At 39.1% G+C, this 72,089-nt stretch overlaps 2 protein-coding genes across 2 annotated transcripts; one reads left to right on the forward strand and one right to left on the reverse strand.

Moving 5' to 3' along the window:
• The first annotated feature begins 930 nt into the window (after positions 1–930).
• On the forward strand, positions 931–6,291 carry pck1 (phosphoenolpyruvate carboxykinase 1 (soluble)). The gene is made up of 10 exons (XM_085457243.1): positions 931–1,056; positions 1,527–1,809; positions 2,333–2,517; positions 2,888–3,091; positions 3,328–3,515; positions 3,670–3,832; positions 3,948–4,172; positions 4,494–4,625; positions 4,751–4,846; positions 5,095–6,291. The coding sequence occupies exons 2-10, from the start codon at positions 1,586–1,588 to the stop codon at positions 5,550–5,552; spliced, it is 1,875 nt and encodes a 624-aa protein (XP_085313369.1). The 5' UTR covers positions 931–1,056; positions 1,527–1,585; the 3' UTR covers positions 5,553–6,291.
• Positions 6,292–16,911: 10,620 nt separating this feature from the next.
• Positions 16,912–58,715, reverse strand: pmepa1 (prostate transmembrane protein, androgen induced 1). The gene is made up of 5 exons (XM_085457244.1): positions 58,309–58,715; positions 29,416–29,570; positions 25,266–25,319; positions 24,799–25,154; positions 16,912–24,411 (listed from the first exon to the last, which is right to left on the reverse strand). Exons 1-5 carry the CDS (start codon positions 58,403–58,405, stop codon positions 24,099–24,101), a joined length of 975 nt encoding a protein of 324 aa, XP_085313370.1. The 5' UTR covers positions 58,406–58,715; the 3' UTR covers positions 16,912–24,098.
• Positions 58,716–72,089: the final 13,374 nt, after the last annotated feature.

Consider the following 72,089-nt stretch of genomic DNA (forward strand, 5'->3'; position numbering starts at 1 on the left):
ACTTCTTTAACTGTTGCTACAACTTTTACAAATGCCTTGAGCTTATCTCCAACATGTGCTTTTACCTCTTATCATTAAGTGTTGATGACTTTATTCAGCAGTTCCTCTGAACTGCGCACACGGGCGCATGTTCCAGTGACCCACCATTGATCCCACAAAGGCAAGCCTTCGCCTGACAGCCAATAAAAGGAGGCCAGCCAAGGAGCCCCCGTCACACATAGTTCTGGCAACACTGAACCCTGAACTTACATCATCGAGTAAAGTAGGCCAAAGTTCAACTGCTGCAATCGTCACAGGAGGTTACCACACTGGCAGCGGCAGCCTGAATCAGAGACTATATCAATTGGATTTGCTTTGCTGCTTCAGGGCAAAAGTTTATTTTACACTACAAAATGCTGAAAACTATGTGAGCATATATTACTGTTTATTTCAGAATTTTAAGATTGAAATCTTGTGCTATTGTCTCAGCCTTCTTTTTGATTGGATGGTAAGAGACGAACTGTTATCATTCTAAAAAAAAAAAAAAGCATTTGTCCAGGCAGTCTCCCCTTGAGTTTTCCCTCCAAAAACATGTGTTACTCAGAAAGAGAGACAGAGGGAGAGACAGCCACAGCAGTGAAAGCATAGCTACCTGCCTCTCTTTCATATCTGAGCCAGCTATCAGCGATCAGCGGCGGAGGGAACCGGTTATTCAAAGACGACATTACGTGCTGCTGCTGAGTAATGATTCACCAGCAGCCTGTTACACACTGTGTTTTTCACATCTGCAGGGAACAACAGGTTCACCCAGCTAACGCAAGGGCCACCCCCCCACCACCACCACCCTTCCTGACACACCTCCTCACCCTCTCCCTCCCCCATTCTAAACCACCCCTCCCCACTCCCTCCCTTGTCTTGCGAGACGTCCCAGGGTATAAAAAGGACAAAGCTCTCCATAGGAGATACAACTGACCAAGAAGGAGAAACAGTCCTCAACTCTCCTGCAAACAGGCAACAGGGACACCTCAGCAGATGAGACCAAGCTAAAGGCTCTGCACTCCAGGCAAACTACTGAAGGTAACCTACTGCTCTTTCTTTTCAGTGGGGCTCATGTTTAAAGTGAGGAGGGTAAAATAATATGAGGCAAAGTAATGTGAGGATCACTGCAGAATGAGAGGTATCTGCACAAGGATGCTGTTGCATCACCCAGAGTTTGATTTCTTGATGTTGCAGCAGCAGAGCACTTTTTTTTGAGAATATGTATGCACAAAACTGACTTTTTTAAAATTCTTTTCCCCCCCCATGTCTCTCTTTTATCCCAAATTTTACTCCACCTTGACCATTTTTCTGCTTCATTCTTTTTTTTTTTCATTCTTCTTGGTCTGTCCTCATTTATGTCTTTATTTCTGAAACTTTATCCTCCTTTTATATTTTTCCTCTTCCTTGTCACCATATTATTCACCCATATTATTCAATTCCAACATTCTTCTACCATCTTCCTTTTTCCCCTTTCCTTTTCACACCCCCACTTAAATCTTTCTTTCCAGACTTCCTGTCACCTTTTCCCCTCAGTCTATCAGCTCACGCTCTCTCCAGAACCTTCACCATGCCTCCTCAGATCCGGTCCCAGAACCAGAGTGGTCCCAGGATCCTGCAGGGTGATCTCAGTGCCCTCAGTCCAGCTGTAAGGGAGTTTTTGGAGACCAATATGACCCTGTGCCAGCCAGAGTCCATTCACATCTGTGATGGCTCAGACGAGGAGAACCTTGCCATCCTGACCCAGCTGGAGGAACAGGGGATGATCAAGAAGCTCACCAAATATGAGAACTGGTATGTTTGTTACACTCAGTGGTTTATGGAAGGCTTTCTTTTTTTAAGAGACTTATTTAGTTATTTAGTTAGTTATTTTTTTATGTGAGTGAGGGTTTCAAATTGAAAAACAGAAGAAATTATTGCTAACGATAGCTTTAAATTTCTTGAATATAGCTTGGATTGTTTTTGTAGCTGGGACAGTGGTGCTTTGGTGCAGCTGGGAGATGCCCAGGGTTGTTGCTGTTGATAATTACAACACACATCATTCTGTCATCAGCAGCTGTTTAAATATAAAACATGCCTGGAAAATTTCTACTTCTTGACAAACCAGTAGGTCTAGGTAGCTCAATCACACCATTCAATTTTACCAGCTGATATCAAGAAGACATATTGATTATTATTATATTGATTTGTGGCTGCTTTAGGAGATTTTAAAATCGTTGCCTACTTTAAAATAAAGTACAACAAATTAAAATTTAAAACAAAAGTCCTAAAGTTTTCAATATTTGTGCACTTCCTTTTCTTCTCCCTCTTCCTGCAGCTGGTTGGCCAGAACGGACCCGAGGGATGTGGCTCGTGTGGAGAGTAAGACAGTTATTGTTACCCAGGAACAGAAGGACACAGTGCCCACTCCACTAGGAGGTGGAATCAGCCAGCTGGGCCGCTGGATGCCCCCAGAAGAGTTCGACAAAGCCATGGCTCAGCGGTTCCCCGGCTGCATGAGAGGTACCAGAGACGAACGTGTTTCATAAATGCTATCAGTTCTTAACTCAAATATAGGACTAGAAAAACTTGAGAAATCAAAAGTTTTCACTCATCAATAGTACACTGACTAAATGAATACATTTTTTCCCCTTTCTGGGACCCCATTGAGAATCTAGACAAGTATATCCACAGTGCAGCAGGTACTTTTTAGAAAGAAGAAACACTATCGGAGATTATTTTTACAAGTTACACTGTCTTTAAAGTGTTTAAATGAGCTGGAGGCAAATTTTCTTCTTTTCCTGACTGTCTGAATGTCTCAAATACCAAAAACCTTAAAATAATATTGAAATAACATAATAATAAGAACATCCCTGTCTGTATCTATCCTCAGGTAGGACCATGTACGTGATTCCCTTCAGCATGGGTCCAGTAGGTTCCCCTCTCTCTAAGATTGGAGTACAGCTGACAGACTCTCCCTACGTGGTGGCCAGTATGAGGGTGATGACTCGTATGGGGAAAGCTGTTCTGACCGCCCTGGGGACTGGAGAATTTGTCCGCTGTCTGCACTCTGTCGGCTGTCCTCTGCCACTCAAAAGTATGTCAAAAACTGATCGAATCATTCTCTTGCAGCTATACGGGGGGGGGGCACAGTAGCAATATGGAGGACTACTGCATATTGCTACTGTTTTACTATGAGTATGAATCAGTTACTCCTCTGATTACTGTTGCTCAATAATATTTTCACTTATATTTTAGTTACACAATAGCGCTTTTGCCACAAAACTGCTAATAGACCACTGAAATGAACAAATGTACTAATTTGTCTTTCAGAGCCTCTGGTGAATAACTGGCCCTGCGACCCTGAGCTGACACTAGTCGCTCACATCCCAGACCGCCGACAAATTATCTCATTTGGAAGTGGTTACGGAGGAAACTCTTTGCTGGGAAAGAAGTGTTTTGCCCTTCGCATTGCCTCACGCATTGCTAAAGAGGAAGGCTGGCTGGCCGAACATATGCTGGTAAGAAATGAAAATGAGACTGTCACTTAAATTTTGGATTCATCCACATTCTGTTCATTTTCATCAAACTAAATTTCCGAATTTCCCAGAGGAACCCACCTGAGGGATTAATAAAGTTTTATCTTATCTTATCTCAAATATTTCCTGTGTTCAGATCCTGGGCGTCACCAACCCTGCTGGAGAGAAGAAGTACATGGCAGCAGCCTTCCCCAGCGCCTGTGGAAAAACAAACCTGGCCATGCTCTGCCCCACGCTGCCTGGTTGGAAGGTTGAATGTGTGGGAGATGACATTGCATGGATGAAGTTTGATGACCAAGGTAAAGGAAGGATGTCTTTTTAAAGGTCTTCAAGGATGTACAAATGTCAAAAATGTCATAAATCCAGTACAGCGGACTTTAACATTTCTAATTTGTGTGTTCACCCTGGTTGTAGGAAACCTCAGAGCCATTAACCCAGAGAATGGCTTTTTTGGCGTTGCACCCGGCACCTCAGCCAAGACCAACCCCAATGCAATGGCAACAATCATCAAGAACACCATATTCACAAATGTTGCAGAGACAAGTGACGGTGGTGTGTACTGGGAGGGAATGGACCAGTCACTGCCCGAGGGAGTTACCATCACATCCTGGAAGAACAAACCTTGGCGCTCAGAAGATGGTAAGCAGCTCTTTGATTTTAAGCAACAGCTCACAAAAGAAGAAAAAGAAGCAAGACTACAAGATGTCTAAGATTTAAAACCAGTATTTAAGGTGGAAACAGAAGTGTAACGAAAGCAATTTTCAAATGTCTCATAACAAGAAAAAAAGCTTTTAATCTTTAATTGTTAGACCCAAATAATTTCAGAGTACAAGATTATATTATAAAAAATAGGGATAAATAACAGAAAGATCATATACTTTAAAACTGAGAAGAAGTGTGTGAGTGTCATAAAAGTAAAAAGTTCTTAGTTTCTTTCTTTTTTCTTCTTCTTCTTCGTAGGCGAGCCCTGTGCTCATCCCAACTCTCGTTTTTGCACTCCGGCAAGACAGTGTCCCATTATTGACCCACAGTGGGAGTCTCCAGAGGGAGTGCCAATAGAGGCCATCATTTTTGGTGGGCGTAGACCAGAAGGTGAGAAGAGACTACAAAAGATGGAAATGAATACACCAGTTGCCCTTTGATTAAATACATGAAATAAAAATAATACATAAATACTTCTCAGAAAATAACTGGATAATGAATCTGCTTATTTTCAGGTGTTCCCCTTGTGTATGAAGCTTTTGACTGGCAGCATGGTGTGTTTGTTGGCGCTGCCATGAGGTCAGAGGCCACTGCTGCAGCCGAACACAAAGGTCAGCATACGATAGTGTCCTTTTTTGGTATGAAAGACAATCAGTGGATGTTTAAGGAGTTTCTTAGATGATCATTTTGACTTTTGCCTAATATTCTACAAATTGTTTTAGACTAGCGACAATTTAATCTGAAATTCTGCAAAGAAAAAACCACTTTCAGAATTCTTGAATGACAACAAATAACACATGAATGTCATTCACGTTAACATACAGTGTACTGACAAATCTCTAATTACTTTTTCTTCCAGGCAAAGTAATAATGCATGACCCCTTCGCTATGCGCCCCTTCTTTGGCTACAACTTTGGCCAGTATCTCTCTCACTGGCTGAGCATGGCTGATCGCCCCGGTGCCAAGCTTCCTAAGATCTTCCATGTCAACTGGTTCCGCAAGAGCCCCACTGCCGGCTTTCTTTGGCCCGGGTTTGGTGAAAATATCCGCGTTCTGGACTGGATGTTCAGACGGGTGAATGGCGAGGAGGGCGCCATGCCATCAGCAGTGGGCTACCTGCCTTGTAGAGACTCCCTAAATCTCCAGGGCCTTCAGGGACATGTGGACCTGGATGAGCTGTTCTCCCTGGATCAGGAATTCTGGCAGAGGGAGGTGGATGAGATCAGGAAATACTTCACCACACAGGTGAACGCTGACCTGCCCAATGAGGTAGCCCAGCAACTGGCTCTCCTGCAGCAGAGGGTGAAGCAAATGTGAAGAGGAAAAAGCCACATGTTAGCAGCTGTAAACAATTGTAGGGTTAATTCTCCAGACTATTTGTCTGTAATTCTAGACTACAGTGTTGGCAATAATAGAATAACATGTAAGACATTCTGGAAATTAAATTAAGTAACTGGGAAACAACATCTTAAAATCATAGAACATAGTATGAATAGCTAGATTATCTCTTTGACGTAGTCTTAATTTATAGTAAGGCCTTTATATCCTTAAGAAAATGAGCAGTTTTCCTTACAGCATTTGGTTATTACCACTGTGACATTCTATAATCTGCTTGGGCTGTTCATTACAAAAAATCCATGCAAATCATGGAGAATGTAAATCATGAAACTGTAGGAATAGTAAAGATAAACCTTCCTGACCATGCTCATTAGAACTATCTCAGCGAGATAATATCAGTAACGACTGCTACATTTCCATGCATCTTCATCTTCATTTGTAGTAGCAATATTTTTTCTTCTGTTGTTCCAATGTATTGTCCTATTGTCAGAAGTCTTCTATTTAATAATAACTTATTGTGAATGCACATCTTACTGTCATTGTCGTATCGAATTATATGACAGAGACAGAGTCTACGTTAGCTCAGGTCTCACAAAAGGGAATTTTGTATTATTTTTGCCTTAATTTATTTTTATACTGACTTAGTATCACCTGGTTCTCTTGTGTTGTAATCTAAGCCCCCAATGAGGTGAAACAACAATAAAAGTATTTAAACTTACTCGTCGTTCTGTTTCATTTTTCACGGATCTGGTTTTGTTATTATTGTTTTATTTTGTAAGTGTTGAAAAGAATAAAATCAAGCATTATTATATCAAGCTGATACAACACCTCCATCACGTCATATACACCTGCTAGGAATAAATAATGAGCATTTAATTGAGTTAAAAGTCAAAACTAAACTTCAACTAAACTACATGTATCTATATATCTGTAAACAGCAATAATCTAAAAATAGTCTTAGTTTGTGCTAAAATATCTGAAATCAGTCTTTCAAATACTAAGAATGCCAAAACAAAGAAAACATAATTATATAATGCATCTTTGACACTGCTATTTAAAATAAGACTTTACACTTGGTGGAATACTCTTTCTTGGCAAGCAAAGCTGTCAAATATTTCATGCAGTTTGTCCTGCGGTTTGCATACATCTACCTCTCCTCTTTTCAGATCTTCTCATAATCTTTTAGTTCAAAGGTTGTTGCTTGGAAACCACAGAGCTTCATTTCTCTCTATAGGTTTTCTGTTGGACTAAGACCCAGACAGTGGTTAAGGTGCTCCATGACTTTACTGTACTTCTTCCTGTATGATTTGGGTTATTGTCTTGCTGGAAGACCTATTCATGAGTCACTTTCAGTCCTTGGCTGAGTGATTAATGTCATGCAGTCACCCTGTACTTCTGGCACAAACACATTCCCAAAGCCTAAAGTTTCCATCTCCTTGTTTTGGGATAGTATTCTCTGTGTCATCTTCAGCAAATGCAACCAGTAAATTGATGCAAAAATTGCTCAATTTTGGCCTCGTCTACCACATCACACTCTCTCAAGGCCTGAACATGGGTCCTCCGGGATTTCAAACCATCACAGCACAATGTATTACAAATATTTTTCTTGGTAACTGTCCTCAGAGCTGCTCTGATATCTATAACAACAGAGGAAATCTTGCAAGTTGCCCCACACTAATTATTATTGATAGTAATTTCATCTTTGTTCCATTTGTGATTAATCAGACCAACAGATATGATTGTTTTTTTTGGGTTTTTTTTACTATGCTTCTTGTGGATATGTCTATTAGACTATAAGAGTGTGTGAAGTTTAGCAGTCTTCTTGCCGATATTCTTAGGTGGCTTTTTGTTTTTGCAGCATTCAAGATGTAAACAGGTCAGAGGTTCTGGGTGCTATTCATAGAACTGGTGCAATTAACTGTCAGTGTTGGCTGTTAATGCTGAAGTTGCTGCCAATTAAACTTTTATTGAACAGTTTACTTTTGTTTCAGTTCATGCTGGTCAGTACAAGATCAAAGAATTATTTATCTTACATAAATTAGCATTCATTTGTAACTCTTACATCTCTAATCCTGAATATTTTGTTGACATTCTATCATTTACTATTAAAATAAACCTACCACAGAATTCTAAGTGGCTAAAACAATGAGTTCAATTTGGAATCAATATGTATTTCCCTCCACTGTAGATCAGCTGGTCGAGGATACTTACAAGAAGGTCCTTGTTTTATTGTTCAACTAAATCCAATGATATTTAATCCTGATTTTTTTTTTTTTTGTCTCTTTTCAGTTAAGGTTAGGATTAAAATATGTAAACATGACAGGTGACCCTGTAGTAGCATTTAGTTTTAGCTGCCAAAGCTCAGGCTGTTGGTGACTTCCAATGATGTGTTGAGCAAATTTTTTCCCCCCCACTCTTTTCAATGTATATGCCACTGTGTCATGTCATTAATTTTTGTCTGTTCTGTATGCAGTTGTGTATTGTTTGTGGTCTCTCTGTGCTGCTCTTTTCTTGAGCCTGATGAATGAGTGTCAGCAGGACTGACAAACTGGTGTGGAGGTCTAGCTCCGTGCTGGGATGTCCTCTGGAGTCTGTGAAGGCTGTGGGTGAGAGGAGGATGACACCCATCATGAACAACCCACATCAGCCTCTGCATGAGCCTGTTAGTATGCTGAGCAGCTCCTTTAGTCACAAACAGAAACACCCTCGCTGCAGGAAGGAGTGCTTTCACAGATCATTCATCCCAACAGCAGTTAGACTCTATAACTCCTCAGTCATGACATCATGAGTCACTGGACATTGTGGACATCACACACTTCATGCATAATGCACCTTTTTATATGTATGGACGTGTGCAGGTACATACATATGTATATTTAGTTAGTACGTGTGTGCGTGCGTGTACATTTCTATACTCATAGATATCTATTACTTACATAGTAATAGTAGTGGTTGAATTGTTACATTTATGTCTTGCATGTCTTGTCTTGGTGTCTTATCTTATCTTAAACATAAATCATGATACAAAATGACAAAAACACAAGAAAACCCAAAATGCGGGGTCAAATGACTCAGAACCATGACAATGGGATTCTTCTTCCCCACCATCACCAAGTGCTACTCACAGGGGGGTATCTGAACATCTGCTTTTTTTTCTTTCTTTTTTTCTTTTTAGAATTTCTGTAGTCAAATAAAAAAAAGCTTAAATTCAGTTGCTGATTTTATATTGGTATCGTGTGTTTTACACAGTGCTTTATCACAGTTACAGACACAGTTACATAATATAGCCCACTGTATACACTATAGTCAGGGGTGCACATAAGTGGTCCGCAGGTGCGCATTCGCTGTCAAAATAAAAGACGCGCACCAGATAAGAAGTTGCAACGCGCGTTTGCTACATATAAAAGGCACTGTTTTTGTCCGCTAGAGTGGGATTTTCACGGCATATTCTGCACCACATCTCTCTGCGTTCATCATTTGTTTGAAGCCAGCTCACCTCCTGCAACCACTTTTCCGAGAATATGCGCTTCTTTTGCGGTTCGGACTCCTTCTGACATTTATTTGGAGGCTGTGTAAAGGAGCTTGCTTCTTCGACATCTTTAAGAGTTCTAAACAAATGTCTGTCCTCCTCCAGAAAATCTTATGTACGCAAACGCGCGTTGCAACTTGCGCACCTGCGGACCACTTATGTGCACCCCCGACTATAGTCAGTCTCTTGCTATGACCTCACAAAAAGCAAGCTAATCCTGTTTTTAACACGAATGTTGCTACATGCAAAACATCATGTAGACAACAAGACAATCTGTACCGCAATCAGGTCGCCTGGACTGTGGCTGTGTGGGCAAAAGACCTGCAACTGACAAATAAAGGCTATCTCATCATCATCATCATCATCTCACATGTTTTTGTCCCATGGTACACTGGACCTGTTGTGTAAGATATGAAGATAATGACATGAACTGTAGTTAATCATCACTAACTTGTTTTTGACACTATCTTTGACTGAAATAATGTTTCTAAGAACATAAAGAGACAAGTAACAGAAATACGTTTTCCACCAGAGGCTGGTTAACCAGTAAAGACTCATAATCAGTGACAGATCATCCAGAAGAGTCATTGCAAAATGTCCCACTTATCTCCACGTATGAGCACTTAGACATTAAATAAACACAAAATAGGTTACTGGGGAAAGTTTTTGTTGTAGCATTTCCAGCAACCAAAGTGGATTTGCAGGTAAACAGGTAAACATTTTTATTCAGGCTGCAGTTCAATTAAATCATACAGATTGTTAAAGTTTACTGCTAAAAAGATCAGCACCACTTCAATTCACTTTTTAAGTTAAATCAAGGTGTTATTATCTAAAGAAGAAACAACAAGTTTCCATAAAGAATTCCCATCAGAATCCAGCTAACTAACTGCAGGATGATTGGATGTGAAGTCCATACAACTCCTGTAAATGTACAACAAATGTACACAGGACACACAGGTTAACAGACACATGACTATTTACTCTTTTGGCCTACAATGTTCCTGCACCAGGACCTGGTAATAACACAACCAGCAACCTCAACGGGCAGAAATCACGACAATGCAGAAATGCTAATTACTGCAGTTTTTATAATGATCACTCGAGGCTGGAACCAAAAGGGATAGTTGGTAGCTGATGTATCTAATAGGCTTAGCCACCACAAAATCAAATCACTGATTGATCGCCTGAATGTGTCGGTTATCTGACAGTTCATATAGTGAACTGCCACAGGTCAAAGGCTCAGTTTTGGTGAACTAAATTCTAGTGTCTGTGTGTTGAACCCCTTCAGTTTATGACTCCACATTGTCAACCAGGCATGCAAGTGTTAGATGATAATTTAGCATTTTACTCTTTCAGTGTCCAAAGAAGAATCCAAAATGTTTATGCGAGCTGTGAGGGATTCACAAAAGATACCAAATGGATGTTGCATTGCAGTTATTTTTTTATTAATATTGAAGTGCAGCTTTTTTTCCCCATTAAAATCACTTTCACACTCATTCTTATAAACCTGCCTTTTTTTCTGTAAATTGTTTTATATTTTGTATTATATGAGGTTTAAGGAAAGTGTCAGTTTCGTTACCTTACAGTGAACTCAGCCATGTTTTTCAATTGGAAAAAAAGTTCTGCACCATGCACAAAAACATCTTATGTAACATAATTTTGGCATAAACAGGATTGTTTGTCTGATTGTGTTGTTAGCGATTCATCTTCTTTGAGACAATGATTTATTCCTTAAGTTCTGCCAGGACCGGACAAGTTGTATATTCTGTTTTTTCAGCAGTCTAATCTGAGGAAATAATTACCTCGAAACCACACAGAGGCATACTTCGACTGTATGTCTGAATCTGTTTTTGAGCAAAGCTCTTATCTAATGTTCTAGACTATGGAAGCTATTTTTACATCTATAAAGTGCATTATTGTGGCCTATCCATGTCCATGCTTTTAATATTATTTTAATATTATTTTATACATGTAAGGCAATGATTGATTTTGGGTCAACCATACAATAAGGCTGCACAAAAATAATGAATGACATTTAAATGTGCTTTTTTAGTACACAGCAGAAACAGACACATATAATAATAATAATGGATTGGATTTATATAGCACTTTTCAAGGCACCCGAAGCGCTTTACAATGCCACTATTCATTCACTCTCACACACTGGTGGAGGCATGCTACAGCTGTAGCCACAGATGCCCTGGGGCAGACTGACAGAAGCGAGGCTGCCATATCGCACCATCGACCCCTCTGGCCAACACCAGTAGGCGGTAGGGTAAAGTGTCTTGCCCACACAACGACCAGGACAGAGAGCCCAGGGATCGAACCGGCGACCTTCCGGTTACAGATGCGCTTCCCAACCCCCTGAGCCACGGTTGCCCCAAGCCTCAAGCTATTTTGTGCAAATATCAACTCTGATGTACATTGAAACTTTGGTTTTCTCTTTGGTCTCCCTTGTTAATTAAATGTGTAAATATGACAGATTTAAAATGCATTTCATGATGAAAAATGTTCCACATAGTTTGCTGATATGTTAAAAAACTTTACAGTGCATATTAAATTTGTAGTCAGAGTTGTTTGTTGTTTGGTTTGTTAACTTTAAACCTGCAGCTTGCAGAGTTTTTGCATGGCATGAATAAATAAAGTTCTGCAAAGACGCAGACTGACACAAAATTTTGCCAGGTGACACAAACAGAGGAGAATAGACGATGCTGTAAATGTGAAGTAAAAGCCAGCTGAGATTCTCCAGGAGACTGTGGATGAGCCACTAACAGTCTGCTATGGAGGGCTAGCTTATTGTCAGTGTTTCAACTTCACTGCAGACACAAAAAGAAAAACAAAGAAAAGAGTTTGAAACTTTGCTTCACATCTGAACTAAGACCCACAGTTAGACTCACTGGGTTTCATGATGGAATGATGCCTAACCCTGTCACCTCCCATCAAGAAGGTTCATGAAGGTTCTGGGTTTCACTTTTAATTTTCTCTCCACAAGCCAACAACATATTTTAGGCTCACTGATGGATGTGGGCAGATGAAGTTCACAGAATAAGGTAAATGTATATGGTAGTGAAAAGCAGTATTAAATTCATTTCAATTCAATTTTATTTATATAAAGCGCCAAATCACAACAACAGTCACCTCAAGGCACTTTACATTGTAAGGTAGACCCTATAATTATACATACAGAGAAAAACCCAACAAACCAATCATATGACCCCCATGAACAAGCACTTTGGTGACAGTGGGAAGGAAAAACTCCCTTTTAACAGGAAGAAACCTCTGGCAGAACCAGGCTCAGGAAAAAATTGCCAGGTCCGAAAATTCACTAAGGAGTACTTACGTATTTATTTATTTATTTATTTATAGTGTGTCAGGGCACACTGTCCTGCTGGGAGAGGCCGATGTCAGTAGACTTCGTGTGCAATCAAATGTAGGGTGGTGGTTAGTGTCATAGTGATATTCACATTAATTGTCTTTCTAGCTAATATGTCATAATGAGGATCAGTTCTGTTCAGTTCACCTGCTGGAAGTTTTTACCTTATTCCTCTGTACTGACAAGCTCCATACATGTCCAAAAACAAGACATAAATAGCTCCGTTGAACTGATTGCTGCAAGCACACAAACACACAGTCGGGTGTGTGCCCATGCTATGTTTTTATATCTTTGTGGGGATGAAACAATTGAAAGTTTACTATACTTGTGGGGAATAACAATCCTTATGGGGACAAAATCCACATCCCCGCTAGTTTGAAGACATTTTTGAGACTCAAAATGTGGCTTTAGTGTCAGGGTTGCAGTAGTCATAGAGTTATAGATAGGGTTAGGGTGAACAGCTAGTGAAAGCATTATATCAATTAGATGTCCCCTCAAGGATATGAAAACACACACGCGTGCAAACACACACACACACACACACACACACACACACAGGATTTTCCCTCCAGTAAGTGTCTGCTAAAAAGATTTAGTGATCTAGATCAGTATGTATCTTTATACTCCCGTGTCTTCAGTCTGCTTTGGGCTGTTACAGCATATTGAAAATATTAGGTTTTGAAAAACAGAATTAAACTTCCCTTTTTAACCACAGGATCTGTATATAAAATATAAATAACAATAAAAATATTTATCAATTGTCCAATGTTAATGGATATACCAAATAGAAAACATTAAAAATGTGATAGAAACTGAGCCAGAGTGACAAAAAATACAGTTACACAATGACAAGTAGCAGCATCAGAGCGGAGGTGAGGCCTTATCAGTTTTGTGTGTGTTCTTGTTTGGTGGCTGCACAGATGACACAGTGACATCACTGCTGGGCCACTCACCCTCTCTGTTAGACGTCAGCAGGAATGCCTCTGCGCAGTGATTGGTCCGTGCTCACAGGGAATTCCGATGACTCTACGTTTTGCTGAAATGTCCAGTTCGCATGCAACATCTGCCCACAATACCTCCCCAGTTTCATTTGTAGACTCCATCATGAAAATTTGATTTGCTTAGATGGATGACGATAAGGTATTCAAATGCTGTTTTCTTGGTTCAAGATATCATGTTTTACAGTACAGTACTTTAAATTTCAGTTCATGCCTTCCAGGCATTGTGTGTGAGTCATTTCTTTAACCCTCAGACCCAAGGATGTCTTTTAAGCCTCATAATTTGTGACAGCTTTAATTCTTTTCAGTGGTCCTTTATAGTGAATTCAGTAGTTAATTTCTGCATTGACAGCATCTGTAGATGCTATCTAACCACTTGTAAAAACCAGGATACACAGAAGAGCATCTCCACACCTCGACATCGACATCAGACCTTGTAGCAAATAAGCTACAGCTACAAATAGTAAATTGTGTCAGAGTGAGCAAAGCTGGACAACAGTTGAATGGAAATAGGCTGAAAATATCAACTTAATTTTATGAACAGCATCCAGATCATTTAATAAGCTACATTAGTCTTTTGAACATAAACGAGAGGATGCCAAGGCAAAGTTGACAACTTGAACTCCCTTCTGCTAAATTCTGCACACAGATTTCAAAGTTTCTTTGTTGAGGTGTTAAAGTGCCTAAATAAGTTCAAATAAGTTGGAATATAGTGCAGCTTTTCCCTTTTTCACATCACTGCAACTCTGCTGCTTTTTCCACCCTCGTTCGACAAGTTGTACCATAGGGAAAAAAAAGAAAAAACAGGAGAAAGATCAAAAATAAATTTATGCCTCCTGTCAGAAATTGATCTTTGATGTTTTTTTAAATGACTTGCTATAAACGACGAAAGAAGAAAGGAGAAAATAGTTTTGTGAATTCACTCAAATGATCCTTACATGATCCCTGGAATGACTTTCAGTAATCAACCCTCATTTCTTCATCACCTCATTCATTGTTCCATCTTCATTTTACGATGCACCCGTAACTCATTCAACCTTTTTCTGCTCTCGTAGGCCATAAAACAAACTGAATAGTGTTTGTTCAGTAGGCTGACTGCCAAGTGTGTAGCAAGACAGATAGTAGAAAGAGAAAGAGAGATAGGAGAATGGATGACCCTGCAGTATGAGGTGAGAGCTGATGTAGAAACTTGGCAGGAACAGAAAAGAGTGTAATCTAATGTAAGTTGTTGAGTCATTGGAATCTGTTCAGTAACTGGTTCAGGTTCATCAGGCTGGAAGTCACTCAATGATCAAGAGGCTGACAGCTGACAGCCACAGATCAAAGGGCAGAGCTGAGCCTTTAATGTCGACTGTGACAAGTTTAGTGCATTTTCAAGTTTACCCTCATTTTAGCCTCACCCAATCAAGTCTCAAGTCCTCCTGTGCATCTAAGTTAGGCTTTCAAACAACAAGACCAAGTGGGTCTTAATTAAATTCAGATAAATTCAAGCATCAAATCAGTCTAGGTTATTGTATTTGGCCATGAAATCTTAGAAACATGGTGTCCAACCAAATGCTCACCCTAGATGACATTACCTTATTCGTCAGTAAAACTGTGAGGAGTATTTTCTCATCAGTTTTGACCAGGATATGTCCTTCAAGGAAATATGTAAGATTGCTTTCTATCATTAGAGCAATGTTCAAAAACTTAGAAACATCCTGTCCAAGAGTGACATTGGAAAATTGATCCATGCATTTGTCACTTCAAGGCTGGACAATTGTAACCCCTTCCTATCTTGCTGTTCTAAAAGCCTTCAGTTAATACACAATGCCACAAGAGTACTAACAGGGCCTAACAGAAATGAATGCAGATTTAAGGTACCTCTGCAGTGGTTTCACATTACACAATTGAAATAAAATTTTTTTGAAATGTTTTATCCAAACATTTTTTTAAATTAATTTCAAACATGCACAGGTGAAGCATGTAAATACAGATATGTTCATGTCAAGTCTCACAGTTTTTGAGATCAAGTCTCAAAGCGTGTCTTACTTGTAGACAGGCGTTTCTGAATGTGTGTTATTGCTACTTGTATTACATAAATGTCTGAATAATTGATGACATTGTAAATAATTACAAATGTTTATAGTCTAACCATGCATGGTGGATGCCTTAAAACTGCATTCTTTCTATTGGTCAGCAAGGATCACTTTTCAGGTTGCAAAAAGATATTCAGTTGTGCATTTGGTTTTAAAACATCAAGATGGCAATGACAAAAATGTTCATTTTGAGCCTTCAAGTTAATTTAGGGGCTCAAGTTAATTTGAGGAATGAATGCATATTTTGTTTGTTTACTTGTTTTGTCATGTTTTTGTTTTCTTTATAATGGAGAGTGCAAAAGGCCCGTCGGAGCCACCTCAACAGGCAAGGTGGTCTTCCGCAGGGAATTCTCATCCGCCATCAGGCCTTCCTGGCTTTGGTGATCCTGACACTGGTACTTTTTAAAAACTGAAAACAGACAAACACATTTCCAGCCAAAACACTCAGGGCGCTTTCTGCAGCTTAATTTAAAAGACCCAAATGAAAACCTTAATAGCAAGGATAGTGAATGTAAAACAGCAGAGCACCAAAGTGAGGAAACCCAACCGTTAAACTGTCTTAAAACCTGCACAGGCATTTTATTTACAACATATTTTCACAGTGCCATCATGCAGCAGACACAGCATGTTCAGAGTATCTCACGTTTTTACTAATATGCAAAGTCCAAAAAATAACATTTTTACAAAAAGTCTGACACACTTCCTCCTTTCTGTGCTTTCATGTATTTTCAACAAATACAAACAACACAATCAAAAGGCCTGAGTCTCCCTGGTGGACCAGATCAGTGAACACTGACCCGTTAAACACTAATAACTAGAAATGAAGTAAATCTAACAATCATAACCATGATGTGGCCATTGAGCCTTGAACTCTAATTCAAGTGCGCCATCTGCTGGATAAATATTTACAGCAACTTAACTCTGCAGATGAAAATAAAATGTGTTTCAAGAGTCACACAACATTTAAAAGTTATGATAATTTTTTTGCTAATTTGGATGCCACATGATGACAGTAGGGTCATATTTGAGTTTAAATATCACAAAACCAATCATCCATGTTGCAGAGTACCTTCTGTTAGATCAATGCTTCAGCCTGAATCAAAGTACAGTCAACAGATCTGCTGCATGATGCTATCACATCAGCATGGAACAGGAGCTAATCTAAGGGATGTACCAGCAGCTTTTTGAAATGTGCATACAAACCAAATCTTGTATGTGTACAAAGTGTCTGCGCATGTGTGTGTGTGTCTGTGTGGTGGATGAATGAATGTGTGTCAAAGGCTCCTTTCTTGCAAAAACAAAAAAAGGAAAGCCTCCAACAATTACTAAATACAAAATAAATAAGCAGACGAGACTCGGGTGAATTTATAAAACTTTTTATTTGTTTTTTTAAATCGAAGGCTAACTGAAATGTGTCTGATTCATGTTCTGTGACAACAACAATAAACCATTGTCTTGTGTTTGTAACAGAAAAGAAAATAACAACATAGCAAACCCAGCAACACATAGACCATCCAATATAAATTAAAATAAACTGTCTTAATACACAAATAAGCAGTTATTATCACTGAGAATAAGCAGGCCTCTATATAAGTGCATGAGCCATGCTGTGACAGATAACAGATTGAAGTTAAACCCTCAGCTCCATGTTCATTCTTTTTATGAACCCGGTGCTACGTTTGAGTGATGGGAAACCCAGCATTGCAGAGAACAGATCGGAGTTCCCACATTTTTATCTGACATCTGGTCCTGAGTGAAGATTTCACTCCAAAGCTGCTGATTACTTGTGTGCAGTTTTACTTCCCTGGACACAATCGCAGCATTTTATCATGCTTTTCTAAAACATCTGCACCAGCTGCACGTAGGAATCCTTACCAGAACAAACTGGTCTATTGTACAAGCCCCACAGTTTACATGCTTGCAGGATAAAACTCAAGGACAGGTGGAAGACTTCTACAATAGTCACTGCGGTGTAAGATACAGAGGCTTATTTAAATATGAACACATAACATAACTGCGAACAAGAGTGCTTTTGTATACTTTTTCTTCGACATTGTCAGAGGAAAGGCGCCACACAGCGCTGATTAAAAGAGCAGAGCAAGCAGAGAAAAATGCGATGATACAGAAATATGAAGGGAGAAAATGGTTTGCTTGTATGCCGTCCGCCAGTCTACTTGTGTTACTTAAATCATCCTTTCTTTTAAAACTGATCAAACATGTAGCAAAAACTGGAGGGAAAAAAAAAGATTTTTCCCCAAAATCGAAAACAAAAAGTTCAAGCTTGACTGAACGTTTTTTTCTTTACAGTGGTTTCGTCTTTGGAGATGTCTTAAATAATGTCACATATGAATCTGGACTGTGTGGTGTGTGATTCTTTGCAAGCAGTCAGAAATGTTAAAAGCAAATACTGCGTCTCATTAAATTTCTGAAGAAAAGCATTAATTTCAGCTGTTTTTAGTTATAGTTCCAAACATATAGAGCAGCAATAGCAACAGTAATTTGTTTTCACAAATTTAGCTTCTAATGTCGTGATTATAGAAGTCCAGCTTTACCAGGAAAAAGAAAAGGGAAGAGAAGTTGGAATGATAACATAAAAACAATAGAAGCAACCACACAGGATTTGCAGATATCTGCTTTTCCACATGTTATTTGTTTGTAGTATTTTAAGGACTTTTGGTCCATTTTAGCTTAGAAACACTGACTGTTTTTTTTCCCCTCCATTTTTTTTTCTTGGCCTGACTGGGCTTCCATACATCACGGCTGTAACGTGTTAAGATTTTGTGCTGTCCGAGGTTTTACGTTGAAAGGCAACAGTAAAGGATTTTTTTAAGTGTAAGTCTCCGATCATGCTGGACACCAGAAGGCACACATCTAGACACTGGGTCGAGTAAGGAGACGCAATGATTAGTGGGTTACGAGGACTAGGTGCTTACATGAAGATTTATACTTGGAACTTATAAGTGCGTGATACAAATGTGCTCAAAAAGGTTCCAATAAAAGGGAACTTTAGCTAGCTTTAACATAAGCTCATCTCAAGGGATGTTGATGGGGATCTGTGGCGTCGATCCCCGCACCAATCGCACCGATTTGCTCTTCAGACAGCTGCACACTGACAACTTTAAACTTTAAAAAAGGGCACTTAAAAGCAGAAGTACATTTTCTTGTATTTACACATCCTCCCCAGAAATCTGCAGTTTTTGTGTGTTAGGTAGTTTTACACTCTCGATGTTTACAAATGAAAAAAACAAACAAACACATTTTTTAATGATATGAACTTTTGAATTGAAGTTAAATCTTTTTGTTCTCAAGTGAATAAACATCATCAACAACAACAACAACAACAACAACAACAACAACAACAATAAAAAAAACTGACATTTAGCACACTACGTTAAAATATGACTAATATAATCAAAAAGGCAAATAGTAGGTGTATTGCAACGATCTTTGCGGTGTCACTACCAAAAACATCTATCTTCATCACCATCATCATCATCACCAACAGCAACAATCTCATCACCATCATCTATTCATCGTCATCATCTGAGACAGTGTGGCCTGGGATGATTGACAGCCCAAACTAGCCACTCACATTTTGCCCGTCTCAGCGCAGGCAGGCACACTTGTACGACATAGCAACAATAACAAACAACGAACGTTTCCAAGGAGACTCAAAGACCGCTGACCCAGCGGCAGCGAGGGCCGGTTCTGAAAGGAGCTCTGTCATTGGACAGCGGCCATCTCTAGGGAACAGGAAGAGCTCGTTCAGACAGGAAGAGGGAGAGGGAGGGGAGAGGCAATCAAGGTGTGTGAAATAAATGTTTTTGCTACCTTGTGTGGTCCGCAATAACAAAAACCTCAGTGTGTGTGCGTGTGTGTTTATTGTGTGTGTGTGTCTGTGTGTGTGTGAGGCGTTTGGTTCTTCGGTGAGTTTGTTTAGTCTGCTCTGTGTGTGCCTTTATGTGTTTAGTTTTTGTCTAGACAGCTGGAGGTCTTTCCCAGGGCAGGTGGGTGTACATTAATTGCACACACGCACGCACACACATACAGTGATCTCCTAACACTTTCAGTATCTCCACGATGGATTAAAGCAACAAAAACTATGTGATCTGAGCATTGATTGGTTTAATATCTCTCTTTTATGTGACTCAAATCGAACTGAATTTTAAAAAGAAACATAAATAAATAGAATTGAGAGTTAAAGAAAAGCTCACAAACACTGGTGAACAAGTACAACTGCATGTAAACACACCAGTCTTTAGATGTAGGCAGCGCTAGGGTATTAGCAGCTGTGTAGAAATGTGTGATCTGTTCTTCCTGTCAGCCTCCAAATGACTTTTCCCTCTTTCTCCTCCTGTCTTATTTTGTATTGTCAGCCAGCCCGGGTTTTCCCCTGAAATAAGAGATTGATTCTACACATTTTTCCAACTTCCTTATACATTTTTTAAGTTCCTATCACTAATATTTGTGGTCAGAGCCTGGCCAGCCTTCTCATACCCACTGCAAGCCCTCTGGTGCAGGAAAGGAAACCATTTAAGGAAACAACTCTGTTCAAAAACAAGTATGAAACAGAAAAATAGTTCAAAGTACCTTAGGACTGAGAACCAGGCTGCTAACCTCATTACAAGATCAAAGATTATTATTATTATTATTACAATAATTTTTTTTTAAATGAGCCAATCATCTTTCTTTTGGGGCTACAGAGAGCTACAGACTTAAAAGATGATGGGAGGGCGAATCTTTTTTCTCACTTTTTGTCTTTACTTTTTGAGAGGAATTCAGTGTTTTCAGATTTAGTAGTTTGCCGAGTAATGCTACAAGATATTTTGAAGATCTTTCTAACATCATCAAAGACTTTTCTAATCAGTTAGAAGAGTCTTTTCAATCTGTTTTATGATTTGAAATGTTATAGTTTGCTATAGAACACAAGACTGCATCATTGCGATGATAAAATGACAAGAAACAAGACTAGCATAAACACATCCAATCCATCTATCAAGCTGTAAATGTTTAGTTTGTATCCAGCAACTTAAATAAGAATTTACATTAATATCAAATTTACACAGTTTTCTATGGGGTTTTTTTGTGAGACACTCATTTTTGAAGTTTTTGGATGTGGAAATGTCACCGTTCTATTTAATGGAATAGAACTGAATGGCATTTACTATGAAGAGCTCAAAGCAGCAAAAATTACATCTGAAATATTCTGCAGCAATGCCTCTTTCAAAAATTGTGAAGCTGTTAATCAAAAAACATCCACCAACATTTTTGTGAGCAGTTTCATGCAGGAAATATCTTCTTCAAACCAAAAGACACCCTCGCACCTGTGCAGCTACCTGATGTTACAGGTCAAATGAGGGACATCCATTCAATCTCCCACCAGCAAGAGCCTTTCATCACACGCACATGGTTGCTTTCTTCTGCACATGGACATTTTTCAAAATTGCGGATCGGTACGAACTAAAGAGTTCCTGCATGAAATGGCTCACTGTAAGGTTTGTGGATTTTTAAATTTTTTATTTTTTGAATAAACAGGTCACAATTTCTGGAAAGAGAAACTGCTGCCATCTTTTTCACATTTTGGCACTTTAAACACCCCAAGCAGAAATTGCCATTTACTTACATTATATTAAAGAGAACACAGGCATCGCTGTAGCTGATTTCTCCAGAACTGGGCAATTCACACACCAGTTCAACACAATCCAGTTGGATAGGAATGAATACAAAAAAATTGGGAAAATACATAAATTTACCTTTGGGCCAAACTGTCCCTGTAAACAAGGTTTATACTGGGGAACAAGTTCAGCAGATTGAATTCTTTTTATCACGATAGTTGATAGATGCTGCTGTGACTCACCATGGAAGGAAAGTACAGACAAAAAATGAAAGATTCACCATATGAGATTATAAAATGTATTGTTTTAGCCTTCAGACTGTCTCTCAGGAGATTTGGCTACAGTTTGGTTCAGTCCCTGAAGAGGGCGCTGTTGCATAAAGGCTGGACACTAGAGGGCGCTGATTTTGTCTGGATCAAGCAGCAGCTTTAAATACAAAAACTACAAATACTGATCAAGTAGCTCAATCAGCTACCTAATGCAACTCTATTAATTCTGCACTCTTAATGAGATGACACAAGACGGGCTGCTATTAACACTCGTGCCACTTTTCAACACTTCAGTGTGTCTAGTTTCAACAACCAGCCTTGTGCTGCATTCAACACTCAAAGAGTTTGAGTCCAAAGCTTAAAAGAATGAGTTTATAAACAAGAAAATTAAAAAATTTCTCCTAATTATAGAATATATTTGTTAAAGCACAGGTTCAGCTGGTTTTATGGAGACCTGTGGAAGGATAGTTGAGGATTTAAAGTCTGTATGTCTTAAAGTTCTTCAATCTCAAAATGATAAATAAAGTTGTTTTTTATTCCAGTAAATGTTAAAAGCTTTGGTCCACAACTCTTTGCATCTCTTTAAAAGCGCATCACTAGTAGTTGGAGAATCTAAATCTGAATCTAAAAACCTAAAAGGTTCTACCGTTGTGTTTAAGCTTTATTGGTTGGTTGGTCGGCGCTGGCTGACAGACGATTGTTGTCTCTTTCCTGGTGCAATAAAGTGCTCAGAGTGGCCTGCAAGAGAGAAAAACTTAGAGAGCAGAGTGTATACATGGGTTGAAAACGTGGGAGAGAATCTATAATTCAAAGGAACCAGAGGTACGTGACCAGAAAATTTGGTCTTTTGGGTGTATGGGTGACCAAAGTGGTGCACAGTCAGTGCATCAGATATTCAGGACCTGCTGGGCAACTGGCTTCCTTCCTGAGTAATACACTACAAGGGGGGTGTCATTGGTTTGTTTTCTCTCTTCTCATCCAATGAATAAAAATATCTGACATTCAAATAAAATAACAGGATTAAAAACTAAGTCTACGACATCCTACTCTAGTTAACATCTATTGTTACATTAGACTGTCTCGATTAGTCCAGACATTTGTTGTGTCTGGTTAACATGAATAAACTCTAATGTGCTTCGCTTGTTTAGTCGAGGTAGTAATAGCCAGCTTTGGGATTGGCTAATGATTCGGCCAATAGGATGAGAGAGAGTTAAGACTTTCTGATTGGACCCACAGGTTGGATGCTGACTTGTGGCTGGCTCGTGGGACTCAGACATTTGCATAAACCAACGATTATTTATTCATTTTTATCAATGGTACAGTAACGGTTAATCCGAGTCCGTTGGGCCAAAGTCAGAACCTCCCCTTACATTTATCATGATAGCAGCTGCTGTGCACCGCTCGGTCTGAGCCTCACTCACCATGTTCTTGCTTCTCTCTTGTTTTTATGCCGCAATAGACAGAGCTCCTTCAAAATAAAAGTCCCAAAAACGGTCCATTGGCGCATACTAAAAAATAGTGCAATTCTTTTCAGCAATTATATAAATAACTTTAAATTCGTGCTTTTCACTCTAGGTTTGCATACATGTGTCTGTATATATGCTCCATGTGTGACGTATATACACGTCAACATGTACGTTGCAAAAGGTGAAAAGTTGGCACCCCAACCGATTACTGATGTTTGTATCTTTTTTTTCTAAAACTAGACAACAAATAAAAAAAAAAAAAACACTAAACAAAAGCAACACAAAAAATGTACTCATAGGAATCCATCAAGTATAGAAAAATACCCAAACTTTCCCTACTTTCTGTCTCTTTTCGATCATATTGCGGATTATTCTTTTTTCCGGTGAACAGTCTTGAACTTTGTGCAAGCGTTCTTTAAAAAAAAGAACATACATTTTTTTTAAAAAGGAAAAAAAAGAAACAACCATTTCAGTGGCAACTCCTGCATCGCTTAGGAAATGTAAGGCAGAACTTTTAGCCTTGTGCTACAACTCGCGGAATAAGCGAGTGTGCTAAAATGTCCCAGCGATGTGGCTAAAGCCTGGTGCAGAAGTGGAGTTTTGAATATGGACTAAATGGACAGAAGCAGCGTGGTGGTGGGGGATTATCACATTTAAAAAAAAGAAATCCTACAAATGGAAGAACCAAAAAGATTGTAACATTTCGCCATTTGCTTGGATAGGAATTTTCATGGATGTGTGAATAAGATAAAGAAAAAGTTCAACGGAAAAAACAGACCAAGTAAATATTCATTGTGAAAGGTGATTACGCACATCAGTCTGACAGAAGAGAGATGAGGAGGACTTGTTAAGGGAAAGAATCATCTGCTTCCATCTCATTCCCTTCTAAATCTTCCTCTCTTTTCTGACATCAATGGTTCATCAGAAGACATGAAGTAGGAAGCTGCAGAACAGGATGTGCCAGATGTTCATGCGACTGTGCTCTGCAGGAGCAATGTGGTTCTGGGTTATCTTACCCAGAGAAGCCAGTGGGGAAACTGCAAAACTGACCTGCAACAACTAAAACTAACCAGCTCTTAAACCCTTCAGAGTGGATTTTAACAACTTCGTGACTTTTCATCATTCTCCACTGGTCATTACTCCAGTGGTGAGCAGATGTAATCCCGGTTTTCTCACTGGAAGCAGAGAGCAGCACTGTCACACCTGCTGGGGTTTCTGGGATTTCTCCTTTGTATTCCTTGTGTTCCTGTTGTCCACACTTCCTTGCTGTTGATGCGGAGGTCGGAGCAGGCCTTGTATGAGCGAGGCAGGTGGTGCTTGTGAGGATATCACAGTCCGATTGTTATGGCTGGAGGTTACAGATGTTGGGTGGTAGTAGTGCCCAATCACCTCGCTGTAGGCTGGAGGAGCTCCTTCCACTCGAGAGCCCTGCTTCTGATGCCTGGACAAAGCCTCCTGGGCTTCCAACACACTGATGCCTGAATGGACACTTGGAGGGGGGGCCTGCAGTCTGAGAGCAAAATAAATGAATGAATAAATAACACTGATGAAGACAAGATGATGGCAGATAAAAAATGATTTGTTGTAGGTTTTCAGCTAATCAAATTTCTGCATTTAAAACCTTATAATGCATCATAATTACAGAAAATGAAACATAATTAAACATTAGGCTGTGAAGAGAGGATGTCTAAAGCTCTTAGTCTCTTTCTCCTTTACTGTGCAGTACATCTAGTCACAGTTAGTACAAAGTTGGTACAAAGAACATAAACATTTCTATGACGCCTTTTATAAGCTGGATAAGTCTCTGATAAAAATCCTTAACACAGGAATTAGTCAACACAACGACAAGTGAGTGATCCAAAACACAATAACGGACCACAGACTTGCTCATTGTTACCTGGCCTGCAGACAGGAGTTGGATGGATCGAGAGGGTGGGAGTCGAATACTGTTCGGTTGGGTGGCGCTCTGACCGACTCGCGGTTCAGCTCCATCTGCTGCTCGGGGTCTCTGAGCTGCAGGGTGCAGGGCCCCTGGTACGGCGGGGGCTCCTCTCCATCTGAGAGGGAGATGGTGGGGGGAAGATCGATGAGGCTCTGAGGCAGGTAGGGATAAGTTGGCTGAAAGCGACTCGGGGCGTATGTGTGCTGGAAGCGCTGGGGCTGCAGCGGAGGCTGGGAGTGGCTGTGCTGTACTTCCCGCTGTATATAGGAAGAGCCCCCTCTCTCCGGGGGGTGGGTGTTATACACCTGGTGCTGTGTGAGGAGAGATATTTAATTACTGCTGTGCCTCTAACTAATGTTGGTTTAAATGAATTTTGTACTAAATCAAACTCGAAGACCACCACTGGTTGAAGCAGCACTCACCTCATTTAGACCACTGTTTGTGCCTGTTCCCTCAGAGGACCACAGACTTCCCTCCTGTGTGCAAAAAAGTCAATTTATATAATTAAATAATAAAAATAATTCTTTAATTTTTTCGCAGTTTGCATCTCTATTAGCAAAGAACAGCAGTAAGCAAAAGAAAATGTGGAGAAGAAGAGCATGAGAATGTCTGCATGGTGTAAACACTCAGTAGGCAGGGAAGCAGGTCTTGTGGTTGGCGCATTAGCCACTCATCTGCTGGCTGACCTCAAACCACATTTAGCACTATTTAAAAGTATAATTTATTCCTCTGATTTGTAATAGTTCAAATTTCAATAAAATTGAGCTGGTTAAGACATAGATACTAGAACGGGAATATACACTGCTGCTAATAATGATTTCAACACCGCTGTGTAATTTTTAGAGATGAGTGGTTGTAACTTCCTGTCATATATTAGTTCTTGTTTTAAACACTGTCACAAAGACTTTCCACTGCGATCGCCTTTCCCCAAACATAGAACATGAGACTTGGTACTGATACACTTCTTATTGTTTGCTCAAACTTTACTGGATGGACGGATGGATGAGTGCGTGTTATTTATTAGAGGACTCTGTTTATATAAACCTGTCTGTGCAAAAGTGTGAAGCTATTAAAGTATTTTTAAATCTAGGTTATACTGCCTAATACTGTCTTCTCCAGTAAAACGTTGTACCTTTTACCTGTGTTTGACCTTTTCCTACAGTTAATATACAGTGGGGCAAAAAAGTATTTAGTCAGCCACCGATTGTGCAAGTTCCCCCACCTAAAATGATGACAGAGGTCAGTAATTTGCACCAGAGGTACACTTCAACTGTGAGAGACAGAATGTGAAAAAAAAATCCATGAATCCACATGGTAGGATTTGTAAAGAATTTATTGGTAAATCAGGGTGGAAAATAAGTATTTGGTCAATAACAAAAATACAACTCAATACTTTGTAACATAACCTTTGTTGGCAATAACAGAGGTCAAACGTTTACTATAGGTCTTTACCAGGTTTGCACACACAGTAGCTGGTATTTTGGCCCATTCCTCCATGCAGATCTTCTCGAGAGCAGTGATGTTTTGGGGCTGTCGCCGAGCAACACGGACTTTCAACTCCCGCCACAGATTTTCTATGGGGTTGAGGTCTGGAGACTGGCTAGGCCACTCCAGGACTTTCAAATGCTTCTTACGGAGCCACTCCTTTGTTGCCCGGGCGGTGTGTTTTGGATCATTGTCATGTTGGAAGACCCAGCCTCGTTTCATCTTCAAAGTTCTCACTGATGGAAGGAGGTTTTGGCTCAAAATCTCACGATACATGGCCCCATTCATTCTGTCCTTAACACGGATCAGTCGTCCTGTCCCCTTGGCAGAAAAACAGCCCCATAGCATGATGTTTCCACCCCCATGCTTCACAGTAGGTATGGTGTTCTTGGGATGCAACTCAGTATTCTTCGTCCTCCAAACACGACGAGTTGAGTTTATACCAAAAAGTTCTACTTTGGTTTCATCTGACCACATGACATTCTCCCAATCCTCTGCTGTATCATCCATGTGCTCTCTGGCAAACTTCAGACGGGCCTGGACATGCACTGGCTTCAGCAGCGGGAACACGTCTGGCACTGCGGGATTTGATTCCCTGCCGTTGTAGTGTGTTACTGATGGTGACCTTTGTTACTTTGGTCCCAGCTCTCTGCAGGTCATTCACCAGGTCCCCCCGTGTGGTTCTGGGATCTTTGCTCACCGTTCTCATGATCATTTTGACCCCACGGGATGAGATCTTGCGTGGAGCCCCAGATCGAGGGAGATTATCAGTGGTCTTGTATGTCTTCCATTTTCTGATGATTGCTCCCACAGTTGATTTTTTCACACCAAGCTGCTTGCCTATTGTAGATTCACTCTTCCCAGTCTGGTGCAGGTCTACAATACTTTTCCTGGTGTCCTTCGAAAGCTCTTTGGTCTTGGCCATGGCGGAGTTTGGAGTCTGACTGTTTGAGGCTGTGGACAGGTGTCTTTTATACAGATGATGAGTTCAAACAAGTGCCATTCATACAGGTAACGAGTGGGGGACAGAAAAGCTTCTTACAGAAGACGTTACAGGTCTGTGAGAGCCAGAGATTTTCCTTGTTTGAGGTGACCAAATACTTATTTTCCACCCTGATTTACGAATAAATTCTTTACAAATCCTACCATGTGAATTCATGGATTTTTTTTTCACATTCTGTCTCTCACAGTTGAAGTGTACCTCTGGTGCAAATTACTGACCTCTGTCATCATTTTAAGTGGGGGAACTTGCACAATCGGTGGCTGACTAAATACTTTTTTGCCCCACTGTATGAGCTGTATTGTGTAATGTATGTGCATAATTTGACACTGTAAGCTTCACATTCAGTTAACAAAGTAAAAAAAATTTCTGTGCTCATTTAAAATCAGCAGCACATATAGTTTGGTACAACATTGCCCAACACAAGTATGACTTAAAACGTTGAAATTAAGAGTGTACATGAATCTATAATGGACTGAACAATACTTTGAGCTCAAGCTGATGTTTAGAGGGTGTCTCGATGCCTTCGGTGTCACCGCTTGTAGTGAGGAGAAGACAAAAGTAGTTCTTTGCTTCTTTAAAAAAAAGTCTGAGAGGAACTTTTCCAACTTTTGTAAAAAAAAAAATATACTCTCTCTGGTGACAGTTTTCTTGCCTGCTTGTCTGGCTGCATGTGTGTCACCATGTCTGTTTGCTAATCCAAATTAACTAGGACACTATGACTCCCCTGAGCTTATAAGGAGCTCTATGTGTGTGTATGTGCATGTTTGTGCTTCATTCTTTACTCATATTTTAAACTGAAACTGAAGCCACACAGATACACACACAGACAGTGATTCAGTGGAAGGTGATTCAGGCAGCACTAGTGAAGTCATATGTTTGAGGAAGCCTCAGGTGTAAGTCGGTGCGTGTTCTTCAAATAGACATCGGCAAGTCGCCATGGCCCTTAATGAAGAAATGAGTCAGTGCGTTAGCGTTAGCCTGCAGCACAGTTTAAGCACTGTGATCACATGCGGCCAGTTGGCACGCCTCTGAAACTGCTTTTATTGTGAAACTGTCTGAAACAGATGCTAACTTCCTCCAGGAAGTCTGTTTATAAAGATGAATGACTGTAACTATAAAAGGTCAGCGTGGTTGAGGGGTTTGTTATATGTTTTATCTATTTGTCTTTATAAATCATTTCGTTCATTTTTCATATATTTCTTTAACTCTCTCTCTCTCTCTTTCTTCCTACATATATCTTGTTCATAACCTTGCAAAGTTGGATAGCTTTACTGGAAAATAAAATTTCACCTGTCGAGACACTAACTTTATTCCATGTCTTAAACAGACTGTGCTATTTTATTTCTTCAATTAATGAATTCATGTATCTTACATAATATCTGCCACCATTTACAACTTTTCATTTTCTGTTTGCTCCACATATTCAAACCGACTTTATCTGTCTCTGACACAGAAACACGTGTATGTTTAAGCTATGTAAAGGCACTATGGAAAAATGAGCGGTGTAGTGATGCAGTAGGTAAGCAAAGTTGTCACTCATCTCACCAATCTGAGCCATGGTCTGAGTAACTCTCATCACTCAGGCGACTCACACATGGACTCTATACTCTGACCGAGCCCTTTGCACTACTTTCAAGCACTTTGTTCTCCAATGTCTGCCTTTCTACTGTTTTGTAAATGTTTCTCCTGCTTGTTATTTATTCCTCCTGTCTTATCATTTATATTTAATTCCTGCACAAAGCACCCATAATTTCATTGTACATGTACAATGACAATAAAGGGCTATTCTATTCTATTCTATTCTATTCTATTCTATTCTATAGTCTGGATACAAGTGCACATTTTGGTGTATTGAGGTTGAATAAAATGAATTTCTTTGAAATGAAAGAAAACAGTGAACTACAGGCCTTAAAATACATTTTCTCTTCTTTGCTCGGTGTGTCAGAACTGTGTTACCTTTTTAGCAGCAACATGTATGTAAACCCAACTGAATAAAAAGTCTTGCACACATAATGAATGAGCTACTGTAAGTGCATAGCTTGGGCAACACATCATCATGCAGTCCTGGCATAAGTCTGACTTACGTTGGCCAGTGGCAGGTGTCTCCTGCGTGTAGGGGTGTGCCTGGAGAGAAGGGAGCGTGCTGATAGGCGGTAGTGGTTGAGAAGACAGGTGATGACCACCACCATCACCATCATGACTATTACGATCACCAGAATCTGGACGAACTCCAGCTGGGCTGCAGTGACAGAGAAACAAAGACTGACATAAGTACGAGTCTCAAGAAAGCAGAAAACAGTCCTCTGTGGCTCTTTGTACAATAACCCTGATGATGGTACAGTCACATTAACACCGTTAGGTCAGGCCTTGCAAGGACATGAAAAGTGTATGATGACATCTGCCTATTTTGCATTATATTTGAAGATCTAATATTTCTATTTATTTATTTATTGGAAAATTCAATCATTGTCAGAGACTTTTTAGATGGCCAAAGGCCTCGTCCCCTGTATAGTTGCCTCAGATAACATAATCACCATCCTCTTATTACGTTTTAGGGCAATAACAGATCACGGCTCTCTAGTTTCATTCCAAGCAACAAAAAATACACATTTCAAAAGTTCAGGGCTTTCACAGAAACAAAACACTGTTGTACATCCTGATTTAGTTATTCAACTGAAATACTAATGATAATAATAACAAAATAACTCATGGCTGGATTTGAAAAATAGTATTGTCCATTTAATCATTGGGGATGTTGGTAGTTGAGGTCAAACAACATGGAGAGAGCTAAAGTACATAAAACAGTATTGCAACATATACCCAATAATTACTGTGTAAAATATATGAGTTCATCATCTTTTTTGGTTTTTTAGTACTACTTGGAGTGCTTCATCAAATTCGTGGTTAAAAATGACTTCAACAAATACAAAAACACACATTTAAAGCAGGCTGGTATAATTGATGTTATTAGAAGAAAAAACAGAGAAAGATATAGTCCTCATGTCAGGTCAGGGTGTTTCACACACACACACACACACACACACACACACACACACACACACACACACACACACACACACACACACAGCCAGCCGAGGCCAGGCTGACAGACAGGGCCACCTTTGTTGAGAGACAGCCTGCTTTAAATACCCCTTAACCCTGCTCCACCTCCCCCATCATCAGCACTGCCATTATCCACACACACAGAAACGGAGGCTTTTTTCTCACACTTTGTTTTTGTTTTGTTTTTTTCACAGGGAGCAGGCAGAGGTCAGGGCCAAGTCAGACACAAGAGCATAAAGTAACTAGCAGACAACAAACCAACCCTCCCCCGCACACCCCCTGCCCACACACACTGCATTCTGTTTTTCTCACAGTCCACACCGGTTCTCACAGTCTTGAGTTCCTCTTACCAGTAAACCATCACAGAAGATGAAGAAGTATAGAGTCAGATGACTCCTGTATCGCTGGATTCATTCACGTATTACTTTTTATCACATTTATTTATATTAGCTCACAGGCTACACTGACATATTAAAGCAAAAAAAGAAAGTTTCAGAGATGCGCAGAACTGTTTGATAGAGAAGCAGAGTTTTAAAGAATCAATAGAAGTGAACAGCCAAAGTTAAAACATATACTAGTTTCTGGGAACTAAGCACCAGTTTTTTAACAAAACAAATCGAACATTTTATTTTAACCATGATTAAAAGCATCATTCTTCCCCTTCTGTTAGGCACTTATGCTTAGCACGTATGGTCTATATCAGCGGTCCCCAACCTTTTTTGCGCCACGGACCGGTTTATGCCCGACATTATTTTCACGGACCGGGCTTAAGGTGTGGCGGATAAATACAACAAAATGAAACTAGTACCGGTACCGAAAAAAAAGAAGATTTATTTATAACACACCTGAAAAGACCCAGGAAAACTGAGTTAACGATAAAAACGATAACAAAATAATGCTGAAAACCGATAAAAACCCTGAAAACCATACATTTCACACCTGAGCCTCAACTATCGCGGCCCGGCACCAAACGACTCACGGACCGGTACTGGTCCGAGGCCCATGGGTTGGGGACCGCTGGTCTATATACACAAGAGGACCCCAAAGAACTTCAGGGAACGTGGTCAGAAGACCACTTAGGACAAACTTCTGTAAGACTTGCAGCTGCAGACTTCCTGGGATTAAAAGGATTTCCACAACAAGATAACCCAAAGTTGGCTGAGATGATGCATTTAAATGCCATTTCACTTGACCAACTGTCCAAATTTCCAAGATTTTTAATATGCAGTGACGCACATAGTAAACCTGCAAACTCCCACATGTAAGAAAAACTTTAATTGACAATTTAGATATATACATATGTAACTATCTACAACTATCTGAAAATATGCTGATTCGCATGCATTTAAAAGGAAAAATGAACTTAAAGACTAAAGCGTGCTTGCTTAAAAATAAATCAGACTCTAGTGCATACAAAGGAATCTGATAACATCCATCTTTTCATCTCAGATAAGAAACTCACCGCACAACTGTGTCTGAACACAGTTGTCATGGTTGTGACTCTGTGATGAAGGTTGCATAGTCTCGTCACTCAACAAGCCTCACAAAAAAAAAGGTTGATTTCCAGAGGACAGATCCCGAAGATCTGCTACTGAGGGAAAAGGAAGAAACCAACGCTAAACCAAAACAACAAAAATAAAAGAAAGTAAAACAAAACTTTCCAAGCTTCATATCCCGTGGATGCTCCAACACCATGTGTGTCCTCACCGGCCGTCACACACACTCTGAGCCTGGAGTAAGCTTTGTCTGCAACTTTTTCTCACACACATTCCCACACTGTCCAGACACACACAGGCGCACATATCGAGGAAACAGCTGACCAGACCCTTTCTTCTGCCCTCCCTCGCCACCAAAACCCAATAGCTGTGAACAAAAGGGGTCACTGTGAGGGAGGAGGGGAGGCAGAGAAAGAGACAGAGGGAGAGGGGAGAGAAAAAGAGGGGGAGTGGTGGGAGCGTCTGGGAGAGGAGACAGATGGGTCAGTGGGATGGAGAGAATAATGATGAGATAGAGAGAGAGACATGGAGAAGGGAGGGGGAGCTGAGTTTGAAGTTTGAACTTCTCTGCTCATTAGGACATTCAAACACTGAGGCAATTAAACTCTTACAAGCAGAATACAATAGTTAGTACTGACTGCTTCATCATTGAAAGGATCGTTGTGGTCTGGTATGGTCTGTCATGGCACGGTATGGTGCGGCAGGGGTCAAGAACAAGAGCGCAGCTTTTTAAATATTATATGAAGAGATCGTGTATGAAATGATTCCCTGCAAATGTTGTAATTCATCCCTCTTTGACTCTCAAATCTATTTTTGCTGGTGTACAGATGCAAAATATGGAAAATTGTGTCACCTAAATATCCAGACCTAAATTTAGCTGTAAGGCAACACCATCCCTCCAGGACAAAGCCCAATATGTTGTCTCCCACAAAATAACACTTTTATCCAAAATGCTAAGAAAACTAAGCAAAAGGCAAACCATGAGAATATTTAACCTCACACTAATGAAGCCCCTTTTCCCTCATATTACTTGGAAAATGTTATAATAATTTTTTTTTTTAAATTACCAGCCAATGTCAGGGGTTGTGGGGCCTAATTACATAAGTGGATTCAAGTGGATTGGACCCACATGTACAGTCGTGGTTTTTCGGTCCATCACAGAAGATCAGCTACTGTCACGTCTGCATCTTCTCTCTGTCTCTAAGTTCTTTGGGCAGAAACCAGAGCACCTGGATGTAACCCACACATCCACAGGGTGAACTCGGAAAGCCAGGATCGTTCTTGGTATGAGGTGACATTGCTAACCACTGCACTACCATGCAGCCCTGTTACATAACGTCAGAGTTCCTGTTGACGTTGTGAATGCAGAAAAGACGGCTTGGAAGGTTTATAGTTACCAAAGAGGCCACTGTGCTGTGTACGGTATGTTGCGAAGGGAAAGGAAAGGGAGGGAAAGAAAAGTTGTGGGAGTTTAGCACCAGCTGAAAGAACAAGCTGTCAGCAGGCAGTGAGCCCACAGACACGCGCACACACACACACACACACACACACAGTCTGGGTGGCTTCACACAGATGGCGAGACTGGCATCGCTGTATGTTTAAGTGCCTCTCTGTTCCTTTTTTGCCTTTGACAATAACAACAGTTCGCTTTAACAGGCAATGTGACTGTTTACAGATAATAATTTTAGTCTGTTTATGTTTGCTCATGTGGGTGTCTGTGTTCCTTTCCTCCCATGTCTGCTACAGTACGTCCCTTAATTTCTCCCTTTGATATCTTTCCGTCCTTCCTTTCAGTCCTTTTTTTTCTCCTTTCTGTCCGAGGTTTGAACATTTCATGGCAACATTGTTCAAAAATTAAAAGTGGATTTAGCACATAAAGCCATACTGTTGCATTCTGGCACTTACACACCTTTTTTTATGTGCTAATTTAGTTGTTTGCTTCCTACTGGATATCTCAAAACTGGTCATCTTAATATTATATTTATAGCACTTCTATTGACATATTTATAGCTTTGTAGTGACACTAGGCTTGTTTGACTCATTTTGGTAAAAGTACATATATAGCCAAATCTGATGTAAAGTGGGCCCCAACAGCAAAACCCATGCATATTAAATTAACAATATTAATAATAAGAAGTAAACATGTCCACCTTCTCCGTTGCGTTTAGTCTAAATAAGTAAAACCACATTTATTAAACCATTCTTTACAAAACACATGAAGAGCAGACTATAAGTGATAGATTAAAGTAGATCTACAAGTATTTTGGAACTACAGATTTGTTTTTGTTTTTTTTTTTACTTTTTTACAGTTTAGACAACTTGTAGAGATAAAAAAAAAAATACTTTTAAGCTTCCAGATATTTCCACACCCTTGTAATATTTTGGCATCGACACACCAGGGGTTCTGGCCCGTGGACCGAATGTTTGAAAGCTGCATTTACAGGCACAAGTTTGAGCCACTCTGTTTTAATGTTTGTTATCCTGTTTCCTTTCGGCTTTTGCAAATTGATGCATCATCATTCAATAAAAAATTCCTACTATTGCTATAAACACATACTCTGTCAATTCCCTTGAACACAGAGCTCCCAAAACTGCGAGGCCAGCAGGTCGGCCAGCAGCTCTCCTCCCTTCCCTTTCTTTTCTGCTCTTATTTTGATTCTCTCTTTTCTCTCCAGTGTCAATAATGCTGCGTTTAGCTCACTCCTTCCATTCTGCATGCTAACTGTGTTTTAATCCACTTATGCCGCTCATTTTAAGGTGCATAATTTTGCAGAGAGATTTTATTTTATTTTTTGCAGAATTTAGGGCATGTTTTTCCCCCACCCTGTGGAGATTTAAAATGCGCAGCCATTCCACCTCATTTTCCCCATTCCCTCTTCTTCTCTTTTCTCTCTGTCATCTTATTCTTCATCCTTATTTCTCTTCTCTTTCAATCGCAGAAGCCTTTTTGGTATGCCAAAATTATTTTTAAAGCAAATGTGTTGTGCAGATGCACCACTGAAAAACATCCTTGAGGCTAAAACATGCTCCAGCGAAGATACATAATAACACTGTGTCTGTGGTATGCTACAAAAAGCAGGTTTGTGCAAACCGCAGAGGCTCCAAAATCTCAGCTATATGCTCATATGTGTGCATTCAAAGAGACAAGAAAAGAAATATAAAACAAATAGGCAAACAATGATCAAGCTTTAGTGTATTTGATTTCTTCCTGGCAGACAAAAATGTGCACCGCCGAGTATTTGTGCCAAATGCAAACAGAAAACCGCATTCATGGGTTTATTAAGCCTCAGCCCACGCTGCTTTGACAATTGCTAAGGTTATAAGTCAAAGAAATCCCTCTGCCCCAGATAAATTTCAAAAGACACTGCTACCCTTGTTGACTTCATCAAACTCTTTTATTTTTTGTCTTTAAATAATGGACAGTGGACTGTGATCCAAAAGACGACTTCTCTACCCCTAACCTTCATTGTATTTCACACAAATGGAGTCTAAAAAAATCTCTTACTAATTCATTAGCCATCTGGGGTGCAACTGTATTGTGCAAAATAATTTTTATTTAATCCTTGAATAGTTAAGGCGATATTTTCAGCTCACCTGTTTGTTCTAATCTGCAGTTTACTAAAAAAATTGTCCCATGTGTGATGGTGATTAAAAATGACTTAAATGGCTCATCCAGTTTCAAATTATCTTCAGTTGACTGACTAATTGAATCAGTGCAGGTGCTTAACCTTCAGTCAGATTAGACAAGCAACCAAAATAACTGAGAGGATTCATTTATGACCCCTTATCTTTTATGCAGGAATATTTTTTCTAATGACGCCATTTGAGTTTATCATAGCTGCCGTCTTTCCTTAATCTATGACAGATGCCTTCTAATATATAATTGTATTGTGTAATTGTTTTAATCATTTTAATGCAATAAAAGCATCTCCAACTCGTCTCCATTAGTTGTTTTGCTGTTATTTGCCTCAAGGCTTCTGCAGCAGCACGTCTTGCTATTCTAGGCCTATTAGCTATGCTTCATTGCAACATTGTAGCGATCAGACACTGAAAATTAGTGCACGATGCCAAAAAGAATTTGCAGCATATTAAAGATAATCTCAGAAAAAGATGGTTTGTGTAAAAACTGATCATCAAAATAAAAGCCTGACATCTCTCATTTCATCCTGAGTCTGATTGCACAGCTTACATCAGCTTAGAGACTAAACAGAAAGTCTGTGGTGCTTTCTGGTTTATCAGGACTGAAACAAAAATAATGGTGTCAGGTTGAATTATGCAGGATTTACAGTGTTGCACTAAAATTCAGCATATTTTCTTTTTGAAAGATCAAGGTTCAGACCTGTGTCTTCCCAGTGCCTTATCTTCAAGGAAGAACAATTCTAAATAGCCGTTTGAAGTTCCTTTAATTTTCCTTGTGCAATGCTAAAGAAACATTTTCACTTCTCAGAATTGTTGCATGAGAGAGATTGCTGATCGCTTCCCTCCCTCTGTGGTGTTGTCTAGACAGGAGGAGGCCGTAAGCCTGGCAGGCAGGCAGACACTCCATGGTTAATCTAAAGCAATTAGCTCATTTGTCATCCGCTGCCTGCTCTCAGTCTATCTGCCTCCTTCTCCTCCTCCTCCTGCATTCAACTAAAGGTCACAAGCGGTCATTGCCGAGTCAGATGGCTCTGAGAGTGCAGACAGAGAGAGAGAGTGGGGAGGGCAGGAGAATTGAGGGAGGGGTGGTAGGAGAAAGGAAGACAGGGAGGAAGAAAATATGGTGGGAAGGAAGGAGGGAGTGGAAGGGAAGAAGTTGAAGAGTGCAAAGCAGGGAATGTGAAGGGAGGCAGAAAAGAAGGCAGGACATGAAATATATTAGCAAAGGAGATGGAAAATATGAGGTTGAAAAGCTTAAAAAGGGAGGAAGGAAGGCAACCAGAAAAGAAAATGTAAAAAAAAAATCAATGATGAAAAGAGTAGAAAGGGAGAAAGGGAAGAAGAGAGAGAGAAGAGCTCGCTAATTCCTCCCCCCTTTCTCAGTCCTCAGATGACTCGACAGTCTGGGTAGTCAGAAATAGCACAGACAGCTGTGTGTGTGTGTGTGTGTATGTGTGTGTGTGTGTGAGAGAGAGAGTGTTTGTGCAAGCTCCTATATGTGTGTGAGTGTGAGAGGCAGAGTTATAGGTCATAGGTTCACACAATTTTGCCTGCCAATTTCCATGAGAAAGGCTATAGGGGGCAATGGGTGGTGGTATATGTGTGTGTGTGTGTGTGTGTGTGTGTGTGTGTGTGTGTGTGTGTGTGTGTGTGTGTGTGTGTGTGTGTAAGGGAGGTTTGCACAAACACCCACACATACATACAAGAAAGACACACAAAATGATACACACTGTCTCTTCCCATTGACTTTGGAAGTCATAGTCATGGTGCAGCCAACAAGTGTGGGAACTTTGGTCCATAAAACTCCCACTGCTTGATTCAACAGTGGGAAAATAGAGACAGAAATGTGTGTGTGTGTGTGTGTGTGTGTGTGTGTGTGTGTGTGTGTGTGTGTGTGTGTGTGTGCATGTTTGAAGGGGTAAGTTATCATCCTTCCTCATCTTTCTCTAACCGTCATCCCATTTCTGATTCTCATCTTTCATTAGTCTTTGCTCTGACAAAATGTAAAACCAGAACTGTAACTTTACATGATCCACTTGCACAGTGTGTAATTTTACATTACCCAAAGCCTACTTTGCAAATGAGGACCAGATCCTGCTGGCTAGGGCATTGTTTTAGATGGTGGAAGAAACCGGAGCTCCCAGAGAAATACGTGCAAGTACGGAGAGAAGGTGCAAATGAGTGAAAGGCCCTGCCCGGGTTTGAACCCAGGAAGAAGTTAGAGGTAACAGCAAGCAAAATGTGCTGACATATGTACCTGAATCCATCTCAAATGGAGATTCTTTCCCTGTAAAAACAAAAAAAATGAATGCATGCAAATCAGTACAGAGGTTAACTATGTCAAACCACTGTACTGTAATAATAATAATAAAACAAATACCGATATCACAGTCTATATATCAAATTTTAAAACTAAATGGATAAGGGAAAAAAACAAAACAGCCATCACTGCCATTGTGATAAAGAGCATTATTTCACCACGTAAGTAACCACCTTATCTAAATGTTCAGTGCAGACATTTTACAACAAGACAAAATAAAGTAGAACTGGAGGATATGTAATAGGTGTAAGAACTGGGCGTATGGAATAGATGAGTGCTGGAGTGGAAGAAGGACAGAGAAGCATTAGTCTAAATTTAGAGTGTTAATCCAGGGAACTCCCATGTTAAATTGCAAGTCCCATCTGGAACGCTAGCTATGCTAACTCTAGCAGAGAGTAGGTCACTGACTCTGAGTAAACTAAATATCCTGACCATGAAACACATAAAGCATGCTGCCAGCTCTCACCAATACAATACAGGTGCTGTGACCTTTGACACTTTGACCTTCAGACTTTAATGACCTTTCAGAGTCCACCCTAATAACACATTTGACTCAGTTTTTTTTAAATACGAATGATAAAATACAAAAGTCTTTGTTTTTTAACAAGAACCAATGACAACTTTAATAAAACTGAATAATAATAATAAGGATTATTATTAGAAAAAAGTAAATGTGTTTGGATAGCATTAAAAGCTATAGTACTGAAACGTCTCATTGAGCAGGTCGCACTAATCAGTAAGTTTGGTGCTTTCATGTTTTATGCTGTTTTCACCTAAAACAATTGCAACACAGCTGATTAAAGTTCTACGAGTTCACAGCTTTTTGAGGTTTCTTGTAAAAATACTGGAAGAAGAATTACTTTCGTGACAGGTGGTGAATATACTGAGCTACAGTACTGTACATTAGCTTACTTACATTTTATTTTAAAAAAATGCAATTTCAATACCACTAATGCATTTTTGTAATTGTAAATAATTTGCTTTTTGGCTTGACTTTGTTTTACTCTCTGTGATATGTATGCGTATGTCTGTTTTCTGAAGTTGGCCATGTTTTGAAGTTGCTATTAAAAAGATATAACCATGCTGTTTGTTTGACTAGCTCTCATCAGCATGTGGGCGGTATTTATTATAGTTGTCTTGTGTTTGGCATCTGTTGTCCAAAGGTTTTACAGAAATAACTCATTTTTTATCTTTAATTCTGTTATAGCAATTGCACTGTTTTCACCAAAATTATTACAGTAAAAAATGTAAAACTGTATAAAAGACATTATCCTGACCACACAGTTACAGTTATGTTTCTGCATGTCTTAAGAATATTTGTTTTTTCTGGTTTGCAGGAGTCTGGCTGAGCTGTGGGATGATAAAGGAAATGAATAAAAATTTAATAGAATCCCTGCTGTGCTGACATCAGAAACATCAGCGAAATGGAAACAAGGCACAGACAAACGCAAACAACACACCTCATACTGTACTGGACACGCAAAGCCATCAATGTTAACAATGGAAAAAGTGACAGTATGTAAAGTCCAACAAGGAGACCGGAAATCATTCACTCAGTGTTCTCTCACACACACACACACACACACACACACACACACACACACACACTGCTCCTCTGTGTACTAGCTGACCTGCAGAGCATTCTGTCTGAAACATATGAAAATCAAACCTCATTATCAGCTGCTTGTCTGGCTCTGTGTTTGTGTGTGCGCGCGCGAGTGTATGTGTGTGTTGCTCATTATAATTCTAGCCAGAAGGAGCTAGACTACCCCTGTCGTCTCGCACCCCCGCACACGCAGACGCGCACGCACACAGATAGACCTTCGTTCACAAACACACACGGTGTTCATTTGAATGAGAAAGAGACAAGAAAGTCACGGGGCAGGTCACATTCGCGTGTGTGTGTTTATAATGGACCTGATCCAAAGTGACACTAGACATAATAATAATCATTAGCAGCGTGCAATCAGTGGCTGCGCGCACACAGACACACATTTACAGGTCATCAGGTTAGCTAACAAAGTTACTGGTTCAATTCCTTCTGTCAGCAGTGGCAAATTTTTGCCAAAGTGCCCTTTAGCAGTACTATTACAGCAAAATTACACCAACCTTTACTGTTATATTGTTACATTTACTTTTGTGCATGACTAGTCTTTTCTGTATTCTACATCTACAAGCTTACATGGATAAAATAATTATTGTCCCTCATTCATTTTTTAAAAATTCAGCGCTCCTCTTTTCTTTGTAGCTGTGCACTTTTTGACCTTCTTTAAAAAAATCAGTTACTGGTTCAACTCTATTTCAAATAACTGAAAATCAGCCTTTGATCAACAAAATCTTTCTAGTGGGAATTAAAAAGTTGAAACACACTTTGCATGGATAAACCTGCAGAGGGCTCATTAATGGTTGGATCATTAATGATTGCCTACAGTTGCCTTTTTCTCCACATTGCTAATGGTCTCTTGCCAGGCCCACTTCACGTCAGGACAGCTCTCCCTCACTCTCCACATCTGTGCCGAGCCACAGGCCTCACTTGGACCCACAGTCTGGGCCCAGCTTTCAACATGATAACCCAGTGTTCCCACCACGTCCCCTGTTAATGAATGTGTGTGTTTGTAAAGCCAATAGTTAAATAATCACGATTTCATTTTAGTATACACAATTATTATTTCTGTCATAAAAGAACAGTACGGATATCATGCATATTATAACTGGCATACACTAGGGGCTGAGAGCCAAGGATCAGTTTTCAATATGATATTATTACATTAGGTTGTTTACAGTAACACATCACAGTACAGTGACACCCCTCTCTTCACTTTACCCTCATTCATTTTATACGCTCCACCATAAGGAGTCTTTAAGTGACCTAAGACTGGCAGGGTAGCCCGTTTACATCTCCTGAATGCTTTAATAAAAACGTTAAGTATTTGGCACCAGTGTGTTGATAACTTATCACAAGAGGACGTGATTCAATATGATAAATGTGCCAGTGCACGATATTTCTTTCATAGCTCCAGCTAATGACTCTTCTGAGATTATTTCTGCTTATTAACCAAATATTTGTTCTATAAAACATTAGAAAAAGAATCGCTGTCACATTTTCCTAGACTCCAGACAGCATTGTCAAATGTCTAGCGGTGTCTGATTAACAGTTTGAAGAATAAAGAAATTCCGTTAATGTAAAAACTGGCACAGATCTGTCAAATGTTTCATGTTATTGGCCAGAAATGACTTCAATTATCCAAACAGTCGTTGATTAATTTCCTGTTGTTTGATTTAAATTAATGTTAATAATGAATTTCAATGTCACGATTTAATGCATTAAGTAATAATAATAGATTGCATTTATATAGCGTTTTTCGGGACCCCTCAAAGCACTTTACAATTCCACAGTTGTAGCCACAGTTGTAGCCACAGCTGTCCTGGGGCAGACTGACAGAAGCAAGGCTGCCATATCGCGCCATCGGCCCTTCTGGCCAACACCAGTAGGCGGCAGGTGAAGTGTCTTGCCCAAGGACACAACGACCGAGACTGTCCGAGCCGGGTCTGGAACCGGCAACCTTCCAATTACAAGACGAACACCCAACTCTCTACTCTAAGTAGTATTAAGATGCATCCTGTATACATGGATTGGGGAAATTGGGCTGATTTTTTTTTTAAATTTTGATGAGATGTTACTGATTTTTTCCAGCTACTATTAGTTTAATCTTAGTCGGTCACTTTAGTGAGCAAGAATTTGTAAGTGTGCTAAGTCACTAAATGGGTTTCTAACATCTAAGACATTTTGAGCTACGTCCAAAAGCTGAAAGAAACCAAAAGTTTGCTTTTATCTGACAAAACAGTTATAAATTATTTTACTTGCGTATCCTCAATAGAGAACTGTTTTAAGCCATGCTCCAAAAACTTGTTAAAAATGACTCATAGCATTAAATGTATCACAATAGCCCACTAATAGTGAATTTTTATGCATTTAGAAGAATATAAAAGAAATAATACTGAGAAAAATTAGTGGTGTTTCAGTGATAAAGGGTCACTAAGGAGGTATGAATTTAGTGTAATAAATATTCAAGGACAAACCTGTTGTGTTCTGCAGGTGTGTGTGCCTAAGATAAGCTAAAAGCAGTTATAGAGGTAATGAGTTTGCGATCAAGCCTGCAAAACGAGGCAAATATATGTATGTGTGTGTGTGTGTGTGAGCCAGGCATTCGTCTCCAGCTGCCAAATCAAAACTCGCTCAGCCAGTCCTTTCATGCACACACACACACACGCGCACACACACACCTGGCTAGACAAAACAATGTCTGTCTGACCCTGTGTGCGTTTTTGTGTGTCTGCATGGGAAAATCAATTCCACATTAATAAACAATGGTTAATGAATTAAAAGCACTTCTGTCTGCGGCTACAGTGAGTGTGTGCGGAACACAAGCAAACACTGAGAACGATGTTAATGATTTACTGTGCACGAAAAGCTGTTGTGCTCAGACTGGATGCCATGTGATTCAAGTACCAATCCCCACTAAAAGCTCTACTATTAAATATTTTGATATCAGTGATGAATTGGATGACTAAACATAATCTAAAATAGATCACTTGTATTGATGAATTCACAAATTTTACAGCTCTTTCTTTTAAAGACTTGCTAGGAAGCTGTGTTCATAATTAATCTCTTTTAAAAACGACACACCTGTTACGCAGTTACAAGTTACACACTAACAGCTGAAGAGGTGGAGGCCAAACAAAGACTCGAAATAAGGAGTAGGTTTGCTCAGAAGGCTCTTAATTCTAACTTTCATTATATATTTTTTTCTCAATAATGAACAATTTTACTATTGTAGGGTCTACCTTACAATAAAAAGCGCCTTGAGGCGACTGTTGTTGTGATTTGGCGCTTTACTCATTTATCTGCTCAGGATCATAGCGACGAAGTCCAAATTCCAAACATATTTGGTTTGCTTTTAGAATTTAAAAAACATAATAAGCAAACGCTGTCATTTCACAAGCAGCAACCTGTTGAAGTTTAAGGTTTCACGATCTATGCTTCAAGAATAAGTCATTTGGAAAAGTTGTACTATTTTCCTTAGTATCTTCTAAGACTTTTTTGTGGTTTTGAAGTGCAACCAGACTATTTGTGGTTGTATTAAAAACCAGAAAGCCTATCCTAACACACATTTTGCTAATTTTCTTAAGTTAGTAGCAATTCCCCTCCCAGGCAGTCGCTCCTTTTATTTCATTGAAGAATTGTAACAGATGCCAATACCTATGATGATGGTGGAATAATAATGTAAATGCTACATTTGATGATCTCTGTTTACATTAACATGCTCCATTAAGGAAATACTGAACCATTTGATGACTAAACACATTCTTACCCTCCCTTGACCAACACCGCCACCCTCACTCTCTTTATAAACTGCAATCCAACAATAGCAACAAGTGAACACCTGAATGCTTCCTTTATTATTCAGGTGCCGTTGAGCAAGAAACCGAAGCCTCACCTGCCTCACGAGAGCTGATTAGAGGTGAGTCTTTAAGAAAGAAAGTGCACTCTCAGAGCCCGGTGGCTAAAACGTTCAAAAACACCTGGCTCTGAGAGGGCACTTTCTTTCTTAAAGACTCACCTCTAATCAGCTCATGTCCTTTCTTTATCCTCCACATGAATCAACACGCCTTTGCTTTTGTGCCTTTGCGTGTGTGTATGTGTCTGTGTGCTAGAGATGAGATAACCTCTAGTTTAGACAAAACAATTTTCTGCAGACACCCAAACAGCATGACTGCAACAAAGCTGAAACAAAGAACTGCATGGAAAGTATAAAAAGGAAAGAATGAGCAGGAGCGGGGGGTGGGGGGGAATAAAGGGTGAAAATATTTTACCGTCTGAATATTTTGTGGTAGACATGTAGAACTCTAACGTTTATTGCAAAAGACATCTGGCAAAAACCCAACATACACGTGGAAGAGAGCAATGATATTTTCCCTGTACTTACAGCCGACAGTGTTTTAATGCTGTTGATGTTTCTCCGTATCATCAGGGTCAGAAATGTTTACCATAAGAGGGTGTGTGTTGTGAAAGCTTAATGGATGGATGGCAAACAAGCTGTGAAACTGGCTCCATGCCTCCAGAGCACAAAATGATATGGGCCTCACATTAAGCTGTGCATGCCAGCTGGCAAAGTCTACCGTCTCCTCACTGAGGAAGGTGTGGGAAGCTAGTGGACACAATGTGAGCAGCGATCGTGTTTCTGATGTAGCCAAGAATCTGTCAGTGCAGGTGTGATGGGAATTGTTTGTCTTTTTTAAAGAAACTAGCTATTTCAAAGTTTGTCTCCTGTAAGAAGACTCCTTCCATACTGTGGTGCATTTAGGAGACAAACAAAAAAACAACTTCTAAGAAGTTCCTTAAACCTTTCAAGTTGAATTTTCACTGCAACTGACTCCAAAAGGTCTTGTGGACTTTGTGTGGGGTAGCCAAATACAAATTTAAGTCTGATGCCATGGAGCGGCTGGACACTGAGTCATGGCTAAAAATAGTAAAAAGAACAAACCTTCATCAGACATGTACATCCGATGAAGGCAACATGTTGTTTTCTTTTAAATTTCCTGTTTTCTCATTCCTACCCATCATCATCAAGTCTTGTGGTCCCCATGCTTACATGAAGAGCACAATCAAGGCCGTCACAAAGACTTTAATGGACTAAAATTTGGTATGTTTACGTAAAACAAAAACAGCTGTCAGGCTGAGACACCACAGATGCTGGAAGCTCCGTTCACAGATTTTTCTGCCACTTGTGGGCAGCAGAACTATCTAAGTCCTTCCAAAAGCAAGTCTTAAAACTCGACAGCCATCTCAACAGCTCATCTCGATAGCATTCGAAGTAGTATTATTACCTTTATTGTTGCCGAGACATAAAAACTGCAAATACAGAAACATGAAACAGTCAAATATTTGCTAAATCTGACCAAAAATAAAATTTCAAAAATCTTTCTTCTTCTGCTGAAAAATTCTCCTACAGCGTTTTCATCTTATATAGTTTTGAAGAATCTATATAATGCAATGCCATTATCATAATATTTTATCAGAAATAAACACTGAGCAGAAATTTGGAGAAACATTAGGCAGAGTCTTCATGTTAATGTGCAGGTCTGCGCACCCTTATACAAATAGCATTAAGTGAAAATTAGTGCTGCAAAGGAGCCTGAAATTTGTTTTACATTGAACTCTTTTGCAAAGTGGTGAAATTTTTGAGATGGGCCAGTGCCACCCTATGTGACCCCCTGAACACACCCTTGATCATAGGATGTTAGCAAACCATTGCACCGTTATTTGCATCATTATTTATTTGGGGATATGTTTGTGTTCGAAATTCACTTTTTCCTCTGCTTGTTTTTTTACAGTTTAAACATTAAATATTTAAATGCATTGAAATGCACTCTGTGAAGTCTCCAGCCATTTAAAGCTCTTTTTCTTTCTGCAGTCTGTAGTAGTGCAGACATAGCTATAAAAAACTGACTGAAGAGCACTGAGGCTGCTTGTTTGTTTGACCAACAGTAAGTTTAGTTCTATTCTATTCTCAGAGCACATTAGTTTAAAGGTAAACCCCTTACTCCTTATAACCCCTTTCTAAAAAAGCGAATAGATTCCACCATAAGCAGGCTTAGGTTGCATACTTTTCCCCATGATCAACTTTTCGATTTTTCCAATGATCAAAAATCTGAGGCCAACATTTACATGTTTAGCTGCTCTGTAGACCAGGAGATCTGCTTTGGGCTTTGAAAAACACCATCGAATGTGAACAAAAGGCCACAGTGGAAAGGAAAAGATGTGTTTTCCGACTGAGCCAGCTTAGTGGGGATGTAGACTTGGCCACAGTGCAAGAGCATGATTGTAATATAACTTTGTTTTGATGTGCATGTGGGCTTTTATTTTCTCACCTTTTAGCCCTAAAACCATTAGAATCACATCCTTAATGTGCATCTGAAGCGGAGTACAGGGGCTGTCTGTGTGCTTTTCTAGCCTGCTGCTCTGTCTAGACACACTGAAATCCACTCAGTGTGTACGTGTGTAAATGTATGTGCGTTTGTGACAGTCAGAGAGTGAGGGGGTTACTTGGCGTTTAGGTGGAGCTTGGTTTGTGTCTATGTGTTTGAATGGTTGAATATGTAATGATAATTATTAGCAATATAAACAGCTAGGAGAAGTCACGGTGGCATTCTGTGTGTGTGTGTGTGTGTGTGTGTGTGTGTGTGTGTGTTTGAGGATGCAAATGACGTGGTCCCAGCTGTTTCCTGTGAGCCAGAGGGCAAAGGAGGCAGACGCGTTCTCTCTGGAAGTCTGAGTGTGTGTGCGCACAGGGGTCAAGCCCACGGTCATGAGCGTCTGTGTCGCGTGGGTGGGGGGAATGGGAGTGTATGTGTGTGCTTTGTACACTGAAGTGTCCATTGTCTAGACTCTGTCTAGCAGTGAGGGCAGCTGATTGGTTGACAAATCATCGTAAATGTCGCACAAAACGTCTTTGTGTGAAATCTACATCACGGATTGCTTCCGAACATAATGTAAGGTATATCCACACAAAAGGCCAAAATACGTATGTGGTGACTTACGTAACTCAAATTCTTTTTTCACATTTGGTGAAAATCATCTATGCTTTTGTCTTTTTTGTAAGATGCTCTCCAGTAGTTGACAATCATCCAAGTTTAGTCTTGACTCTTTCATGAACCACATACAGCCCAATTTAATCTCAAGTGGGCTAGATCAGTGAATCAAGGAAAAATAGCAATGAAAAAAACACTGTCTAAATTTTTCCATTTGTTTTAGAAGACACTCTGACTTCATATGAGCCATTCATTTCAAGTCTGAGATGTCTTCAGAAAAGTATGTGGAATCTCAATAATATGTGTCCGTCTTCCATATTCACTCAGGCTACTGTCACCACAAAGGCTACTGTCATAAATCAAATAAACACTTTGCCTACCTGGCTTAACAACTTTGCTTTGGTGTGGTAGGGCAGGCCACACGTAAGGTCTTTGTCAGTAAGAAGGCTGTAAAACTGGTGATGATTCAGACATCTGGCTTGAATGATACAGTATGAAAGACTTTCACGACATGATTCATTCTTAGACACTGTCAGCACAGTGCTTCCTTTTTCAAAAACCCAGAGAAAAGTTCAAAAGTTAAGACCTGCTTCACTGAAATTTTCAGACATTGAAAAACCATCCAGTGGGTTGTTTTGGATCTTCTGGCTGGCTGGGCATTTGACACTCATGGTTTAGACTTCTAACCTTAAATTTTAAGCAATAATTTAATTGAGCACTGCAGTTTCAAATATTTTCTTAGACAAGGACGTCAAAAAAATGTGTGTTTAAAACGCTCGTTTGTTCTAATTTTTTGATTTCAGCATGCAGATTTTTCATTTTTGGAGCCTGCTCCAACCCTGTGCTGAGACTTGGCTATCTATATTGATCTGTGGCTTCCTGCAGTCAGCATCAATATGTCCAGTTGTTATATTTACTGGTAGCTTTGTCAGCAGGTGGACAGAAACAAATCAATCAGTCATCAAAGGTCTCATAAATATATCTGCACTTAAAAAAAACAAACAAGGAACATAAAACTGAATTCATTAACATAATATAGTTAGTGAGGAGAAATATTATGGGAGAAGGCACACAAGCAACCAAAACCAACCCCCTCCGCTGTGACAATGAACCTTTCACCCCTCCTCCTCCCTGCCTTCTCCTGACCTGACCCTTGACCTTTACCCTTAAAGATACTCAGACTGTTTCACTTCACCCACTGCCTCCCAGCAGATGCAGCACGACATTGGTTTCAAATGCAAAAATGCCACCATTGACACAGCAAACATTTGCATACATCTGAATAGCCGAATGTCTAATGAAAATCTGCAAACTGAATTACTCATGGAGGCCTTTGACATAACTTAAACATAATCTTGATATTTCTTCCCACAACGTCTGAAATCACTCAACTACTTTCATGTTTCTTCAAGTTAGGTTAATGTGAAAAAGCCGATGGTCCATCAGGAGAGTTACTAACCTTTTAAGGCAAAAATATTGCTAAATGTTAATTAAACAAGATGACTCATAAACTACAGTTTTGATGACTTTCATTCTGAGTATCACTCTAATTCATTTAACACCAGAGATTCCATATTAATGCCATAGGGGTGCGATTCTAAATGACTAAATAAACATTGATCTTAAGTATGAACAGATTCAATTGGAGAAACTTTGTAATTGAGAAAACAAAGGAAAACGATTCACCAATTTACTTATGAAACTACTGACGTGTCACTCAGAATAGTCTCTACATGACATCACGTTTAAATTCCATGTAGACATCCAATCATATGCGTACAGAGGTGACAAAAACACAAACTCTTAAAGATATAAAATAATAATAATTTAAATTTTCTTTTCAGCAGACAAGCCTGCGTTCATGACCTGTTCCACATTAGCAGGTGACACCACGCTCTTAAAAGACCAGACAGACAAATTATGACTCAGACCAATTAACAAAAGCCAAGGGACACTTTAATTTCTTCTCAACACGTAATCAGACATTAACGTTAGCAACTTCCTCTGTCCCAGACTAATTAATAAGAAAACAGTCTTTTTTTTAAACTACACTGACACACAACAATTGAAGTATTTAGACCAGACAGTCATAAAGGTTTATTTTTCGTCCTCAGCGTAATTAACGAAAAACAAGAGACAATCTTTTCCACATTACTGTGTGCGAGTCTATGCCTACAGCAGGCAGACAGTCATTGCCTTTATTTATAGAGCCAGCCTCTTGGACCTCAGACAGTCTCTGTATGGATTTATTCACACTGAGAGACAGACATATAGGGCTGGCTCTGACTTCAGACTAATTAATGGGACAATATGGGTCCAACAGCCTACAAGAGGCTCAGCTGAATGCTGACTGGTATGCAGATAATATGCAAAAAGCACACACTCACACAAACACAAACTCCCCAAAGTGTTGCTGACCCAGAACCCCTAGACACACACACACACTGCATGCATATATGCATGATGAGAACATGCTGATGACTTTTTCGAGCTCTGTGTGTGTTGTTGGTGTCTAGACCGAGAAACAATGAACAGCTGAGAGGCTGAATAAAAAGGAACGAAAGGATTTAAACAAAGAATGAAGGAAAAAAACACTTTAAATCTGCAACTGTGTGTTATTTAATCCAGTAATTGTTGAATTAATAATGTTTTTTGTCTACTTAGTCAAAATTCAATTTTTAAGAAAAGAAAAATTATTTAAAAGTAAAACCTGACTATGTTTACTTTAAACATATTTATTTGTGTGTATATGCATATATACATCCTCGACCCTACGCAAGCAAAAGCTTTTTTTTTGGTGACTCTTAATTTACCTACGGATGATATATATGTTTAACGTTACGTGAAACAAACGGAAACAGAGACCATAACAACGTTCCCACAAGGAGATGCTGAAATAAACATAAAATATATGATATAAACCAACCAACATATAAACCAAATTATTTTACAGTTTTTGAATGTTTTATTCAGACTGCTTCACCCATTAAAGAGAAGACAGGGCGCACATATAAGCATTATAATAAGATTACAGCATCACATTTTCACATTTAAAATTCAGTAAAAAGATGTTACAGCCCCCGATAATGCATTGCTTTAGATGGAGAGACTCTTGAGGGATGGCTGTTATGAGGAAAGGCTGCCCAGAAACTTTACCAGCAGCACACATTGTTGTGTGCCTCAACTTTCGGTCTTTCACCCACTATGGAAAAAAAAGGCACATTTGGACGTTTCTTGCATTAGAAATTAAGTATGCAGGCTGATACTCATCTTCTAGTGGCAACTCTCGCTATCTTCTCTTGGAAAACTCAAATTTTTTAAACGTTCTCTGGTTCTTCAAAGAACCATCACCAACTAAGGAACCTCTACTTATGCAGGTTTTTAAATTACAAAAGGCTCGGTATTAGTATTGACTTTGCAAAATATAAGTATATATATATCTACTGTGAAAAGACTGTCAAAGTATAACTGACCGGAGGTTAAAGCTGCCTGATACCTATATAGTTGCAGCTTGGGAGGTAGAGCAAGTAGTCTACTAATATAAGGGTCAGTGGTTTGATCACCATCTCCTCAAGTCCTTGGGTAAGATACTAAGCCCCAAATTGCCCCTGATGCATCCATTGATGGTGTGAGTGTGATAGGTAAGTGTTTAAAGTGATAGAAATGAATGATGTTTGAATGGGTAAATGTGGTTTGTAGTGTTTTAGGGCTTTGAGTGCTCAGCAAGAGTAGGCAAGCACTATAAAAACACCAGTCCATTTACCTCCCATAGATTTCAGTCCATACTTCATTGAGAGCAATGCGTCTCTCTAACATCTCTGAAAACCCTCATTTAACTTTGTCAGTAACTGATATTGTTGTTGGGTCACATACATTTTGCTCTGACTGAATTTTCAAGGATAATGTGATGGAAACCTGAAAAATTTTAAAATGAAAAAGACTTTTTCTGCTTCTAGGGAACAAAAAAGGAACTAAATAAAAAAAAAAAACAACAATAAAAAACAATACAAAAAAGAAACTGATAAAGGGCATCGGCTATTCCTCAAATGATTAAATATCATAAATATTAAATATACAAATATGGTTGATCTCTGTTAAAAACCACTAATGAAAATGAATCAATTTGACATATCCGCCACTAGAATTTTAAAAAATGCATGAAATTGAATACAAGACAGGAGGTGAAATGGAAAAATCAAGGATGAAACAAGCAAGGAGGTGAGAAACGTTGGAAAGAGGCAATTTCTCACCAATTCGCAGTAAATAGGAAATGCTATTCTTTGTGCCCTTAAGCAAGACACTGAACCCAGTTACTCAGGAGTCGTGCGTTATCAGAAACTGAACAAAGGGGAAGCAGATGTGCCAACTTTTTGTGGTAATTCTTTTGAAGACAAATTACTATCTGTATATCGTACACGGGATTAAAGCGATTCTGTTTCTGGGACGATGCCAGCTGTCAGTCACAGAAAAATGAAACACAAAAGGCAGAATTTGATCCACGCCAACCCATCTTCTTTAGCTGCGAGAAAAGTCCAATAAGGAACATTATTGTTTATATTGTTTTTTCTTTCTCAATCCCCCCTCAACTGACTGCTCACACAGAAATACACTGTCACACAGGGAGGAAATTAACAGACAAACGCAGACTAACACATGTGAACGCGTGCGCACACATGCACACTCACACAGAGGACTGAGACAGCCAGACAGAGCGGTTTACATAATAAGTCTAGGAGGCCAGCCAGAACAGACTCAGTCATTTAATTTCCATGATTCACTGAGTGAGTGAGAAAGGAAGAAAGAATTTAACTCTATTTTCAGCACTTTGCTGAAACCCTTTCCCTGAAATAATACACTGTTTAATTATTCTGAAGAAATAATCAGTCAACAGCCCCCAAACAATGTGCCAATATAAAGGTGACAGATATGTCAAAAGGAGCGTTATGCGTCATTCCTGTGTTGCTACCACAGTTTACAGTAAAACAATCAAAGACAGATTTCCATGCAGGTTGCCTCAGGATGTACTTTCGTGCCAAAAATAATCTGTCAAAAGCAGAAATGGGAGAAAAAAAGTGAAGCTTTTTTTCCTGTTTTTTAATGCACATCATGTCTTGGGCCACATGGAAGCTGCAGCCCAAACAGGATGTGGGAGGGATTTTCATTTTAACAGCGTGACACATGATAGCGACAGAACGACGGGATGAATTTTAGATGTGAGATTGTCACGCTATACATAAAACTTACATGTATTCTTGTTGAATTTGGTGCAAGTAGGTGCAATTATCCAAACTAAGATCAGGAGAGAGTAATGTTCTTGTCACAGAATTACGAGTGAAAACTGGATTCTTTTGGTTGTGGTTAAGGTTAATCAGAGTCATCACTTTTACTGGTTTACAACACAAACTTCATATATTTAATTCCTTAAGAAAAAATATGTTGTTTAAAATGCAGGAAAGTGTAAATCAATTAAATAGTTAGGCTAGTCTAGTGAAATTATCTCCCTCTTCCGTATCATTTTAATGTGAAATTCTCTGGACTAATGTTTTATTTAAGTGGACCTATTAGGCTCCTTGTTTTCTGCCATACAACTCTGTTACAAGCATTTTCAATTAAACTGTTCAAGGAATCCCTGTCAGCAAAAGTTAAAACACCCTGTTTCAGTTATTTCTTCCACTCATGGCTCTGTATGATGTCACTGAAAGTGAAAATGTCATATACATTGAAATCCCATTCACCTGCTGGCCATATCTTTCATATACGATTGGGCAATCAGAGAGTCAGCTTTAAGAAAAGGGAAAAAGCTAAAACCAAGAATGATAATCTCATTTGTTTAGAAAATCTATTCATCTATCTCCCTCCCTGCCGTCTCCTCCAACCAGTCACAGCAGATGGCTGCTCTTCCCTGAGCCTGGTTCTTCCTGTTAAAAGGGAGTTTCTTCTTCTCACTGTCGCCAAGTGTTTGCTCATACGGGGACGTCTGATTGTTCTGGGGTTTCTCTCTGCTATCCTTTCAATTTCAAGCACCTAAGGGCAGCTGTTGTTGTGATTTAATGCTACATAAATAAAATTGAACTGGATTGAAAAGAATATTATATTAAAATATGGAGCTGAAAATGGGTATAGTGGGCTTATAAATCATATTGTTCAGAGTCTGATCTAGTGTGTAGACATTTATAACTGTAAATAAAGGAGCAAATATGTCTTGATGATTTTCAGATTGTATATTACTTATGTTGCCACCCTTACAGTTAGTAGAGGGAACAAATATTGAAAGCTAAAGCCTGTTAGTATTACAAGTTGTCATTGTTTCATTACCAGATTTAGTAGAGGTAATTCACTGCTAAATGCAAGAACAAAAAATCAAGAACTGTCTTCAATGAACCTGTTAACAGCCAAGAAGTCACCAGCAAACCACATTAGCTTGCATTTTAGCAACATGCTAAACAAGCATAGTTTCAAAAAGCAGAAGATGTCATCTTGGAAATTGACTGTCTTTCATGCATTTCAACTCCTCTTATCTCCGACCAGATGAACAACATTTCCTTATGAAGCGTTGTTGGGAATTTAACCCTAACACTAAAAGGTTCACTGGCGATCTGGTGGATGCTAAGAGGTTAAAGTACAATGTGATCAAATAAGGGTTGTTGCAAGGATCAACCTTGTGACTGAACATGATGCGTGGTCACATTGTGTCCTTCCTCCTGCCAACGTTGGCGTCATCCTCCTCTCCACTCAGGAACTCTATGACTGTTTTTCTCAAATTCGTTAACCAAAAAACCCACACTCCTACCCTCCAGCTGAACTCACACATACTTCGACACACACTATTGATAACATTTATGTCAGCTATAGAGTCAGACTGAGGACGTGTTGATGTTAAGGCAGCCAGACATGTAGTAACAAATGAATAGCGAAACTGAGCTACTGGTAGGAAATGATTCTTACAAGCTGATACCGGCGATGACTTCACTCCCCCTCTCCACATACACACGGCTAGTCTGTGAGTAATGCTGATGTCATGTGCTTTGACTACCAATATCTGCTGCTCAGAACAGATGTGTTTTTGCATATGTGTGTGTGTGACTGCACAGGTACACAAAACCCTACAATTACAACTTGTGAGACAAAGGAAGGATGCGTATGAGAGGAAGCGAGACAGATAAATGATAATCTGAGGTGACTCAGAGGATCTGCAGCTCTTTCACAAATCTCAGATGAATGCTTTTATCTAAATTCAGTGACTTAAAAGTGTTTAAATGCTTCAAATCCAGCTTTGAAGGTACACGGTATGGGATGCCAAATTGGTTTGAGATGCATTATGTCTTTAGAACTCAGCTAGGAGAGCTGCTTTTCACTTAATTTCATTTCCAGTGGTCGTCTCAAAGTGTCTATAAGAAATACTATTTTAATTATCTGCTAGTTAGATGCACCATTTGTGTTGGTTAATGCAAAATTAACACAACCATGTTAACGTCTTTTATAAATCTCAGAAAGAGATATAAAAACTTGGACAGATAAAGCTGAAACTTTCTGATTTATACCGCTCAAGTGAAATGACTAAAGATGGGGTTTTTTTTAGTTTTTTTTAGAGGTGAACTGAACCAGGCAGCCTTAATATATGCAGCAACAGATATGTCAGGTGTCTGCTATGAAATCTGTGCTTTCTTCTTCAGATCTATTTTTAAGATCTTCAGAGGTAAAAAATTTAGGGAACCCCTCCTTTTTCTATCATGTCATCCTTTGATCACCGCATCAAGTGCATAACGGGGATTATCTTTTACTTTGTTCTACTGTGCTTTTCATCTTTCCTGTCACACTCCGGTGCTTACTGCCCAGTAAAGCTGAACAAGCTTAAATGTGATATTGTTTTTGGTTTTTTAATAAAAGCCAACGCATCGTTAGTTTCAGTCTGTCAACTCCTACGCAATCTAAAATTCACCAGAATGTCTTTTGTTCCGTTCTTTTTTCCTCTTATTTCTCCTTCACTTCCTCTGTCGTTTTCTTTTACAGACACCGTATTTGCTTTTTCCAAAGTTTTGACATTTTCTTCTTGCTAACTTCTCTCTCCGCTGTCTCTCTAGTCTGCTCAGTACTCTTCACTGTCTGCCTCTTTGGTTTATCTGTTTCCCTCCTCCTGTCCTCCAGACTAAACATCACGTCTGTTTTCAGACAGAAGAATTGAGTATGCGCCTCTGTCTGCATTCTTATCTTGCCTCTCTGTTACAAGTTGAGGCAACTATGGTTATCACATGGCTTGATTGCCATAACCCCTATCAACATTACTACATGCTTACATGGACTTACTTTCTTGGAATTCTAGTTGGGAGATTTCGATCGCAGACTGGTTCTAAGAATAAAAAAATCCTATTTATATTACCAAAACATTTCATGTGACTTACAGCTATTGCATTTCTACAGCTTGGATCGGCACTACAGTGCTTTGTCAAGTTGTGCACCAACCCAAACTGGTGATTGAACATTTTAATGCGCTTGTCATGCTAGCTGCCGTATTTTGCTGATATTTACAATAGTCTGCTTATACTTCTTACACTTAACGTTTTTACCTGCTTAAACAACAAACAATGCTATATCAAGTAATACCTGCTAAAGAGCTGCTAGCTAGCTGTCACTGGGAATGAACCAGCACTGAAATCTACCATCACACATTACATTTTGTACTAAAACTTGCTGTTTGGAGTGTTTCATATATGTCTAACCATAATAACAGCCAGAAAGTTGAGGGAACACATCGTGTCATCTTAGCTATGTAGCATGAGAGCTAGCTGGAAGGGGATATGTCATTAGAGTGTCTAGCTGTCTGTCAGGCACGCATTGTGGAATAACTTGGGTGTTTTGTGCATTAAGAATAAATTGTAAATATCTGCAAAGTGCAGCATATGAAGCAAATGTTATTTCTTGGTAAGTGCACAACTTTCTACACTATACTGCTGAAATCTATACATCACAAAAGTAACTCCATTGAGGCCACTGACACACTGACCTTTCTAACTGTCACAAGTATACCATTTGTATGTTTTCAAGGCATTGCACATAACTTTATTTATCATGCATTTACAGAATCAAAGTATATTCAATATGGATTATTGTTGGGAAACCTGGTCTGACAGCATCTGCTTGGGACTTATGTCATCTCAACATGGCAGCATGGAAAAATGACAGGTGACACCATCATGAACCATTTCTGCACAAAATACATTAGTCACCGTTCTCCATTATCATGGCTTCTAAATTTTAAATGAGAAAAACACAAAACTTGTTAAAATATTGCTTCAACCATCCAGAAAAATCACTTTCAGGAGAAATTAAGCCTTTTTATTAATGCTTCAGTTTAGGTCTCTCACACATTGCTCAAAAGGCTTTTCAGTTTTTAAAAGGCAGCAAATCACGTCATCATCTAATCGCGCATTTGGATTAAGCTCTGCAGATGTGATTGCGAATAAATATCTTTTAGTTTTGATCTATTTATCAGATCAAATAAGACTTCTAATAACGTCACGTCTGGCTTTTTATCACTATTTCTGGCACTTTAGAGGATGTATGATTTATCTACTGAATGAAAACTAAAAGTAATCATTTTTACAATTGTTACAAATACATCTTCCCAATTATGAAGGTGAACTTGCAAATGCTTAATCATTTCATCAATAACCATTTCACTGATGTGATTTATACTTTGTCTGGTTCTTCACTATAACTCGTTTTTATTGTCTGTTGATGCAAATGTTGTCTGTGGCTTCTGTGTGTGTCAGCAGGATTACACAAGCCGAATTTGATGAAACCTGATGGAGAGGTGGAACATGAGCAAAGATGGAGGCTGTTCAGTTTTGGTACAAATGCAGAACATTTTCTTTGAAACTGACCTTGGTGGAGATAAGCGCTCTGTGTGTAGCTTGCTTGTTTAAACCTGCAAAACTGCAAAGATTTGTTTGCCCTAGATCTTAAATGTTTAATTCGTCATACATGACAAGATTTGGATAAGTGGTGAAGCAAAAGACATTAAAGGTGCTGTGGAAAAGGAAAAGGCCATCTATCTGAAACTGCTGCTGGAACCTCAAACATGATTAAGAGAGATATATTGCTTTACTTGTGACAATCATTGTGATAATATAGGGTAAGGGTAAGTAAATAACACCCAATACAGACTTGGTGATTGGTCCATGACTATCTGGTAATCACTGGTCGTGAGGGAAAAATCAGTATTCCCAGCCTTCTTAGCTACCAATTTCACCTAGTGAGAGCCAGAAACCTCCAAGAACCAATGCCATCCACTTGGGAACAAAAACATTTTCCCTCAGCAACTGACAGTTGGATCACATCCAATATGGCAGACCAATATCGAGCAACATGTGCATGACGTCACATTAAAAAACCTCAATAGGCTTAAATTGTTTGCAGTGTCTGTGTGTGCACTGTCTTCTTCAACAACCTAAACTGCGTCTGAAGCTGTCTGAGTGACACACACATGCACACACACACAGCTTTCATGTCTTAAATGACCTCACAACATTATGATTGTTTGCAGTTTTAATAGTAGGTGTCCCCAGCTGGAAGAACCCCATAACTTCACTCAAGTACTTTAATGAAGCACAGATTGCACTACAGTGTACTCTATATTTTCTGTGCAAATACTGTACTTTGTGATCCATGGCATTTCTTTTAAAGGTTTAGTTACATATTTTGAAGATTTAAAAACTATAGATCATACTCATGCATCAGGAACTATGATCCAGTGTTATCATGTCTGCGATTTATTTTATTTAAATATACTGGGACTGTGAGTTTTACTCAGCTAAAAAGACCTAAATCACCGTCGTCAAACATGAATCAGGGAGTCAGATCCAGCTAGGCGAAGGGTCCCATGGACAGGGCAGTTAAGTCATTAATAACTCCAATATTACGACGCAATAGTAAGAACACATTTTATATATATCTACACAGACAGGGACCGCTGCTGCTTTACTGTCTTGCTAGACCAAACAGCACACAAAGATTCCGACACAAAGTATACGCCAATATAAACACACGCAGTGGAACACAGGGATTTCCCGGATACGGCCACACACATAAACACACGCGCGCGCACTCTCACACGCGCGCACACAGACGGGCGGCTAGACAGCCGTCTGGCTTTGCTCGAATGACGAAGCGACGACAAAACTTCCAACTCCCCTGCTTTGTCACCGATCAAACCCAGGTATTCCTAGGGCATCAGCTTTCAGTGTCCCCCCAAGGTAACGTCCTGACAGTTTCGTCGCACTTTAAGTCTTACTTTCACCGTCAAAATCCAAAATGAAGGAGCAGGTTTTCTCTGAAACCCAAGTCAGCTGAGCGTTAAGTTCAAAAGCAGACAGAAAACGCCAACGGCTCAGAAAGTCGACCAAAAAAAAAAAAACACAGCAACCCCAAACTGTCAAAGTTAGCTGACATGGCGAAGAAAACAGCTCGAAACAGCCATGATGAAGCCATGATAAATTAAACCAAACAGAAGAGCTTTTTCATTCCGAGTCTTCAGGAAGAGATGGGGAAGCCTGAGGTTTTTGGTTTAAGTTCAAAATGAGGCGTTATTAATCACAAACGTTAGAAAAGGAGAAAGGGTAACGTAATATTCACCACAGTTAATAATTGCAGGGAGTACCATGACACATATTAAAACTAACAGCAGATTCTAAACTGACTCAGAACGGAAGACTTAACTCCAGTCGTTTAAATAAAAGAAATAATGTGGAAAGAGCAGAGGGAAACAGAAACTCTTCCGAGTACCTGCAGCGAAGCTTCACAGACGCATTTTTAAGACACTTGAAAGGAAAAAGTGAGCGAGGTAGAGGCAGAAAAAAGTCATTACTCACTGATTTCCATGCTCTGGAGGGAGGTGTAGCGCTTGCAGTTACAAGTACAGGAGACATTGGCGGCGGTGGCGTTTAAAACACCCATCAAGTTTAACATTTAAATGCTCCTAAAATCAGACATAAATACTCCGGGACAGAGAAGACGAGTGGAGGAGGAGAGGCGACCGGAAGAGAGAGAGGAGACTAAAAAAAATAAAATAAAAATCTCACAACAAACTCCCCTCCAAAAAATCCTCCTTTTTTCTCTGCTCTCTCTCCAATCTCCTCTCCTTTCCCTCCGGTCCTCCTCCTGTCTCGGTTCTCTCCTCCTCCTCTCTGAGGTTTCTCCTCCTCTTCCACGAAAATCTATCTATCTATCTATCTATCTATCTATCTATCTATCTATCTATCTATCTATCTATCTATCTATCTATCTATCTATCTATCTATCTATCTATCTATCTATCTATCTATCTATCTATCTATCTATCTGCGTGCCGCTGAAGTATCGCTGCAGCCTTTAAATGTAGTTTCAACGTTGTAAAAATGTACTTCAGCTACTTTCAGTCCCTTACAACAAATCAGCTTTAGAGGATCCGCGTTTTGCGCCGAGTGACCGGCGACTAAACTGCTGAGGGAGTCTGTCTGGTCCTGTCTGTCTGTCCCCCCCCCCCCCCCCCCTCTCTCTCTCTCTCTCTCTCTCTCTCTCTCTCTCTCTCTCAGTCTGTCTCTAGGGATTTCTCTCGCTCTCCCTCACTCTCTCCCTCGCTCTGGCTCATCTGCCAGGTCGTACAGGCAGGGAGGAAACCACAGATAAAGCAAAGATCACACATTTGCCTTCCTCAGAGAGGCAAACCTTGCAGAATCACATGACCCTTATTTCATATTATGAATACTGTAATCATAAATATCTTTTTTTACTGATCCATTTTATTGTCATTTTTATGTGGTTTAAATGTACCAAGGGGTTCTATTTTGTACATTTATGCGCGTCATTGTCATGATTTTTAATCATAAAGATGTTTCCCACCATGTATATGTCGACTTCTTGTGCAACTTTTTTCTTTTAAATATTAAGATAATGGAAATGTATGTACGCTATGTAAATTAAAGTTGTGATTTTTCAGCATTATATGCTTTGCTTTTATTGTCAATTGTTAGATGAGTTGCCCAAGCAGTAATTTGACATACACAGCTGCAACAATCTAAATATTCTTGAGTATAAAAAATATCTGCAAGACTTCTTTTTTCTTAAATCAGACTCACAGCAGAAACAAAGGATAAAAAAGAGAAAACAGCTTGACTGTGATGGATTCATTGTAATTTGTTCTTCATTAAAATATTACACAGTCACTTGTTCATCTATATTTAATTATGACAATGAGCAGAAACTAACAGACCAGGGTGATTGTCTAAATAAATGTGATTTTGTTCATATTTTAAACTGCTTTGATTAAGAACACTGACTTATATACGAGGAAAAACAAGCAGACAGCCATTCAAAATAACTTTTCGTCACAGGGTTGGTCACTTAAATAATGTTGCATGGAACCTTTTTTTTTTCTTTCATTTTTCATTATGGAAGTGCAGGTATCAAGGAAAAAATGTTGCTACTAAAACTATGCAGAAAACATTTCCAAGGTTTTCATTCTCAGCAGGTTAGACTATTGGGTGCTTTTGCATGCAAATACAGCAGCCTGAATCCTCACTAACACCAAATAAGTAGAACATATTAGTGTAGTCTGTGCTCCATAACACACAGCTTTCTGCATTTCAAAGGCTAGATTTTAAAATCCGGTTACAGAGTACTAAACGGACTCAGGCCCAGATGCATCTTGATTTTGCTTGTGCCTTAGATGATATTATGTTTCTTGAAGCCTCTCGCCATCAGGATCCTAGCATAAAAAAAACAAACTTCTAGTTTTCATACTGTGGAATAAACTTCCAGAACACCTGAGAAAACTGGGAGTTTAAAACTTTACCATTTGGAAATAAATGAGAAAAGGATCACGTCTGCTATCATCTGAACTTTTTTATTTTTTTTCTGCAGTTTTCTGTTTTTGTTGCGGGTTTTTTATTATTTGCCTCTGCAAAGAACTTTTAATGGCTTTGTGTCTGAATGGAGCAATACAGATAAACCTGCCTTACAAATATGTGCAATATGTTTAAAAAATGTACCAGCAAATTACTTAATATTTACTCTTGAGGACTGTGCATACACATTTGTGCTCCCAGATTACATCATTTCTGCTTTTGAATTAAATCATGTGTACAAATGACTAATTTGTGCTCTCGGATGTGTGCAGCATGCGTCCCCTGAGTCAAGTGACACAATTCTAAAACCGTACACCAATTTATGGCCACAGATAATAAGCAGAGTGCCAATTATTCAAGCTACTGAAGTTGCATAATTTGTCCTACTGAATTACTGATTTGTGCTTGCAAATTCACAGAATGTAAAATTCAATGCACTGACAAAAACAAACAACTTGAAGTCCAATTACCAGAGTTTTTAACAGACTTAAATATGTGTCGATATGTGACTAAAGCCCCACTTAGCATACATGGTAGTCTGTGAATTATCCACTGATGAAGACTGTGATGCAGTTGAAATCTCCTTGAAATTGATTCCACTGCCATATACCTGTGTTGTCTTGTTATCCTTATTTTAAACTGATCTAAAGTTAAATGAAGGTAAAACTGCCCTATGTCGAGTAAGACGTGATGTGTCAAGACGTGATTAATGCCTTTCATGGTACAGGTGTGACATACAGTAGCAGGTAACTTACATGTGGATATGAACTGAAGCTAAATGACTAAGTAAATGACTGAGGATAGATCAGTAAACTGGTTTAAATGAACAGAGTAAATCCTCAGTTTATACAGTTTACATTCAGTGCTTAAAGCAGAACTTTGTAAAAAAAAAAAAAAAAGATACAAGTATTACAGTTACCAGCAATATAAGCATTTCGATATGAAAACCTGCCCTTTAATTTTAAAAGAATCATAAGCACATTTTGAGGATTTATAACAGACATAATCACTTACATATCAACTTTTAACTTCATCAGTTGATGCATCAAGAAATGTAATTTTGGATAAATAACAGTTTTCCATGCATGTTATTAAAATAGAGAAACATGATATGATATAGTAATTTCAATAACAGATAAAAGCAGGAATATTCATGATCCATTATTTCTGTCTTTTTTGCAGCTTTTTTAGATAGTGTGTGATTGTAGGACAAACTTCATTTTAAAAGCAGCGAGTTAGCCCTCAATGTCAAACCACAGCAGCTGAAATTCAAAAGATTCTGCAGCAGCTTTCCAGCCTTTCTTGTGTCTGCTTGTTTTTCTACCCTCATTCTGTTTCTCTCGCTAATGAAACAGGCAAAATACGGGTAAAATGAACTTCAGTAAAGCTGTAAATGACAAATACACAAACCCACACCATTTAAAGCTGTTTTTTTTTAACACTGTGTTGCCAAAATTTGAGCTCACCTAACTGACATGCAGGCAAAATCCCATTAGGAATATAACTGCATGTGCATCAATATACACACACACATATATATATAACCTTTATAATGTTCATCATTCCAAAAGTCCAATAAGAGTTGATTCAAAATGTTGAATATTAGTGTTGCAGCAGATCGACAGAGCCAGACAGCATTACGTCAGCCCCCATGACTGACAGGCCCCAGGGACCAATGAGGCTAGACTGTAACAGCATGTCTCATCTGAGTCAACTGCGTCTAATTACGCCTGCTGAAGTTTATAGCTGCATGTTAAAGTGGTTTTATTGCCCAGCTGGACTCCCCAAAGCCCTAATCATGTAGACAGAAAAAACTTAATCACCCAAAATACATTGCTCAATATGTACAGAGGGAAAAAAACTGAAGGAGGAAAAAAAATACAGCAAAAAATGTATAGATTAAAACATGTTACAGTTTGCTGTGAATATGCGCAGTGAGATGAACAGAGCAGGAGGCATCATTTTTCCAAAGCTCTGAAACGGAAAACAGGTGGTAAAATGCTGGAAATGTTGAATTATTTAAGTTTTCTACTTCTTGATAGAAAATGGCACGGAAGATGTATTTGTAGATGAGATCATAGCTAACTTAATAATTGGTCATCTAAGCCAAATTAGAGAAACTATCATAATTTATAATAGATAATCAAGGTAAAGTAAAAAGGGAAATATACAAAATTTCAATACCTCAAACACCCCAAAGGAGTGCCCCTTTCATTGTAATTTGTGTAAACTGATTTTTAACATGTTTACCATGATATGATATGGGACTGTATTCAATTAAACAGTCTCACTATCCTTTGTGTCATATTGACACTGAAAAGCAACTTAAATTAGATAATAAACTAAAACCAGGTCAGTCTATCCATCTAATTAAATCAAATCTGATAGGATTACAGAGCATCACTGTCCAGCCAATAAACTAGATGTGCCATGTTAAAAAGTGTGTAGGGCCTCTGCTGCCCCCTGCTGAAGACTAGCGGCAAGGCTGCACAGAGATGGGACTAAATCATGTTGTATGAATGGAAAGAGTAAAGCAATTTGACTCAAATTGCTTTAAGAAAATTTTTAATTTTTTTGTACTGTTATAACAGTACAAATAATCTGCATAAAGACAATAAGCTTTAAAGAATTCAAATTAAACCTTAGTGCTATTGCTGCCATAACTAGAGCCTATCCCAGTTGTCTTAGGGCGAGAGGCAGGGTACACCCTGGACAGGTCGCCAGTTTGTCACAGGGCTAACATATAGACACAGACAACCACTTGCACTCACATTCACTCCTGCATTCACACCTAAGGGCAATTTAGAGTTTCCAGTTAACCTATCCCCACTAACTCCATGTCTTTGGACTGTGGGAGGAAGCCAGAGTACCCGGAGATAACCCACGCAAACACAGGGAGAACATGCAAACTCCAAATAGAAAGACCCGGCCTGATGGTGGACTTGAACTCAGGACCGTCTTGCTGTGAGGCAACAGTGCTAACAATCAATCAAACAAATATCAGGCAGCTGACTGTGTATTTTAGAGAACGAGTGCTGTTGCGTGAATGTGTTTTCATTGTCTGACCTAAAGTGGACTGAAAATTAAGGATCTGTAAGTGTTCAATGAGTTCATATATTTTTATTATGAAATAATTCCCAAACCAGTTATCAAAATGGCTGCAAGTTTCAAAAGTAACAACACAACATCCAGCACACAGACATTAACATTAAAAAGCCAGGTGGCAATTTGGGAAAGCCCAAATATAGTCACAAAACATTTGTCAGTATTAAGAAAGACAAAATGGCATACACACATGGAAGATTATTAAAGAAGCTATTTGCATGAGCTGAGAAGTGCTTTGAGCTCTTAATTTAACTTCCCTCTACAAACTCTCTTGCAACAAGATGCAGCCTAAATCATAAAGCTTTTTTTCTACCATCTCTCTTAGTATAACAGCAATTGACAGTATAATTGTGTCTTGGCATCTAAAACTGGGACTGGAAAATGAGCTCTGTGAAATAAAAGATATGAAAGAAATTTGTCACAGTGGCTTATAAATAAAAATCTGCCAGTGACATGCTGGTTGTTTACTGGAAGTCTCCTAGCCCAATACGCAGCTCCTGTTTTTGTCTGTGTTTCCTGTCGAAGGCCCTGACACATGCAGCAGACTGAGACAGTGATAATCGAGCTGGCGGTGAGTCAATTTACCGTCTGAGGGGGCTGAGTCACCAAAACGGACAACAGGTGTGGTCATTTTTCCTGTCTCTCTCTTTTTCTCTCTGTATCGTAGCCTTTCTTTGAAGACTGAAGTGGGTGAATCATTTGGTTAAGGACTTGCTCTTTTCCTGAGTGTATCTATTTATCACTGGTGCTCAGACAGAAAATGGCTCTGTATTAAAGGCAGGGGCTGCACTGGTAGGGGCATGTTGTTTCAGTGACTGGCGAGAAGATGAAATACAATCCAGGAAGGTTAGCTTGAGTAACACATCCTTGGGGTTGGCTTATCTGATGAAAAAAACACTGCACACTGCAGCACACTTTTTTCTTTACTGTTACAGAAGTTTACAAGTTTTTATGGCAGCATTTATTTAATCCACTGTGAGACATGCAGTAGAATGAGATTTTATGTTTAAAGAGATGTATTTGCTGTTTGCACACAGTTGCACACTGATATGGACACCTTAATCTGGGTTGTCAAGATGGACAAAGGAGGTAGAAACCATAAGCCTTTGGGATTATCACAAACAAGATTGCATGTAAACTGGTTTGTGCTTCAAGTTCAGCCTATTCTCATTCCTGAGGTGTCAACTAATGCACCTTTGTCAAACCTCATGTTCTGAGGCTTTGAGTAACATAACAAGTCTGTCACTCCCAGCATGGACGGTTACTGTTGTGAAAGTGGGGGCAGAATGCCTAATAGGAAATGAACCATGGTCTTATGACTGATATTCTTGCAAACACCTATACCTATACCACCACCACCACTTCAACATCTTAATGTGGACCATGCAGTTATCTAAACTAGAACAACTCTCACTCAGTGCCCAATTTCGCCTAGTCTAGCACATCAGGGATCTAGTGCTAAAAGATGCCTTGTGTATTATAGTGTGCTGCAGCCAGCATTTGAGAAAACTGCTGGCTGAGTCCTGTGATTCCATAGGATAAAAATGCGTTGTGCAAGTCAGTTTTGATTTTTGATTTTTTTTTATCCTTGAATCAGTCGTAAGCCAGTGTACCCCTGCCAGTCCCAAATGGGAGGGTTGAGTCAGGAAAGACATACAGCATAAAATCAAACATGCAGATTATAATGAATGCGATTTGCATATGGATCAGTCAAGACCCAGGTTGGCAACAACCAACTCAATCACCAACAACCACAGAGAAGGAGAAGTCATTTTCTGAGGCATACAGAGAGAAGGAAAGGCATGAATTTGGGGCTGAGAGTACGACCTTGTAGGTGAGATGTAAGGACTATGACTGGTTAAAGAGTGAGGGTTGGCTGATATGATACAAAGAAGAAACTTAGATTTATTGTGTGGGCAGGAGACCAAGGTGAAAGGTAACCAAGGCCTGGAACACTGGATGTGGATTCAAGTTGTGCTATGATGGTGTAGACAGGAAGAGAAATGGGGTGGGGGTAATCTTGAAGGAAGTCTATGTGAAGAATCCTATTGAGGTGAAAGGAATGCCAAGTGGCAACATGAGTTTGAAGCTGGATATCAAAGCAGCGATATTGAATGTTGTCAGTGCATATGGCAAGTTGAACGTCAGTTAGAAGAGACAAAGGAATTCTGGAGTGAATTGAATGTTGTGAAGAGTGTCTCTCCAAGGGGTAGAGAGTGATCACTGAAGCACACTTCAGTGAACATGTAGATGGAGGGAACAAAGGCGATGAGGAGATGCTGGGTAAGTCTGGTGTTAATGAGAGAAATGCAGAAGGACAGACGGATGGGGATTTTAGCAAAATGTTGGAAATAGCTGTTGTGAAAATGTACTTCAAAAAGAAGGAGGAACATAGGGTGACATATAAGAGTGTAGAAAGTTGGAAACTTTCTACACTCTTATATGTAGAAACCTTATGCAGAAGGTGCCATTTGAAAGACAGGAGAGTGCAGCTAGGCAGCAACAAGTAGGATGTGATCTGTAGGATGACTTTGGAAATCAGGAGGAGGAAATGAATGAAGATAGAGGATTAAATGGTAAATGTAAAGAAGAATGAATGTAGTAGTGACTTCAAAGAGTTTTGAGACAGGCTTTGGGTGATAATCCCAGATGCCTGGGAAAGCACAACTGAAGTGGTAAACTACCAAGAAAACACTGGCAGAGGAAGGATGAAAAGGAGACTTGGTGGTGAAATTATGAAGTACAGGTAAGTATCCAAAGGAAGTGCCTGGCAAAGAAAAAGTTGGATAGTCTGAAAGAGGGAGAAGAAAAAGACTTACACTGATTGACTGGTCAGAGAGATTGAGCTGGAAAGGACGTGCAATGGGTCAGGGTGATTAAGGATAGAGATGAAGATGTACTAACAAATGGAAAGAGCCTGTTGAGACAATAGACAGAGTACTTTGAGGAGCTAATGAATTAAGAAAATGGGAGAGAGATTAGGACAGGCAAGTTAGTGAATAAAGAAGTACGGAGGCTTAATAATGAGGAAGTAAGGTAAAGAGGATGTGAAGAGGATGAAGACTGGAAAAGCAGTTACCTGCAAAGGTATGGCGATGTATAGAAGAGAGGATAGTATCATTTGAACCACATTTTGTAACAGAAGTAAGAAGTGGATGTATGAGGAATGAAGACGTGTACTGGTATAGATTTTCAAGAACTAGGGTGATGTGCAGAGCTGCAGTAACTACAGAGGGAAAAAGCTGATGAACCATTCCATAAACGTATGGAAGTTGTTAGAGGTAGGTTAAGATAGGGTTACATCAGGAATTGACTCATAGCTCGTTCTTGTTTGCCCTGGTGAAGAATAGGTTGACAAATTAGTTCAGGCAGAAGTCTTGGTGGAATATGAAGTTTGCAGATTAAATTGTGATCTGTAGTTCGATTAGTTGAAAAGTTCAAATTCTTGCCTCTAAACTGCTCAGAAGCAAGAGTGGGATGGTTTGGACATGCACAGAAGAGGGCTAGCTGATAGACTGGGCAAAGGTATATTGATTTTAAATACATTTTTTTAACTTATGACTGTGGAATCTGCAGTTGTTTAGAAATAGTTCCAGCAGACCTCCCCAGCTTTTGTAAAACGGCAGTTCTCCTGCTTAGACTTTCACTGAATTTCTTGGACTTTCCCATTGTTCTGATTATTGGTGTTTTAATACTGGGAAAGAGAAACTGCCAGCTGTAGTCAACCATGAATGAGAAGTTAGTGATAAGCATGATAATTGATAATTATCATTTCCATCAAACGATGCAGCATCCTTTCATTCCTAACATGTTGCCCAGTCCATATCAGTATGGACTTTTTCCCCATTAAAATCTGATGTGTTCCTTAATTATTTTTTGAGCAGTGTATTTGGGGTTGTATGTATATATTTGACCATGTTTGGCTTAGTGAAAAGCCAAAATATAGTCAAACTTGTGCACCCAATTCTTGTTTTGTAATATCATTAAAGATATATTCTATACAATCATTCCACCCTGGAAAAAGAACAGTTCAAAGGAATCCTTAAAAGCATCAAAATACCATGACATTCATGACTATAATGAGTGTATGTTAGCTTTTGACCACAACTGTATATTCCCATTGATTCTGTTCTGTCATTTAATCCTTTTTGGCAAACCCACTGCATTTTTTTTCATCCTGACTGCTGTGAAGGCATGTTCAGGCAATGTATGTGTCAGGGAGCTATCACCACCCAGATTCAATTATTGTAGAGTAATTGCAGAAGGGTGGCTGCTCTTCAGTGGTTACACGGCAAAAACATCATAATGCTCACCCCCCAAAGTAATTTGGATTCTTCTTTATCAACAAATGTTTAGAGAAGTGCGGTTCTGGAAATTACCTTTTAACTGACTAATGTTCAGTACAAAACCTCTGCTATTGTTTATATATGAGGCATGTGAATAAGTGCCAATATTTAACAATATTTATACTATTCATATTATTTTTATAACTAAATCCAGTTAAAAAAAATTGTAGACTTACCTTTTCTAAATAGCTTTAGTTAATAAACTGTATAATTCCTTGGGTAGTTCTGCTGCTCTTCACATTTTGTTTAGTTGGCATTTTCTCTATTTTCAATGTAATTTTTCCACCAAAAATCATTTGATATATTACTATAACAAACACCCCCCCCCCCCCCCCCCCCCCGATAAGCGCTTCAAATTCTAAGCAATGAATCAGTTTTGAACAATAAATTAAATTTCAGGTTCTATTTGAACACTTTCCTAATTGATATATATTCATTAAATCATTTGAGCTGTATTGCATTTCTTCTTAAAGATTATTCTTTTTTGAAATTAGTATAGAAAATGAAAATGTGAATGTGGCTTGGTTGTTGAATATCTGCTTGCTTAAAAAGCCTGGAGCTTTTTTAGCTGTTTCTAAAACTGTGGAGACCACATTTTTTGACAGCAGATAGTTTGGCACGTAAGGAGGGATACAGCTAACATTACTGCATTTCCTGTAGCTGAACCAGTTTCAGGGTCTTGTTATTGTGTAGTCAGGCTTGCTGTCCGGTTTTCTCGTGATATGTAATGCAACTGAGCCATTGTTAATAATATTTTTCACCTGTCTCCTTTCTCCACTAACAAGTGTTTGTTTTTTCTGTGTCCCTTGTCTATCTTCATGTTTGGTGTTATTCTTTATGTGTTAGTGTAATTTGTTTTTTGGTTAAGTCCTGTTTTACTTTGAGGGTTACTGTCCAGTGTAACATTTTGGTTTTAATTCCTACTGTTGTGCCTTTCCCTGCTCCCCATCCACATTGGTTTCAATTGTGTTGTTTTCACTTGTGTTGTTTACTTTGGTTGTCTTTTTGCCATGCACTTGAGTCTTCTTATTGCATTCTTTTCAAGTTAAATGTTGGTTACTTAATGTGCACTCTGAATTTAATGGGGAGCCAATACAGTTGAGTCAGAAACAGTGTGACATATGAGAAACCTTCATCAGACAATCTGCAAATATTTCAAGATTTTGTTTAGGCCATCGAATAATGAACTACGGTAATCCAGATGTGATTTAATAAAGACATGAATAACAAATTCCAGTTCAGAGTTTCCATTTTCATTACCGTAGGCAGAAATCTGTCCAAAGCACAAAGAAAGACTGACTTTTTTCTTTATTAAGTTGGAGAAAGTTGTCAGCCAGTCAAAGTTTAACAGGGTCTAAGCACCTATGCGGGCTCTGAGGCTAATAAACATCTTGGGATTTAAAAGAAATACATAACTGAATGTCATCTGCGTACTGTAGCAATGATGAGAAATGTCCTTAAAGGTTCTCAAAATTTGCTGAAGAGGGAACAGATATAACATAAATAGTTAGAGCCCCAAAACAGAACCTTGTGGTATATCATAGGTAAAACCATTGGAAGAGGATTTGTACTAGAAGCAGCCACAGAAAAGGATAATTTAGACAGAACTTCAGTGGCCATTTCAGCATTTGTTGTTCTTTTTAATGCACTGAGTTTGTTTTTATTGTAAATATATTAAATGTTCTTAACTACTACACTGGGTTTTGTGATCCTTAGCTACTATTCCCTTTATTTTAGCTGTTTTCTACCAGATTAAAAAAAAACCCTCCTCATTCGTTTTTATAAACACATGGGAATACAAATTTTATTTAATCTTAAATTGTAATTCTACTGAACTCACACACCTTGAACATCTGTTATACAGAACTCAAACAAAGACAAAGAAAGGGATTTTTTAAATAGAGCTATTTGCTGTTGTAGATGAGTGACTCTTCCTCCACAACAAAAAGGGAAAATTAGTAAATAGGAGAACCCTAAGATCAGATGCAGTGGTGCAGTGTGGGGAAAATGATCACTCAGGAACAAGTTACAATATTGTGAGCACATCTAGATTTTGTGTACAGGCTGTTAACTGAGCTGTGGTGATGCTACTGCTCTGAGATTCACTGCTATTCGGTGCTGTGCTTTTTTGGAAATCGAATTTCCCAGAGGAACCCACCCGAGGGATTAATAAAGTTCTATCTAATCTAATCTAATCTCTCTATTTCTGGGTTTACACAACTGAATTCAGCAAGATATGAGCAGATGTTACATGAATTATAATAACTGATTTTCAACACCTAGAAAGTGTAAAGGTTCCCTCAATGTAACCTCACACTGACCATGAACACCATAGTTACTCTACACCAGTACAGCACAATGCATTACCATAGACTTCACCACAGTTAGCACAGATAGCTTTAATTTCCATTATATCAAATGTTAATGAGGGTTCCTTATCTTCCCAAAAAATCTCTGTTTTATCTCTCTTGTTATGTCTTTCTTACATCTGTCTCCTTCTCAGAATGACATTATCTCATATTCTTTTCAGTCCCTGGGAAATAAATAGACACACTGTGTGATAAACTGTATTGCTGATGTTACTGTCTTTATGCTTGCTCTTCTTTTGTAGCGATGGCTAGATGCCGTGACCACAATTTATACACTTTCTACACTAAAAACACGATTCGATATCGTTCACATACAACAATAATGTATCATGTGGATGGGTATTAGCTTAACAGCTAAAATAATACTCCTGTTTTCATTAAGCTTGTGGTTCCAACTTAGAACCAACTTATTAAATAGTTTTTCCATTTTTGTTTTTAAACTGTAAATTGGCTTATTGGACTATTGGAGGGGAAAACGTTGAGAGCCATTAAACTAGCATCTCAATAAATTTTTTATTGAAAGCTAAAATATTGCCTGCACGTTCTGCAAACGAGCCTCCATGCAGTTCTCCAAAATCCCAATTACACATTGCTGAACATTGATGACATTTGTCATCTAATGCTGATTGGTTTACAAGTGGGTCAGAATAGGGAAGGGAGTGACAGCAGAGTTAACCAGGAATGAAAGAACCATGAAAATAATATCAAAGATTAAAAAAAAAATACAGTATGAAAAACACAGACTGTAACTGCGTTGAACAATCGTCATTGTTTTTAACAATTGGTTTCACTTCAGTTCTTTCTTTGTTTTAGTTTCTTTTCTCCACTGCTGACTGAACAACCACCAATAGCACAAGTAAAAACAGCCCACAGACCGGTTGTACCACATACTTTGTATACTGCCTCCATCGACAGCAGATGCTCTCTGCAGGGGCTGTCCATGGACTGCCAGTCCATTTCTCTCCTTACAAGTGAAATTACACGAATGTACACTCCTAGGTGTAGTTAATAAAAATCAACATCCAGTACAACATATCAGTAATAAAGTGGTCCTTAGAAAGGTACATTAAGTGACTGTGCTTGGCCAAAATAGTAAAACTAGTAATGTTATTCTTAATTTTAAGGGTTTTACTGGGTCGTTCCCTGAACACATTCTGATTAGCACCACAATAATTCAGTGGTTAGTACTGCTGTCTCACAGTAATAAAGTTCTGTATGCCTTTGTTCTCAGCAGACATTAGATAAAGACTAGAGTGGTCAATAGAACAGGAAAAGTGCTATATAAATGCCATTTTCAAAGGTATAAAAATGTCACTTCCAAATGTATGAATAATTACAAATAAATGGATCCCTTCCCTTCTGTACCTGTTTTAAGAGGTCAATTAAGACTTCATTAGGTACCACCTACAGGGGCACAAGTAAATATCCCCTGTCAAAGTTCAAACTGTTATATTAAAGATATAATGCATACTAGTAATTTTCCTGTTGCCTCCTTCTTTTCTTTTCTTTTCTTTTTTTTTTTTGGGCTCCCTATGTCTTTTCTTTACCCCATCCAAATCCTTCACTTTGCAATTTTCTGTCAACTTATCTTCTTGCTTCTTTGCTTCTTTAAAAATTCATGCATCACTGGCAAATGTGACAAACAAAGGATATCCAAGACAAAGATAAACATTTTTACATCCCTCTTTCCCTACATCTGCTTATGTCTCTTGGCCCAGGTGTACAGAAGTCTCAGTCTTACGCCTGTGTTTGAGGTAATAGCCGTCAGAGTCTTAGGCGGTGGCCAATCCCATTGCAGGTGGGATTAAACAGGGATTAACTGTGTTTCTCTGTGAAAGCAGACAGGCAGACTAGCACTAATCTGACTTTAGCCCTGTACTGAAAAGCAGCAGGCTTGAGCAATCCCACTCTTCCGTGCCTGCATTTTGTGTAAGTGTGTGTGTTTATG

Source organism: Copadichromis virginalis, linkage group LG5, assembly GCF_057382275.1.
Source record: "Copadichromis virginalis isolate Kocher_CV1m ecotype Utaka linkage group LG5, C_Virginalis_male_GT1.1, whole genome shotgun sequence".
NCBI lineage: Eukaryota > Metazoa > Chordata > Actinopteri > Cichliformes > Cichlidae > Copadichromis > Copadichromis virginalis.

What these genes read in the sequence shown, in the direction of transcription:
- pck1 (XM_085457243.1), top strand. Translation starts at nt 1,586, where the DNA reads ATGCCTCCTCAGATCCGGTCCCAGAACCAGAGTGGTCCCAGGATCCTG. An exon ending in CTCACCAAATATGAGAACTG is followed by an intron (nt 1,810 to 2,332) that starts GTATGTTTGTTA and finishes CTCTTCCTGCAG; the next exon opens with CTGGTTGGCCAGAACGGACC. An exon ending in TGCTGCAGCCGAACACAAAG is followed by an intron (nt 4,847 to 5,094) that starts GTCAGCATACGA and finishes TTTTTCTTCCAG; the next exon opens with GCAAAGTAATAATGCATGAC.
- pmepa1 (XM_085457244.1), bottom strand. Translation starts at nt 58,405, where the DNA reads ATGTTAAACTTGATGGGTGTTTTAAACGCCACCGCCGCCAATGTCTCC. An exon ending in GACACCTGCCACTGGCCAAC is followed by an intron (nt 25,320 to 29,415) that starts GTAAGTCAGACT and finishes TTTTGCACACAG; the next exon opens with GAGGGAAGTCTGTGGTCCTC. An exon ending in AACTCCTGTCTGCAGGCCAG is followed by an intron (nt 24,412 to 24,798) that starts GTAACAATGAGC and finishes TTTTGCTCTCAG; the next exon opens with ACTGCAGGCCCCCCCTCCAA.